General features: G+C 35.8%; 1 pseudogene; it reads left to right on the top strand.

Annotated features, from left to right (window-relative positions):
* The first annotated feature begins 19,413 nt into the window (after positions 1 to 19,413).
* LOC132499860 (pyrroline-5-carboxylate reductase 3-like) lies at positions 19,414 to 66,348 on the top strand (annotated as a pseudogene).
* The last annotated feature ends 5,741 nt before the right edge of the window (positions 66,349 to 72,089 follow it).

Raw genomic sequence — 72,089 nt, 5'->3', positions numbered from 1 at the left:
ACTGGCGTAGTTCAGTACCATATCAAATATATATACACGGAGCATAAAAGTACAGTGTCACTTGGGAGTCAGTTTGAGGTAATCATAGTTAATTTGAAGTAATCATTATAGCCATGAAGGTTGATAAGAATACATAAAGTGAAAAATATTACAACACAATAAAATAATGAAGCTCAGGGCTCAGTTTAAGACAAGTATACCCAGTATTATTCTTTTTTTTTAAGTGAGTTTAAACAAATAGTTATTGTTAAAATATACTATATTGTATTTTAAATCTTAATATTTAAAAACTCAAGAGATTTCATGGATTTGTGATTTTTTAAATGAATTTGACATGCATGTACTTATGAAACAAAAATAAAAATTTTACTTAAATTTCTAAGCAACACTATTTTTGCTTCAGAAATATTTTTATAGAAATTATTGAGTTTTTTAAATGTAATAATTTTCTTACATAGAAAATTATTTTTAAATGCAATTATATATTTCTTTTAATTCTCATCAACTTTTGTCTTAATGTTTTATTGTGACTTTTGCTTTTATGTTTCTATTTAAAGTCAGTCTTATTTTTTCTGCTTTATAAAATCTTTATATTTGGGGGAAAGATCATTTTCATTATCAAGGAGTTAATTTTTTGCTTTTAGGAAGGTCAATATTTGTTTTGGCTTGCCCTGTTTATACAGACATATAATTTAACCAGCTCAAATATATGGTCTTCATTTTTCATTTAGAAAATTTGCATGACTTGGAAGAACTACTACAGGAAAAACATTTAGACATCAGTACATGCTGAGAATAACAATTAACAGAAATTTCAACATGGGTATTGTATATACAACTGTCTGGATTATGACTGCAGTAAATCCCTATGAAGACCAGATTTATTGACTTCGATAACTGATATAAATATATATATATATACTGTTTGTTTTTACTCACTTTTTCTTAAAGCCAATATTAAAAATAAGAAACTGGATTTTATTTTGCATGTAAGTCATAACACCTTGCTGATGGGCACATACAATCAATTTTAATATAACCAGGAACATATGGGAATTTTCAAGGTTATAGAACAATTAGGTCATATGAAAATGAAAGAGTCATCTTGATAAAATTTGGGGTGGAATAAAATGATAAAAATTACTAATTCTCTACATATATACCTTTCGTAATGACCTTTGCTATACCAATAGCTTTGATGAAGAAATACAGAACAAGTTCCAAGGGAAGCTATTCAAGGGTAAAAAGGCTTAATGCTGACCCAAAATAATATTTTTACTTCCAAGGTTAAAAACAGACATGGAATGCCCTCAGTGGCTGACTTTTTAAGGCAAAGGTAGTGGTGGTGTCAACTATTACCATTATTCAGCACTTTGGAATTGTAATAATTACAGGATTGCATTTTACACCATTGCATTCACTTGTTATCTGTGAGTGTATTAAAGAATAACAGTATCCTAACGCTAGGTTATTTTGGGGCTGAATAAGCCCCTTGAGCATAAAGGTCACCACAGAACATATTTTTCTTTGTCCATATTTACATTTGAATTCACTGAAACCCTAAAATTATATACTTGTTTTGGAATTTTATGGAGAATATTAAGTGGCTAAATCTGTAATTTCTTAGAAACATAGAAAACTTTTTTGTCAGTTTTGTAAATTTGTTTACTAAGAGAAACAAAAAAATACTACTTTTCCATTCATTAATTGTCTAAATTTTCATTTTTGCAGCTAAAATAAGAAAAAACTTTTTTTCAAGAGTTATGCTACATTACTTATATTTGGGTTGCAAAATCTAAACTATATGTCTTCTAATGAATAATATAATCATTAACTAATAGTGTAAATAGATAAAATGATATCTCTTAATATTCTTGTATTGGATAACTTAGAAATATATTACTTTTTCAGAAATGATTCAATAATAACAACACTATAATTATAATTGCATTCTGGTCCATCTTAGATAACTTTTAGTAAGTGCTTACTGATGAAATTATCTATTAAAAGGACTTTTTGAAAGTATTACAGTTGTTAAACTACAGAGAAAATTGACTGATTCTTAGATTTAAAATATCTTAATAAATTCACAAGTTATCTTGCACAATTTGTATTTCCAATTTACAGGATCATTGATAACTGCTTATTTCACTAACTGCCTTTTTGAGTCCGTTTTTCAGTTTTTTCTCTAGCATAAAAATTGTATATATTGCTAATTGAATTTAAAAATGTTTTTCCAATGATTATTATAGGAGAATTAGAAGGAAAATTCTTTAAAAAAAATTCTCTGTCTTCAAATAAGAACACAGTAAGTCTGCATGTTTTGATGCTCATAAAGATTACTTCCAAAGGAGAATACCAAACACTGTCAGGTAGTTAAAGGCAAATTGATCATTGTTGTAGTAGAGGAATTGAGAAGAAGTAATTTAAAGTTTATGGAGTTTTACTGGGGTTCTTCATTCTGCCAGGCTGCTCAGCACCATACTGTATATCAAAAGATGTTATACATATACTCATATATACATGAACATATATCTTTTCTCTTCTTTTGTAATAAACCTGTAAATTGTATCCTCACCTCCTTTTATGGAGAGGGAACTGAAGTTCAAATAACTAAGTAAGCTGGGCCCAAATATCACAGCTAGAATGTTCCATTTATCACCAATTGGCTTTAGTGATATCATTGCCTAGAGGGTCCTGCTATAAGGCAGAGTGAGAGAGTATTCATTTTGTAATGTGTCGATTTTATTTCATTGAAAGCAGCTTCTGTGTATGCAGCTTAAATGTTTCTTTAATATAACTCACCCAACTCATTGATGCACATAATTCCAAAAGGAGTAAAGATTGAAAAACCAAAAAAAAAAAAAAAGTTAAGGAAAACAGTTGTCCACTAATTGACTTCCCTCATGACTGAAAATTTAAGATGCTTTAGTTAACAAACTTCTTATTTAGTCATTTAAACTATATGATCTCTCTATTATGCCTCAGTGTCTCAAAGAGCCTACAGTAAGAATCTATTTCTACAAAGACAATTTTGAGAAAACAAGAAATCCAAAATATGGTACAATTTCTTCGTTGTTTCTACAAATCACCTTTTAATGCATATAGACCTCGAATGAGCTTCTGGAAGTTCCTTTTCTGCTCTGGTTTCCCACTTCCCTGCTTTACCTTCAAATGTGTTTCTTTTTCTCCTCTCTCCTCCTGTCAAAAACCCATTTCCACGCCAGAAAAGTTCCTCTAGAAATTAAGCATTACTTCAGGCTCTACCCAGGAGGGACAGCGTAATCTCCTTAACCATGTCACGAAAGAGATGACTCGGGTCTGTCGGATTCTTCAGAAGCACCATCTGTCATATTCCTATAACGAGGAGTAACCTTTGCAAAAAGGTAAGTAAGAAGATTAGTGTGATAACCCATTGAAGCTCTCTGCTGCAGGAAATCAGTACTGACAAGAACAGTTTGTAAGCTGTAAGAATCTTTAAATGTATAGTTATTTTCTTAAATATCTAAAAACCTAATATAAATAGTTAACTTCAGGAGAGCCTCCTTCGGACTGGGTACCGTTAACATGAATTCAGGAGTACACTTGCATCTCTTTATAATTACGTTGGTATCAAATACATGCCTCGAGTCCACTTGGAGACATCAGGGGTAGGGTCCATGATTTGTGCTGCTGTTGGTGGTGGTGGTTTGTTGTTTTAACCTTCCAAAAGGTGTACTGCTCAAGTTTGAGACTATTCCTACAAATCAAATTGTTGCAGTGCTTTTTAGGAATTTTGGAAATATTAAATAACTGGGCATTTAGTATAAGACTTTTACTTATTCTAAAATATAATTTTACTTTGCCAAGAAGCTAAAATAACTATGGAATTTGAATCCTAAAAATAACTTTGACAAAACATGCGTAGCTCTTTCATACGACATCCTTTGGCTCAAAACCGCCCATTTCTAGGATAGTACCCTGGGAACCGAATATAGCATCTCAGATTTTTTTTCCATTGATTTAAGGGAAGTTTGCATCTGAAGATATATTTAATTCTAGCTTTAACCTTTTTTAGAGTAATCATATTAATAATAACAGTCATAAATAGTACCCACAATTCCCTAGATTTAATTCTTCCATGAGGCATGTACTGGTGTTAGCTGCATGTAACAAGTGGTCAAGATCACCTAATTAGCCCAAAACTGGGGCAGGATAAAAAAAAGGTCATCATTTGCTTAAACCCTCAGTTTTTCAGGCATCATGAAAAGTACTTTATGTGCTTTAAACTTATGATTCCCTCAGTAGCTCAACTTAATGACAAATAATTCCCCCAAATCCCATCTGTTTCCTCAAATTTTCTAAACTTTGAGAGTTGGGAAATATTCCTCTTATGATGATATTTTGAGTTCTTTTTTAGTTATTTCTTTGATCCTTTTAGGGTATATTTTTAGTGGTTTCAACCCAAAAGAAAATGGTTTCCTTAAAAAAAAAAAAAAAAAAAGGTCAAAATGTAGCATAACCCGGCTGTCAAAAGTCCTCTTGCTAAGGGGACACTGTGTCCTGATTTAACGCCATAGTCAATGCCAGCTTTATCTATAAGTAAGGCTGTAGATCCAGCAAGAGCTTTTAATCTTAAATTAAGATTTAAGATAAATTACAAAGAAGCATTCTAGTAGAGTCTGGATAAAACCAAGATGAATTTGAGCTTTGGTTCATAACAGTTAAAATGGAAAAAAAAGCGTTGTATACCTAGTTATATATTCTTTCAATATTGCTTTGTGGTTTTACACATGAAGAGCTATGTTGAGCTGGTGAAGGAAAGATAGATAGAAATAGAAATGCAGGCTGACCTCCCTGTCAATGAAAAAATGTCTGCTTTAGGAAGCAGGCATGTGAGGAACATGGGATTTTACTCTTGCTTCCAGGCCCTGTTCTTTAAAGGGTAAAAGGAAGCCAGAAACCTGCAGGAAAACAAGCTGCCCCTTGTACATGGACACGTCATTAAAGTGTAAGAATCACATCCTCCCTCCCTTTTCATCTCTCATTTCAAATTACATAATGTAGCACACAATTTCATTGTTAAAAAAAAGAAACAAAAAATGAAAGCTAATAAACAATAAAGTGAATGTTCCCCCTTTATTCTTCTCCTTTCCCTTTATATTCCTCTGCTTTCACCATAAAAAAAACTAATAGTTTGACTAAAATATAAATACACTTATGTCTTAAATTTCTATACAGCATTCCAGTAGTCAAATATACTGCAATTTATTTGACTATTCCCTAGGAAACATTTTTAGTTGTTTCTGGGCTTTGTTGTTGTCCTTGTTTGTTTGTGATGTTTTTGTGACTAAAATAAAGCTACATTGAATATCATTTGATAAGAATCTTTCTGCAAATAGGCAAGAATTGTTTTAAACTGTACTATTAGAACTACATTATCTAGGTCAAATATTATATATATTTCAAGAAAACTTGATATATATATCATCAAGTTACTTACTTCTATTGTTTTGTCAATTTCCAGCCCTACAGTTCTATCAACACTAGTTAGTATCTAGCTTTTAAACAATCTCAGTCTAATGACAAAAATGATTATTTCTTAATTGTAACTTGCAATTTACTGGTTAAGTGAGATAGAAATTATTTCCATGTTTTTACTGGCCACGTATATCTATTTTACTTAAAAATGGCTGATCATATTATACACCAATTTTTCTATTTACTGTTTGTCTTTTCTATTAATGTGCAAGAGTAAATATGTTGATTAAATATATTGATATTAACCTTTTTCTTGCTTTCAATCATTATTCTCTCTTTACTTACTTTTTATTGCTATTTGTTAGTCATATCCTTTTTAACAGCATTACTGCTGTCTTACAGATTGGAAATTTCTAGAGGTCAGTGTCTTTTTGAACTGCTTAACATAGTATCAAGCGCAAATAGGTAATTGTGTGTGTATGTGTGTGTTTGTGTGTGTGTGTGTGTGTGTGAGAAAACGATAATGAATCCCTACGCTATACATTAATAAGGCAAATATAATTTACTATGCGTCAGATGCATGATTAGATTTCCGTAAATAAAGTGGAACTAAACACGCCAGAATGGTGCGGGGGGTCTGCAGTGTGCATTCTGTGGGCTACGGCAGTCTAGCTGGGTCATCTGGTCATGCTCCTTTCTGCTATACACAGGTAGATCTAGGTGTTAATCAGCTCAACTGTGACATGTATTTATAACCTATGATTAAACTCATAATGGACTGCCCAGAACAGATCACAAGGTCGTGGAGAGAGTTGGAAATACTAAATGAAAGTGGGGATTTATGACTCTCCAACCTGGGCAATTCTGTTCATCAAAACTAGTCTCCTCAATTAGTGGTTCAAAAAGTTCATTTCTCACTGAATTATTTAGATAGCTGCAATTACGTAAATTCAATCATATTGTCAAGCTTGTTTGAAAAGAAACAAAATGTTTCATTTGTAAATTTCCGGAGATGCCTCACATTTTAGCATGTTTTAAGTCATAAAACCATATGGGACATGCCAGCTTTTAAAATGGAGTTTAAGATAATTATATCTAGATGCCATTAACAGTTTAAAGAATTTATAGCATAGTGGAGACTATAGAAGTAAACACCCTGTGAAATACTTACAAAGCTATTGATCATTCTAAAGGTAAAGAATAACTTACAAAATATTTTTTCACTTAGAAAATAAATAATTCTAAGACAGCAAGCATACAGAAGAAATTCAAACAATATTAGATAAATGTGGTCATGACTAGATGACTGTTACAGAAATGTATAAAATTACAAACTGTACAACAAAAATGCCTAAGTTACAATACTCTTTCCATGGCAATATCCATGACATGAATGCGGATTATTTGCCCCATCTCTTGTAGAGCATCTTAAAGGTTCTCATCAAATTAGAAAGACTGCTTCTCAGATGCATTTGATTCAACTCTCTTTGGAAAAGAAAGCACTTCATTAGGAGGCTTTTGCCAGTGCACATATAGCCTAGGATCACATGAAATTATTCGTTCAGAAAGGCAATCAAAGGACCATAAGTCAAAAATCCTACTTGTGGTGTATAAACTAATGTCAAGTAAAATGGTCTATAATATAGAAGAAAATTTATTAATAAATGATATTGATAGCTTAATGTCCCACAGAGGGAAAATATTCAAGAAAAGTCAATCATAAAAGAAAGAATAAATTTTATATTTTAGGGATCAGGGAAACAAATTAAAAGTGAGTTAATACATATATCCCAGGGTTTTTCAATCTTGACACTACTGACATTTGGGGCCAGATAATTCTTTGTTGTCTCTGTTTTGGGGGCTGTCTTGTGTATTGTAGGGTCTGTAATAGCACCTCTGCACTCTACCCACTTGATGCCAGTAGCTCACCCCTCCTGGGACAACCAAAAATGTCTCCAGACATTGTTAAAAGTCCCTTGTAGGGGCAAGAGAGCAGGATCACCTGTCTGAGAATCAGTCATACATTCCTTTAGTATTACTACTGTGCTGTGAAGGAAACTCCTCTACGGAGAGGGTTTTTCTGTAGATATGGCTGTTTTGCTTTATTAGTCAGTTTCCTTAAATATTATCTACTTGGTTGCACATGTAGAAATAATTCGAGACTATTTTCTGCTTGGATAGAACCTTTATGATCAATATACTGGATTGACTGAAGAATACTGAGTAATTACCCTTGAAAACTATATCATGTGAAATTATTGTTTTAAATTTAGGCATGCCTTCCCTTCTGGAACATTACATGTGAAAGAAGTCAAACTTAAGTTCGAAACTTGTACTTTTAAAAGTTTACTTGTCCCTTTTGAAGAAATAGGTATTTTGACAACTGTAATAACTGGACATTACCAGAACAATGCTAACACAGGGGGTTAACAGCTTGCACTTGTACAAAATACTTGAAGTCAGTCAGAAAGCCATTATTATGACCTTGTGCTGACCACATTCTATGAAGTGTTACATGATCAGGGACAGGGAAGTTGGTTAATGGAAGTTATATAGTAGCTAGTTGTATCCTTGTCACACTTCATCTAAACTGATACATTGCAATGGTCCACACTGCTCAGACCTGGCAATTACTGTCCAATTCCAATCTATTCCACACTGCCACTATAATGAAAAATAATTAAGAGCCTGAAAATGAGTTTTCACATGAAATGGTTTCAGTGCTTGGACACAATCGCCTTTGGCAGATGGCTTTGGGTTTGCTTTAATATAATAAAGACAGTTAATCATCTCTAAAGAGTGCACTGAATGAATAAACTTTTAACACTACTTTCTACAGTGAAACTCTTATACTGATCAAATGTTTAATGCTCAGGGGTGGAGGTTGCTTTGGTAGAATTGTTTGGAATGGGCACAAAAGTCACTGGAAAATAAATGCATTAGAAAAGAAGAAAATCGATTTGAATTGATCATCTATTATTGATGAAGAAAAATTTAAAAAGCTGAACACTAAAATCAACTACTCTTCCTGAACACTGTTGCTATGATAGATTAAGGTATTTTCAGATGTCTTTATGAACACCCTGACTTTGGTAAGGCTGAAATACGTCACTTTATAACAAAAAATATACCTGTGTTACATGGAGCAAAGGTATTCTCTTCAACAAATGGTGCTAGAACTGGACATCCACGTGTAAAAAAAAAAAAATCTAGAGGCAGACCTTGCACCATTCATAGAAATTAACTCAAAATGGATCATAGATGTAAATGTAAAACACAAAATTATAAAACTTTTAGAAGATTAACATTGGAGAAAATCCTCGGTGTAGTGATGCCTTTTAGATACAACACCAAAGACGTGAAGCATGACAGACTCATGAAAGAAGGAATTGATAAACTGGACTTCATTAAAGTTAAACACTTCTGCTTTGAGAAAGAGAGTCAAGAAAATTAGAAGAAAAGCCACAGGCTGGGAGAAAATATTTGCAAAAGATATATTTGATAAAGGACTGTTGTCCAAAATATCCAAAGAACCCTTAAGACTCAACAATAAGAAAAGAAATAACCCTATTTAAAAAATGGGCCAATGATCTTTACAGACACCTCGCCAAAGAAGACACACAGATGGCAAATAAGTATATGAAAATGTGATCTACATCTTGTCATCAGGAAAATGAAAATTAAATAGCAATGAGATAGCACTACACATCTATTAGAATAGCCAAAATCCAGAACACTGAAAACATAAAATGCTGTGCAAAAATGTGAAGCACCAGAAATTCTCATACACTTCTGGTGGGAATGCAAAATGCTACAGCCACTTCAGAAGAACAATTGGTAATTTCTTACAAAATTAAATATACTCTTACCATATGATCGGGCAATCACACACCTTGATATTTACATAAAGGAGCTAAAAACTAATGTCCACACAAAAACCTTAACATAGATATTTATAGCAGCTTTATTCATAATTGTCAAAGTTTAGAGTCAACCAACATGTCCTTCAGAAGGTGAATGGATAAGTAAACTGTAGTGCATCTAGATAATTGAATATTATTCAGTGCTAAAAGAAGAAAAAAAAAAAAGCTATCAAGGTATAAGAAGACATAAAGGGACCTTAAATGCATATTACTTCTGGAAAAGGCAAAACTATAGAGACAGTTCAAAGATTAGTGATTGCCAGGAATGGGAGTGGGAGTGGGGAGATGAATAGGCACAACACAGAGGATTGTTAGGGCAGTGAAAATACTCTGTATGATACTATAATGATGAATACATGTCATTATACATTTGTCCAAACCCATAGAATGTACAGCATCAAAAGTGAATCCTGGGCTTCCCTGGTGGCGCAGTGGTTGAGAGTCCGCCTGCCGATGCAGGGGATACGGGTTCGTGCCCCGGTCTGGGAAGATCCCACATGCCGCGGAGAGGCTGGGCCCGTGAGCCATGGCCGCTGGGCCTGTGCGTCCGGAGCCTGTGCTCCGCAATGGGGGAGGCCACAACAGTGAGAGGCCCGTGTACAGCAAAAAAAAAAAAAAAAAAAAAAGTGAATCCTAAGATAAACTATGGACTTTGGGTGATTATGATGTGACAACGGGTGTTCATCCTTGGTAACAAATATACCATTCTGGTGAGTGATGTTTATAATGGGGGAGGCTATGCATGTGTGGGCATAGGGGGTATAAGGAAAATCTCTGTACCTTCTTCTCAATTCTGTTGCAAACCTAAAACTGCTCTAAAAAACTAAGTCTTTAAAAAAAAAATTTGTGAGTGTGTATACCTACCTACCTAAATATATATAAATATGTATTTATATATACAACATATATAAATTATATATAACATATATAATGTATATGTAATTTTTAAATGAATACATAATTTCTCATGAAGGGAAAGGAATCTGTTAGAGAGATAACTCAAATTGTACTAAGCTGTATATCATTTATCAACCTTTTCTGAGAACAAATGATAAGTGAACTTAAATTCACATTTCCCAATTGGAAAAAAATATTTTATTAGAAAAGTAGAAAAATACCAATGCTTTAGAATTAAATTGATTTATTAATTGTGTGCTTAATCAATATTGAATTCCACTGTGAAGAGCCTATATTCAGAAATGAACTGAGCTATGTTCTGAAAGTATTTTTCATAAATAAGATTGTCATTGTCAGTGACTTGGTGGTTTTATTAGAGATTCTATTTCATAAACTGATAGCATTTAAAGGTATTCAGCTAGGGGTAATTTTTCTTCTTTCAATGACTTAGTTTTGTAAATTCTGAAAATTTTGATCCTAATAGTTTCCAAACTAAATAATAATTTGAGTATTTATATTCAGCAGCACTATTGATAGCAAAACATTTCACTTTACAGATATGCTTAGATCAAATCTCTTTATTGTCCTTTCTGGTTATATAAATATGGTACATCATAATCAGCGTTTGAGGTTTTAATTTGTTTTCCTTTAACTGCTTTTCTCTGAAGGGTAAGTAGTACTTTCTGAAATATACATACTTTAAAAGAAATGGCAATACATGTCTAGAATGGAATTATTGTTTTCATCTCTGGTTACTCAAAATGCTTTATTAGAATCAATGTTTATAAATTTTGAAATGCGTTTAGGAGTATATCTGTAAATAGTATCGCAAAGCTAGACATGCCACTCTTTATTTAGTATTGGCTGTTCACTTTTATATTCTATTTAGAGATTTGACTGGTAGTTTTCTGCTGTCCCAGTTTTCCATGAAACAACATCTTTTGCTGTTCTGGGTACAGAACTTTTTTGTTCGCTGGTTTCTTTAAGTCTTGATGTGCATACATCCACAACCCATGTTTCATTCCTGCATTTCAGGTACTATTAATTGTTATTTTGATTAATAATTAGCATGCCAGTTTAAGAGGTATCACTGGTTGTATTTAAGGAGCACTCTTCTTTGAACCTTATCATAAGACTAAACCTGGCTAGTATTGATGAATAATATCATTATTATGTTATTATGTTTATAATATAATAATAATTATATTATTATTATTAACTTTTGTAGAAAGGATATTACAATGAAAAACATTCTGAAAATGTAGTTACTTTTTTATTGTTTAAAGCAGCATGACATGAGTCAGTTTATTTCCTGCAGGCAAAGCGGGTGTATGTTGCCCTTGTCACTGTCCCCAGCTAAGTCACCTTAGGCTGCAGCTTTAGACTTGCATCCGGATTCTTTGTGGCTGGGTTGAGCTAATCTGAAAAGCCTACCTTTTGGGAGAATAATCAAGGCAGTGCTTCCTCCACTTGGCCACTCTACTCTCCCATTCCTGAGAGATAACAGTCTAAAATCAAGACTTATCCTCACCTGGAGGAGTCGCCAGAACCATTAAGGCTGTTGCCATAATTAGCGCTGGTTCATCAACTCCTCCTTGGACCAAAATCTCTGATGGAATGTAATTTTTTCTTGTTATGTAACTGAGATTACCACCTCAGTGTTCTAGCAGGCGCTTATGTGAATGGATAACCTAACAGAATTAATCAATGACGTGTATGAGAAAAAGTATAAGCTCTGAAATCAGGTAGACAGGCATGTGAATCCAAGATGCACTACTTAGTAGCTGTGTGACCGTGAACAGAGGCAGGAAAAAATAGCCCGTGGGGTTTGCTAGAGTAGCAAATGCTCTAATGCATGTGCATAGCAAGTAGAAGTGGATCTATGGCAAAGTAAATCTAAACAAATTCCAATGTGGTAATTATTCTGTAATTTGAAAACATCTTTTCTTTGTGCCTTTCCATGTACTTCCTGGAATTTGATAGAGAAAATGAAGAACATCTAATGATTTGTGTATTCGTTTGTTTAAAAAAAAAAGTGGCTTATTTTTCTCTATATGCACTACCAATAAGCAAATATCAAGTTAGTTCAACGGACTATGTATACATAGAAAAGATAAAGTGGAAGGTTGACAGAAGTTTATACTGAGCAAACATTCCAGATGAAAAAGAAGACAGAATTACTAAATTTGCCTTTTTCAGAATAAACTGACATAACAATATACATTATACAAATTCAAAATTGATTTCAATTAATCTAAGACATAAAATTAAAGTATATTATGAATTAAACATCAAGAATACAAAGGCGGTAATTACTTAAATTTTAGTACTCACTTTTTGAAGAACTTTATTTTTTATTTTTATTTTGAAGCACTTTATTTTTCAGTCTTTTTCTTAGTTGAAAAAAAACTTCTAGAATTTAGGCCTAGATTTTATCAGCTCAGAAGTAATGATTCTTTATTTTATAAGGGTAAATTCTAGATAAAATCAAAAGGAATTTAGTTTCTATCAGTTTCTTTTTCTGTTTTACTCAATACACATGTAATCTACCAAAAAAATTAAAAATTCAGCCACAGTCAAATAAATTAAAGGATTCCTCTTTTTTAGCAGAGGATTTTGCTATTAGATAATTTAAATATTAAATCTCCTATCGTACTAAAATTTAATGCAATTATGTATTAATTACTGACAAAATTATAGAGTATAAAATGTGTACACATTTTAGACATTTATACATTGAAACATAATGTATTTCAACAATGAATTCCCAATGAAGAGTAATTCATCTAAATTATGTCAACAAAGGATAGGGAAATGTAGGAACTTCATCCACATGCTACCTATAAACTTTTAAATTTGTTTTTAATTTGAGTACTTTTGTGGTCTGAAGTTAGAGATTAAAGGGGTTTTTTCCCAGTTTTTCTGGACCCAACATCTAATATATTTAATTTCTATTTGTGCTTTAGATAGATTGATAGACAACTCACTAACAAGGAAAGTTAATATTGATACTTAGAGACTTATTTAGGGTCTATTCCTTTAAGACTTTTATCATAGTTTTATATGTATACACACACACACACACACATATATCTCTTTCCTTCTTTCAACATCTTTACTCCAATATATAGCAACTGAGCTGTGAAATTTGATATCATTTGTTTATCGAAATATCCACTTTGAGCTGCCTTAAATTCATTTAAGAACTCTCTAAAGCTGCTCCCTATGGTAGTCCAACATGAGGCTTTTTTATCTTGGTATGTTGCCATTTATCATTATCTTATGTTTATATTTGTTCAGCCAACTTACTATCCATGTGACAGAGCTCAGATCCAGGTCAATTTGAATTCATTTTGCAAGTCAGCATCCGTGGATATGTCATTGAATGTGTTTCTTTACTTCAGCCAGAAAATTTGTATTTTAGTTCCCCAGACTAATTAAATTTATCTGGTAAAAGATGTTTTTCACAAGTTAAAAGCAATAAAACTACGAAAAAAGATAAGTTTCTTCCCCAAAATAAAACCTTTGTTTTTCAGATGCATTAATAAGGATTTTTCTCTAAGTGCAATCAAATGTTCATTTTTTTAAATGACAAATCTATTTTATCTCTGTGGAATTTCACCTAAAACCAGATAATATTTTTATTTAAAAACAAACTGAAACATTGAATTTGTCGCAGTATCAGGAAACATGAAAGCTTGAAACTAAATATGTTTAATAATTAACTCTCAATGTTGTTGAAAGATACTTATGTGAAAGGGACTGAGGAAAATATGATTGGGCAGTTCAGAAAGTCCATCTTGAAAATAAGCTTGTGCCTTATATCCTAAGGCACTTAAACTTGAACCTTTAAGAACTATCTTCTAGGGCCTCCCTGGTGGCGCAGTGGTTGAGAGTCCGCCTGCCGATGCAGGGGATACGGGTTCGTGCCCCGGTCCGGGAGGATCCCATATGCCGCGGAGCGGCTGGGCCCGTGAGCCATGGCCGCTGAGCCTGCGCATCCGGAGCCTGTGCTCCGCAACGGGAGTGGCCACAACAGTGAGAGGCCCGCATACCGCAAAAGAAAAAAAAAAAAAAAAAAGAACTATCTTCTAGAATGGGAGAAATGATCAGTCCTATAATCTAGAAGGTTCACCTTGTCATCAAGGAAAGGGATAGGTTTAAGGAGGGCAGAATTGAAGCAGATATACTAAAGTTGCAATTCTAGTAGTTCAGGCAAGGGGTGGTTAAGGTAATCTAAAATAAATACGAGGTGGACTAAATATTTAAAACCAAATACATTAAAAATAATAAAAAGAAAATACAGGCAAATATTTAACTCATATTTGGAATTAAAAGGCTTTCTAAGTACACACATATTTAAAGAAATCTTAAATTGAAAATAGATAAATTTGGCAAAAAATGTATACATGGATTCATGTGAAAATATTTAAACTAATAATAAAATTAGTATCAGTTTCTCAAAACTGAGTAAAAGTCTGCTAAAAAAAGTTAAAACAATTAAATTTTTAATTGTGTAGAGACAACATAAAATTTAAAAAGAAATATTACCAACAACTTCTTAGGAAAAAACTAGCAAAGATTAGTATAAGTAATTCCCCATAAAAGAAAACTGATAATACACATGAAGTTTATTCACATTATTGATCAAAAATATGCAAATTAAATTCAAAATAATACACCGCTTAAACCCAGAGTACAATGTTCTCTCACCAGTTTGCTTAAGGCAGTGCTCAGTGGTGAGCCCTTCTAATTTTCATCAGTTTATCAATCTTCATAGACTTTAAGGTTGGTACATTTGTCATCTTTTCAATACATACTCATTGATTGCCTATTATGGTTTGGGAATGATATATGCATTAAGAATATAATGGTAAACAGGGTAATCATGACCCCCACGATCAGGAAATACATAATCCTGCATGGAAGAATGATTTAATGGGAAAAATTTTATTTCTAGATAATGAAAATCCTATTAATGTATCTTAATTTACTTCTAAGCCTGAGCCTGCTGCTTCTTGATACATTTTTACTCGCATATCTGGGTCAATATTTTACTTGAGGAGTGGGCAAAATTAAGTCATAGTATCTCATCTGAACATTCCCATTTTTTCCAAAACCTTGTGTAGAGAGTCTTGACGGCATTGGTGAACTCTCTGAGGACTTCAACGCTGGGGCCACAAAATTGGTTAGGAGCTTTAGCCCAGTTCTAACTTATGTCTCTTAATGCTTATAAAAGAGCTATGGTTTAAATATCAGGATAAGAGTCAAGACCAGTAGGATGGTCATATAACACTATCACAGGAATACTTTTGGATGCTCTGTTTTTTCTCACTCCAAGATTTAGGTTAAAGTACTATTTTAACAAGAAAAACTACTACGTTTCCGAAACTAGTCAGGGAATGGGTGACACTGTGAAGAACATGAGAAGCAAGACTCTTCCTCTCAGGGACCTAAGGGCCTGGTTTCACAGTGCTCTTGATGAACTTGGGGCTTTCTTTCCTGACTTTAAAAACAGAAGGATAAGTCTTGTTTGTGCTGGGGATATGGCTTTATTGTGGGCACAAGGAGAATCCTCAAATCCATTTTAACTAGAGTTAAACCTAAACCATTAAAGAGCTCCAGATTCTTCTATCAAGGGGAAGAGGAGGTCTCTTATCAAACTGCTTTATATAGAATTTTTTTTTTTTTTTTCGGTACGCAGCCCTCTCACTGTTGTGGCCTCTCCTGTTGCGGAGCACAGGCTCTGGACGCGCAGGCTCAGCGGCCATGGCTCACGGGCCCAGCCGCTCCGCGGCATGTGGGATCTTCCCAGACTGGGACATGAACCCGTGTCCCCTACATCGGCAGGGGGACTCTCAACCACTGCACCACCAGGGAAGCCCACTGCACCACCAGGGAAGCCCTATAGATTTTTATCCCTATGAATTTCTCCACGGTCCAAGGTTTTATAATGAATATGTATTAATTTTGTAATGTTGTAAAAGAGTATAATTTTTTTCACAAAAAGTGTAAGACTATCTCAGTACAATGAAAACAGAGAAATATATGCAACTGAATGCTTTCCATGAAGAAACATACATAGGAAATTACCAATACGATATGGTGGGGGCAGGTTAGGCGGAAGTACAGTGAAATATAGGAGACTCAGAGTTCTAATAATAACTACATAAATTAGGAGAAAAAGGAAACAGACGAAAGAATAAAACTTCACTTTTGGACTCGGCAGTTTAACGTGACCCTGGGAGAACCATGTGGAGGGATCCAGTGGGAAGTTATATATTAATATAAGATCTGAAACTTGGTAACTTTTTGAAATATTTGGTGGATATTGGGGAAATTTTCAAATATTCCAGTCTTTAATATTAGGAGTGAATCTTTTGAGTTGCAAAATTGGATGTGATATTGTTATAAGCAACATGTGCCTAATTTTATCCTACTATATCAGGAAATAGATTTCAGCATAAGATTTTTAAATTAAAAAATTAATAATTGAAACTATTTGCCTTACATTTGAATATACTAACATCTTTTTTTTTTTTTTTTTTGCGGTATGTGGGCCTCTCACTCTTGTGGCCTCTCCCCCACTTTTGTGGCCTCTCCCGTTGCGGAGCACAGGCTCTGGATGCGCAGGCTCAGCGGCCATGGCTCACAGACCCAACTGCTCCGCAGCATGTGGGATCTTCCCGGACTGGGACACGAACCCGTGTCCCCTACATGGGCAGGCGGACTCTCAACCACTGTGCCACCAGGGAAGCTCAATACTTACATCCTTTGATCTGGGCTCCTAGCATACAGCTCAGAGTTTACAGGGCTTCCTAAGAACATTCATTGGGAGTCAATGCCATCTCCACTACTAGTTTTGCTAGCTTTTCCAGGGCCTCTAACAAGAAGGGTAGATGCTCTGTCTTCTCAGTTGAGCCGTGCTTTCCCTTTAGGAACCTGTCTACCAGACTTGACACTAGATGCTTGCTTCTCCATTGTTCATGGACACAACTATTACCAAAGATGGGAAAGCTTGGGGAGAATTAAAAATATTTCTTTCTCAAGAAAATAAGTCAGCAGCTTCTGACTTACTTAGAAAATATTGAAGTGGTTAACCTGGGAAGTTTTCGCTTAGCTTTCTTCTTCTCTGACAATAATCAAGCACATACATATGATTTATGATTTATATAAAGTTAAAATACGGCTTGATTGTGTATAAGTTAGCCAAGACTGTCAAGCTTGTTTAGGAAAAACAGAAGGTGGGTATTAACTTTTTTCAGTGGGTATTTGAAGATTGAAAATAACTGTTTTTCTTTCAATCAGTGCATTGTACTTTATAGGACAGAATAACCTGCAGTGGAGTCATGTTTCTTTGCTTGTCAGTTCACATACAGAATCCCACCATAACACCACCCAGCAAGCAATGTTATATTTGTAAAGGCAGCAATATGATATTTTTCCTGAAGTTTAAAAGGCAACTTAATTTCACATTTTGGACCTTCAATTTCAATTCAAAAATATGGCTTGAGTGGAAAAAGGTTGAATATAAGATCTTGATTATTTTTTGTCACGGGGACAAAGCTTGGAAACCATCTCAAGTTGACCTGTACTTTTTCATCTGCAGCCCCAAAGCATAATTGAACTGCTTGCTCAGGATGCTGTGCTCCATGCAATAAAGGGGCAAAATGAACAACTGACTTCATAATTTAGCAGGTGTGCACAACTTCTCTGTGAGTATAGTTAATTAATTTATAAATAACTGCTCAAAGTCAGACATTAGGTCATGGTTTTATGTAGATGAATGCTATATACAGGGAAAAGCAGCATCCTTTTATAAATTATTTCATTCTGATGAATGAGACATACTGAATAATTGTTATTGCAGTTTTAGAAAAAATCTGAAAATTAACATTTTTATCAGTCATCTTTATAAATGCCCTCTATTTTCTTGATTCTTTGTTTATTAAGAATAGCTAGGAAATGATTCTCATTTTATAGTTAAGATATAAATGTACATAAATATTTTTGTAAGAACTTGTTCATATAACTTAAATATATTTAGTTGTTTTAACATCTGATAAATAGTTAAAGCAGGAGTATGTTTTTCAAGGGAGAGAGGAATAAATACAATGAAATATCACATATATTTCCTTACACTTTCATGGAGCAACCATCAGCTAATTTCCACTGCTGTAGTGAAAAGGCCACTTTCTATCTTGTCCATTCGCCACCTTGCATTTAGCTCAGAAGTATTTCAAGACAAAACTGGTTGACAATTCACATATTTCAATAGGTCTGCATCCAAACTGGTGCAATATAAAAGAACTTTGTGCATGGCTTAGGATTCACACTGACAGCACTGTACGATTATGTATCATTGAACAAATTAATTTGCGGTGAATCTGACTAGTGTGAAGCAGGACTTTGTTGTCATTGTGTGAGTTCTCTTGCCCTGGTTCTTTATTAGCCATCTTAACAAGTATAACACTCCTTGTTTTAAGCCTGTTGGTTTATTATAATTTTTACAGTGGACCTATCATTCCCATTGTTGGAAAATGTCCACATTCTCTATTTGAAAATAATTTTACCAAGTTTTCACAGTCAAAAAAATAAGCTATTGCAAACCTAATGGGCTCCTGGAACAATGAAGCAATTTTGCACAGAATAAACATAAGAACAGAGGCGATTATGGAACATAAATGTTGCCCCTAATGTTTCAGTTCTTATGGCAACGAACTCTCCATGTTCTGAGTTGTCAAACATAACTTAGAGTCAGGTACATCAGTAGGAACTCTGGTGACTGAAAAATATTGCTAAGGTATTTGGAGTTCTTAACAAACATTCTAAAACACCTGGTAACTTTTGGGGAGCACCCAGGAACTGAGGGAAAAGTAGGTCTGCATTCCAGATTAGTTATGATAGCTGACGCAGCTTAACAAGGTGCTAACAAGTGTAACCAACCAGATGAACGGCTCCAGGACACTTGGTTTAAGAACTATATTTTATTTGGTTTGTTTTTTCAAAATCAAATGAAATCTGGCTTTAAGTTTCCACTGAGGAGAGTTAGAAGTCTGATGTCAATTCTGACTGCTCCCTTTTCCCACCCATCCTGCCCAGCGTGCCCCAGAGCCCACCTTGGTCACCCACAATGGCTCATGGGGCTCCCATTCTTCTTCTCCCAAACAGAGCGGCTCCCCCTGCTGGCCCTTCACCACACCGCAGGCGCTGCTCCTCTACAGAAGGTACTAAGCGATCACCTCTTCCAAAGTCCTGTCTTCTGAGTACGAGTGGGAGTGGGATCCTGGCCTCCACAACCTGCCGGATCCCTCAACTCCAGGCGGAAGTCCTCTCTACAGGAGGCTATGGATTTGATAACTCAAAACAAAAAGCCCTAACTGTCCTTCCGGTGGGCTAGAGGGAAAATGGTCTTTTCATCAATTTTTGCTGAGACTGTAGCAGCAAAAAAAGACAAAATACCCATTAATTCACCACCAGATCCTTACAGTATAAAAGGTGAGTGACTGCTACTGTCACCTTCCCTTTGCTCTTCTCACTTTCCCTGTGGAGCTGGGACTGTTCAGATGAGAATGTTCCCCTTTCCTCCTTGGGCTCTTATTACAGTGTCCACATTTTTTCTGCATATTTTGACGCTGCTGATTCGTTAAGCAACTATGAATTATATATACTGCTTGCCAACTCATATAAGAAGTTTTAGATAAAAATCTATGCTTCTTTTTCTTAGTACCATTTTTAAAAGAAAAGTAACTGTGCTGAACTTCAAACTGGTATTTTCCTCCTCTTCACACTCAAGCCCTTGAAACAAGTGTCACATCAAACAGTTCAGTCCTGAGTTCTCACTAATGTTTTCACCACTGCTTTGCCAAAGTTCAGGTTACAATATGGGGAAGACAGAGCAATGATAATTGTATAGGTAACCAAAGCTAAAGATTGTGTTAGACAAGTAGCGGTAAAGGTCTGAGTCAGGACTTTCACTAACTAGGCAGCAGACTTATAATGGAGAAACTGGGTTGGAAAAGGTTTTGTTCAATTTCAACAAAATATAATATTTTTTAAAATTCCCTTTAATAGAAAAATGAAAGTTTTTCCAATATGCTTGAAGAACAGACTTAATTGTTTCTTATCAAAGGAAAGCTTGTCAGGCTGTACATGCAATTCATCTCAACATGGTTTACCTACTATTGAGAATCAAAGTTAAGAATTATGTACTCTTAGTTTGCTTATCAAGAACACACATTAAAATCTAGGCTTGAACATGTTAGGTGGAAATGAATGAATAGATCATCTTCGCCAAGTGTGTTATTGGGTTGAGTTATTAGCAGACGCTTTATAAATTCTAAACTTGGTTACAGCAGTAAAACAATTTTTTTGTTTCTTGGTCTAAACCTAATGCTGAATAAGTTTTAATTTAAGAAGACACCTATTTTAGTATTAAACTAACACATTAAAATCCCACAGGATTTAGGCAGGAATTTATGAAATGCTATCTGATTGCTCTCAAATGTTGCCTTAAAGTAAGTAACAGTGGGTTCACCTGAGATCAAGTCCAACTTTTCTCCACATTTACCTTTAAATCTTAATTCAAAACATCTTTGAATTTTCAAGATTTGGCTATCATAACAGATAAAATAAAATATATTCATTTCTTCAACTCAATGACTTGGATTCAGTTTGTTGGAAAAACATATGACACAATTCTAAAAGTATAACTCCTCTGCCTCTGATGTAATTAGAAAAGTAGCATTCCAGGTGGTCTGAAAATAGAAAAATGTGGCAAAGAAGCCTGTAGCATGGCAGTCTTGAATTTAGGAGATTATTAATGATGTATATATAGACTGAGTCATAGAGACTTCAAGTATTGGTAATAAATGATAGCTTCTTAAGGACTGAGTATGAATTGCTAATGTTATTCATTTTCTTCATCCATTTTAAAGAAAAGATTGCCTCTCTTCCACCAGACTAAGGTTTAGTTTTGTCTCTGTGTAATACCCAAGTGAAAAAATTTTGTTTTGACTAAGACACAGTTATGAACTAAACTGATTTATAGCCAGTTCAGAAGCCAAGAGATTAGCGCCAAAATAGTGGTGAGATAATAAAATACTGAACTTGGACAGAATCCAGATTGCTCAAATATGAGTTGGGAAGAAACTGCTGATCAGCTAATAAGATAGACCACAAAGGCTTGTCTCTGGATCCACTATTAGTAAGAATGATGATTCAGACCCATTTGGGGGTTGCTTTCACTCAAGTTTTCTGTCTCCCTGTTCAAGTGGTATATCCCAAATTGAGAATACAAAAATAGTTCCCATGCCTGGTGTCCCCTTATTTCTTAGGAAGGATGTTTTAAGTTCAGTTGTCAATCCACAGAGAATTATTTTAGACTTACTATCTCTAGGCTGGAGAAGGCAGCTTTAGCACTCAGGGTAGGCCTTATTTCCATTTAAGAAAATCCTTGCTTCCTTAATATTATAAATTTCCATGCTCATTTTCTACTGCTTCACTGGGCATACAAAGTCTGACTATGGTTCCCTACGGCTGTTTCTCATAATAAAACAAAATTCAAATATTTCCATATTAAGAGACACAAGGGGGAGTAAATGGACTTTAGAATGTCAAATCTCATCCCATGAGGTTTGACTTCTTTTGACACTTTCTGATGATCAATTACATCCCACCATTGTTGGCTTCATTTGTCAGCCCTACCAACCCAAGCATACAATGTGGCTTTCCCCTTCATTTCCTAGTTCATTGTTGAAAGAAAACTGAAATATTGAAAGCTTAGTTATGTAGAAAAGGGAATAAATAGAGGATACATAGTTCAATAATATGCTTTGCAAAGACTGGTTACCACTGTCACTTTGGGGTTCACTTGGAGGGCACTGTCACATCAATCCCAGCCTGCTCCATGTGGCAGCAACCATCTCCCCCCACTGCCAAGAGGTTCTTCAAGCACAGCACGTGTTCAAAGTCCAGACTTCAAAAGGGAAGCTGAGACAAATTATGGTTTGTTTGAAAAAAAAAAATCCCTTGATCCCTCAGTGCTTCGATTGCCTCCCCAGAAAATGACATGGAATTAAATAAACACACTCTTCAAAAAGAAAGAAGAGTTTCATGACTAAATAAAGGTCTGGGATGGTATAAGCAGATTCTGTTTAACATCAGGGTCTTGCCACATTCATCACTGAAAATGATGCTAGTAATTATTTTATGTACACTTGAATTCAAAATATATATGCTTAATGTAGCAATTTTAAGTTTAATTTCAAAAGGTGAAACAAATATAAACACAGAAATGCATACAAGTCTTTTAAATAGACATTACCTGCCCGTCAGCAGCTATATTCACAGGCAGAGATAGCCAATGACAACTGGCAGCTTGTGTACCCAGTAGCTGGTGTGGCCAAGAGAAAACCATGCCCAGCTGAACTTTGGGGGAAATGCTTAAACTTTTTATACATAGCAGTTAAGATGGCTGCAAGCCGGTCATTCAGTCTAACATTGTCAGCATATATAGACTATGGTGTTGGGTGATCTGAATGTTGGACATGCCTTTGAATCGCTGGTCATAGATGAAGACCTTATTTGGATTAGAGTTGGGAGTGGGGGCCGTGGGCTTTCTGGCTTCTGCTGGGAGTTAGACATCCATGGTCTCTGCCATGTCCCTCTAGCCCACTGACTTGAGCACCTGAAATGGTATGTTCCTAGGCCCTAGTAGTATAAATGGATTCCATCTCCCTATGCCTACCTCCTTCCCTCCATCCCAAATATTCTGCAAAAGTCGAGGCCTGCTGCAAGGGCTGATGTCATTGTCTGGGCACAACTTTGTCCCAACATTCACACTCTTGTCCCTCTGGAATTCTATTCAAGAAGTGCTGGGATGAGCAAGCAAAGCCAGTTAGTTCTGAGCAAGCACGTGATGTGTATGGAGCTCGTCCTCATTTTGCCACTTACTGGCTCTGTTACCTAGAGCATCATTTGACCTCTCTGAACTCAAATTTCATCATCTGTAAAACACAGAGAGTAATAGTAACTACCTAATAGTGTTTTGCAGATGAAATAATGTCATGCATATAAGATGCTTGTATCCTGTCTAGAAGAGAGGAAGTTCTCAATAAATTGTAGCTAACATCTTCCAGCAGAATAAAAAGCCCTACCTAGGAGGTTCTCCTCTGTACTGTACTCCCTCACTTGACCTTCTTCAGTCCAATGATCAGGTACATAATGTTTCCATGTTTTGTTCTACAAAATGAGCTGAAAAACAAGCAGAGTCGTCTTCTAACCTCAGGATAGTTATACTGGGGAAAAGTTTTTTTAAAAATACTGTTAATGGGCTTCCTTAGTGGTTCAGTGGTTAAGAATCTGCCTGCCAATGCAGGGGACACGGGTTCGAGCCCTGGTCCGGGAAGATCCCACATGCCATGGAGCAAGTAGGCCCATGTGCCACAACTACTGAGCCTGAGCTCTACAGCCCACGAGCCACAACTGCTGAGCCCATGTGCCACAACTACTGAAGCCTGCATGCCCTAGAGCCCGTGCTTTGCAACAACAGAAGCCACCACAACAAGAAGCCCACGCATGACAACGAAGAGTAGCCCCCGCTCGCCACAACTAGAGAAAGCCCAGGCGTTATAAGACCCAACAAAGAATGAAGACCCAACGCAGCTATAAATAGATAAATTTATAAAAAAAATAAAAGAAAATACTGTTAATTTTTGTACATTTCTTTCCAAAGATGAAACATGCCTCTTATTCTCTTTCACTAAAAGGAAACATAAGCTAGAATCAGAGCCTGTCTGGAATTTTTTTTAATGCATAAACATGTGTTTATTATTGTGTAGAACAGCTGTAATTTGACGGCAGTTGACTGATTCTGATTATGTTTGGTTTATGTCCTTCAAGAGCAGTCTCAGAGAATTTACTTATTTGTGTTTTATATCATTTTAAAAATTATCTGCACAAAGCCATTATGTGTGGAAATGTTCTCCTTCCTTTTACCTTCATTATTGTTTAGAAAAGCAATTGTATCATTCAAAGTGGTTATTGAGTCTATAATCTACCAAATTCATAGGGATGGTATTATAATGTCTTAGAATATATCAAAATTCAGAAGTAAATGAACTGCTTTAAATCATCATCTCATAACTATTTTAGTGCATTTATAAAGATCTACTAATGTTTCTGATGCTATAAATTATAATGTGACAAATATTATTTCAACATTAAAAGAAAATTAAAGAACTTAGTAAATCAGAATGAATCACTAGAGACTGCTAAGAAAAGAATATATGCAAGCATCATTTTAGGACTTCTTTTTTTCCTCTAACATCTTCTCCCTCATTCTTTTCCTCCCTTGGATTTTTTTATTCCTACATCTTTTTTATTTATTTTTTAATCCTTATAAATCTCAGGAATTAAAAGAAATAAATAAAACACAGGTCAGTTGCCATTTTAATAGGAATTTGAGAACAACAAAAAGATAAATGTACACAATGTTATTTTAATGACTTTTATGTTTATTTTCTATTAGAGAAATACATTTTTCATAAAGAATGCATTGCGTTGATCAGGCTACTGATGAACTCCTAGTGGGCTTCTGGTGAGGAGAGCAGCAAAGAAAAAAAGAAAAGCGAATTGTGGGGTGTATAACACGACTTAGGGTACACAGAGTCAATTACGAGGGGATAAAAGATGATACTTCAATGTTACTCATGAAAGTAAGATTCTTGGGTAGCTTTCAAATTCATATGCCAGCCCAGATTTTTTTGGCATAATGAGAACATCTTTTATGTGTCAGAACAGATTTTGATTATAACTAAATAAGTGAAAGCTGAGATATGCTGATAAGGTGACCTTTATCATAAAGTTTAAGAGTAATTGTCTAAAGTACTTTTAAAGAAGGCAAAAGATGAATAGGAATAAAGTGTGTGAGTCATAGGGCTACCTGACCATATAATTCATGTTTATGTTTGAATAAAAATTCCAATTTCAAACACAAATAAAACAAAAGTCCACTTAAATGAGATGCTTATGTCATCACTTAATGCTTTTTTCCCCTCTACCAAGAATAATCAAGATTACTCTTTGGATAAGTCAGACCTTATGCCCACAAATACTTTTGCCCCATAATAATTTAGAACATTTGGACACACTGCTGTTAAGATGGTTTATAGCTATCTTATAGAAAGCATTCTTTCTTTTACTATTTATAGCCTTATTTTTATGAAATTGCTCTTTAAAAAGTATACTGTTTTATTTTGCAAATTCCATCTAAACATGAAATCAAAATGGATTTATTTGTATATTTTGGTCAGATTTGGGGAATTGCATTCAGTGTTTGGTGCCATATTTAGAGTGGGGTGTTTTCAAAGTAGGCTGTGTCCTGGAGACTTGTGCTCCTTTCAAAGGGCAAGAAATGGCCCTAGGAAGCAGTTCTATTTAAAAATTACATATTGAAAACTCCCTTATCTGCCTATTGTATTTAGTTTTCTGGATGATACAGTGAAATATTTGGCATTGACCTCATAACTTTTTTTTGGAAAAGTGCTTCTACAATTAGTTTTTCATATTTTCATGTTTTTTCCTACCTAGTATGCTTTTTTCCTCCAACACTTCCCTCATCATTTCTCTCTCCTTCTCCAAATTCTTTCATTCTTTAAAACCAAATTCCAATGTCATCTCTCTCATAAAAACTTCCTTGAAACTACTTCAGTCATATACATATTTTTTTATTTTTTCATGGGAATTTTTCCATAACCATCTTAGAGGACCTATCACTCTCAAATTAGCCATTTGAGTGGCTAAGATTATAAGCTCTCATTGAAGTGTGATGCCCAGGGATGGGTAATGATCTGGTACATTGCATATGGTAAGTACTCAATCCATACATGTTCTAGAGATGTTGCCTGAATATAGCATTTTCCTAATATGTAACAATAGATTAATAACAAAAACTAATTGCATGAATGTATGCATGTATTTATACAACAGTTACAACACTAACAAGTTCATATTGATGACAGGTTCAGCTGGGTAGTTATTTAATTTGGTCACTGAAACTGATAAATTTACTAATTGTCACTATTTGGTCATTTTATTCATAATAATATGAAGAGTTTGCATAATGGTCAAGTTTGCTTAAGAAGGACAAACATGACAATATTAAAATCCAGTCTTGTCAAGTCACTGAACTTCAGAAAGATGTTGCCAAACAACCTGTGACAAACTAAATCATCATCAAGAAGAACCTAGGGGTAAGACAGGAATAAAGACACAGACCTACTAGAGAATGGACTTGAGGATATGGGTAGGGGGAAGAGTAAGCTGTGACAAAGTGAGAGAGTGGCATGGACATATATACACTACCAAATGTAAAATAGATAGTTAGTGGGAAGCAGCCGCATAGCACAAGGAGATCAGCTCAGTGCTTTGTGACTGCCTGGAGGGGTGGGATAGGGAGGGTGGGAGGGAGGGAGACGCAAGAGGGAAGAGATATGGGAACATATGTATATGTATAACTGATTCACTCTGTTATAAAGCAGAAACTAACACACCATTGTAAAGCAATTATACTACAATAAAGATGTAAAAAAAAAAAGCAGATCTTATTTTTGGTCTTATATTTAGTATATTATGTGGTCTGACCCAAAATTTCCAAAGGTTTCACAGGAATAGAAGTGGAAAAAAGTAAAACAAAAAGCATGCATGTGAAGTACCAGAATTTTTAAAATTCTAGTACTAGTACACAACCATACTTAAAGTTATGGATCTCTAGTCAAGGAAAATCCACTTTAAACTTACATAAAAGTGTGGAAATTTCAACATCAAGTCTTCAGAAATTACACTGAAATGGGACATTAAGATCCCTTCTTAGGACACAGTGTCTATTGCTACAGCAATAGTTTAATCATATATAATCACAGAATAGAATTTTATTTCTGTGGACACATTTTCCATTACTTCCAAGTATTCAAAGACAATACCCAACCATAATGAGAGGATGTTAATGAAAGAACATAATGCAAGAACACAAGCTACTCATTTCTACAGGATTCCATAGTTATCTGAAGTCACAGAGTGGTAGAAATTCTGTAACACGCAGAAGCTGAAATGCCACTGAGAATGTTTCATGTTACCAACAGAAAACAGGAAAATGGAAACCAGCATGCATACTTCCTCTATATCATCTGCACTCAATAAATCCTGAGTTAAATTCCTACTTTATTTTTTCCTTATGACAAATATACTTAAGTAATTGGATGTTTCCATCTTATGGAACTGGGGATTTACTCATATTGAAATTCACAATCATGGCTTTTCATATGGAAATGTCTATTCCTCAAGTATACCAAGAAAAAATCTAGTTTTTATTACTTCAAACTTTGTAAAGTAAGACCAAATCTTGGTGTCACATAATGTATAGTGCTTCGTTTACAAGCATTTCAGATTATAAGGAAAATTTATTTACCACAAATATGATGATGGTTCCTTTGAAAACAAGCACATTCTAAAAACTGAATCATAATGGATCTAAATATTTATAAAGGATATCTTAAGTAATATACTGAGTGCCTACAGGACATATTGCATATAAGTACATATTTAGGAAATAATGTTTGTATTCTGTGAATTTTGTATCTTCTTACTAATCTTCTTAATTTATCTCCTGACATATAAGCAAGTTTAGGCTAAGCCTCTTTTATCCTGGATAGTGCATTTTTCCACACTGTCTCAAAACTCTGTGTATTACTTATACTATTGAAATGAGGAGCTAATAAATAATAAATGGAGAATAACAAGCCTACCTTTTTAATTGTTTTGTAACTTTATATTTTCACATTGCACACTGAATCACAGACACTCAAAATCATATCATAGAATTATTGGGGTGAAAGGGCATTTAAAAGATCATCTAACCCAATGAATTATAACTTTATTTTACCAACAGAACTCTTTTTTTCTAAAGAGTTTTGTATATGGGACCCCCAAATTTGAAACAGATGCATAGTGTAGCAGCTCTGGTTTAAGAGAAGTATGCTTGGCCTCATTCCCTGAAGCAGAACTCTGAAGTCCCTCAAAGCACGGTTTGATGACCACTGATCTGGGTGATTTGTGCAATCGGCTCAGGATTTTTTCTAAAACACCTTTTGCCAGATAATCATACTGTCACTTCTGTAATAGTTCCAGGGAAAGGATACACTTTTTTTGGAAACGTATCAATCATTATGAAATAAAACTATCCCCTATATTAAACCTCGAAGTAACATTTCCCATTATCTAGTTCTTGTTCTCTTTGATTATTTTATATAATAATCCTTCAGACATTTGAAGGCAGTGTAGCCCTATATCAGTCTGGGCAGAAATAAACTTGGCTAAAAGTGTTTACATTTCCTATCTAAAGGAGTGAAGTATGTTCTGGCCTCTGCTTTGATCTACTTGGGTTATGCTTTGTCCAGGAGACAGAGTGGCTCTGCCCTTTGGTTGTAGTCATGAGCAAAAAGGAATCATATAATGAAATCTAGATGAAGTTTGGGTTCTGATTAAAGGAGCCCCAGGAAGATATAAAGAGTCTAATATTTTCAAGACCTTGGGATCAGGCAGGTATCAAAACCAGTCTCAAAGCAAGGGGGACTATAATAGTAATTAGACAAGACAGATGAAAACAGTTTGGGAAACAGAAAATAGATTGAAAGTTGAAACCTTACGTTGAAGGCAAAGAACATTTTATGGAGGACTTTATCTCATATACAGGGAATGCACTAATTAAATATGATAAATGTTTACGTGTTTCACCCACTCTGAGAGCCATCAATCTAACTATAAAAGTCTAATGGAATCTTCCAGGTCCATATTGTTATCAATAGCTATACCTGTCATCCATTTGTCTGGGGTAGTAACTCTGACATTTGAATTCTCAGCCCAGTATTTTTCACTTGTTCTTTTCAATCTGCAGTAGTAACACCGCTGCAAGCTGAATACTTCCCATCTATCTCCTTCTGGCCCTCACTTCTCATGGATTTTTCAATCAGTTAGTGGGTTCAAGTTCTGTTCTATTTACTTTCCATTATGCCATCATTGTTTTCTTAGAAAGTGAGGCTGGAGGTTACCCCAGTTTGGGAGCTAGATTTTCAATATTTAAGAATGAGTAAACAGGGGCTTCCCTGGTGGTGCAGTGGTTGAGAGTCCGCCTGCCGATGCAGGGGACACGGGTTCATGCCCCAGTCCGGGAAGATCCCACATGCTGTGGAGCGGCTGGGCCCGTGAGCCATGGTCGCTGAGCCTGCGCATCCGGAGCCTGTGCTCCACAACGGGAGAGGCCACAGCAGTGAGAGGCCCGTGTACTGCAAAAAAAAAAAAAAAAAAAAAAAAAAAAAAAAGAATGAGTAAACCGAAAAAAAGTCAACAACAGGAAATCCAGGAGCAACATCAGGCCACTGAGATACACTGGGACACAGGAGTACAAACAAAGCACAGCGGAGGGTGTAGAAGAGCATCGTCACCATCAGTATTACACGAGTTAACATTATGGAGCACCTACTATCTGCCTGGCTTGGCTCTGACTTATGATACCTAATATAATTATTCGTATTTTATTTATTTTATGTACAAGCAAATAAGCGCAAAGTAATTAAGTTAAAAGTCCAGTAATATATAGCTAGTAAGTGATAAAGCCAAGATTTGAAAATAAACATTCTGACTTTGGAAGTCAAACTTTTTATGAAACAGCTTTACTGAGGTATAATTTATACACAAAGAACTACACAAATTTCTTGCATACAGTTGGATGAGTTTGGACATATGAAAACAGCTGTGATACCATCACAACAATCAAGGTAATAGACATATCCAACACCTTCCAGAGTTTCCTGCATTTCTTATTTTGTGTATGTGTGGTAAGAACACTTAATATGAGATTTACCCTCTCAACAAACTCTGAAGTACACAATACCATGTTGTTAACTACAGGCACTATGGTGCTGAGAAACCTGGATATCCACATGCAAAAAATTCAATTTGAACTCTTACCTTAGACCATACAGAAAATCAACTCAAAGTGGATTAAAGACATAAACATAAACCCTGAAACTGTATAACTCCTAGAAGAAAACATAAGGGAAAATTTCTTGACATTGGCCTTGGCAATGATTTCATGGATATGACACCAAAAGCATAGGCAACAAAAGCAAAAATAGACAGGAGGGACTGTATCAAACTAAAATGCTTCTGCACAGCAAAGGAAAATATCGACATAATGAAAAGGCAACCAACCTACAGAATAGGAGGAAATATTTGCAAACCATATATATGAAATCAGGTTAATTTCCTAAATGCATAAGGAACTCCTTCAACTCAATAGCAGAACAAACAACCCAATCTAAAAAATGGGTAAAAGACTTAGACATTTCTCCAAAATAGCAAAAACATACTATATGAAAAGAGGTTCAATATTATTAATGATCCGGGGAATACAAATCAAAACCACAATGAGATATCACCTCACACTGGTTAGAATGATTATCATCAAAAAGTCAAAAGACTTAAAGTGTTGCAGAGGATGGGAGAAAAAGAAGGCCTTTGTACACCATTAGCAGGAATGTAAGTTGGTACAGCTACCATGGGAAACAGTAAGAAATTTCTTCCAACAATTAAAAACAGAACTATCATATGATCCAACAATCCCACCTCTGGATATACACCCAAAATAACTGAAATTAGGATCTCGAAGAGATATCTGCACTCCCATGTTCATTGCAGCACTACTCACAAGAGCCAAGCTATGGGGAAAAAAAAAAACACTCTTAGAGAAAATGGGAGCTGAAGAAGAGACAGGAAGGAAAAATGAAGAAGAAAATATAAGTATAGGACACAAAAACAGAAAAAGCTCAATTACTGACTTGTCAACTGCATTAGGGATTGTTAAATCAGAACTGGCATGCATAAATTTAAATACATGATGAAGAGAGCTGGGAGGATATCCCCGGATGTGAGAGATGGGGAAAAGCTGGAAAAATCAAAGATGAAGAGGAGAAAGTACAGAGATCAGTCAACATTAGTATAATTGCTATACTTGACAAGAACAAACAGAACAGAAATGATAATCAAGAATATTAGGGCCTCCCTGGTGGCGCAAGTGGTTGAGAGTCCGCCTGCCGATGCAGGGGATACGGGTTCGTGCCCCGGTCTGGGAGGATCCCATATGCCGCGGAGCGGCTGGGCCCGTGAGCCATGGCCGCTGAGCCTGCGCGTCCGGAGCCTGTGCTCCACAACGGGGGAGGCCACAACAGTGAGAGGCCCGCATACCGCAAAAAAAAAAAAAAAAAAAAAAAAAAAAAAAAAAAAAAAAAGAATATTACAGGAGGGTTCTTTCCTGAAATGAAAGGAAATTGACTGATCAGATACACATGCTTCACTATATTTCATCAAATGAAATTAAATGAGATAGGAATTTAGACACCCCAGAGTGAAATATTTTAATCAAGTCATTCTGAAAAGTACAAAAATCAGATTGACTTTCACTTAAAAACGAAAAAGTTTTGAGATCCAAGAGTTATATAACAAACATTACTTGTCATTCATGTAGGAAAGCAAAGAAAGACAAAGGTAGATGTATAAGAGCTGAAAAAAGTAAACTTTAACCATAGAGGTTTCCTGAAACTTTTTAGTCAGAATTAAAGTGAAGGCATCAGGAGCAGGCAAGTCACAGTACATAGGGTCAATAATGAGGACTGAAATAATTTAATGTAAAATTGAAGGTAGCTTATTATAAAAACAGATGAAAGCAGAATATCATTTGTCAAAAGTAATTACAGTTACTGAATAAATATATGAATATAATGAGAAATAGAGTATACTTTTCCAGATTTGGGCTAAAACATCTGAAATTCAGAAAATCTGTTCTATCCAATGGACAACTATATTCTCAGATTTGCTAGGAGAAAATAAGCAGAGTGTTTACATTCTGAGGTTGATATTTTAAAAAATATAGATGTAAGTATGATGTGTTTTAAAACTCTATTAAGGAGGACAATAATTGATTTAAATAACTAAGCATGTATACCTCTCCTAATCACTAAAAAAAGAAAATAAAAGAAAAAAGGAAAGAAGATTGAGAACAAATGCCATGTAATACACAATTAAAAAAAAGAGAGAAAAGCACACTGTGGCATAAAAATCAAAATATATAAATGAAAATGAAATTCCATAAACTATATCCAAGTTAAAAAAATAGAGCCTCAGATTTGGTTAAAAAGGTAAATTGGAAAGAAATATAAACTAGGGGTTTAATAGTAGAAAGATGGTTAATAACAAGCCAAGCAAGTATTTTGTTTTAAAATGTTAATGTCCAATATTGGCAAAAGTGTTACAAAATGAACACTGTAGTATAATCTTTGTGTATTGGTCAGCTTTTTTCTTCTCTATGCTGGGGTTACAACAAAATGTCAATGGATTACAAAATTCATATTATTCGTGAATTATGGTTCTGTTCTTCTCCACTTGGCTCCTTCATTCTGGGATACAGGACGAAGTAGCAGATATTGTCTGGGACTTATTCATGTTCTAGAAGGAACAAGTAACAAAGGAGCCAGGCAATGACTTGTTAAGCTTTTGCTCAGCACTTAACGTTCACATTTCATTGGCCAAAGCAAGTTACACATCTAAGTCTGAGGTCAATGGGTTGGAAATTATATACTTCCCACTGGAAGGGGCACTGCACATGCAAAAAGAAGAATCAATCAAAATATAACTATCCATTGGTAAGCACCAAAATCATGGTGATACTTAAAATACATCACACTTCTAATAATGGAGATCATGGCACACTTCACTGCATAAAGCATGACGACATCAAAGGGTATAGAATCTTCTCACCTGAGCGATGGAATAATTTGGGGTAGTAATGAAATCTCCCACACTAGTAAGAATGTAAATAAAGGCAAACTTTAAAGAAGTTCAGTTATAAATATAGACCAAAGTCCTTCCAATGGCTTAGTCTCTTTCCCTAGTACACAATTATTTTCCTAGAACTTTATCCTAAAAAAAATTGCACAGATAGTTCATATATAAAATTTCATCATAATTTAGGGATACATCAAAATATTATTCATAGTAATAGGTCCTTAATTAAATAAATTACATCTTTATAGGCCTATATAGCCTTTAAATTTAAAGTTATGTAAAATAATGTTATCATATGTGATAAAAACCTACAATGTGCCCTGATTTCCATTATTAAAACATGTGTTTGTGTGTGTGTGTATGTGTGTGTATCACCATGATTTCAGGGTTTACCAATGTACAGTTGAATTTTGGGTGATCCTTGTTTTCTCATGTATGATCTTCCTAGTGGACTATTATTTGCTTTGAGATTTAGAGTTAGCAAATAAGGGGCTCATAGTAGTCATTAAATAAGTACTTGAATAAATGAAGGAATAAATAAATGAAAATGCAATGATGTACTGTATTTAAGAATCATCTGAGTTCATATTTAAAATGCAAAAAATTCTGCTCACCACAGAATATCATGAAACAGAATGTGATTCAGACATCAAGGTCAAAGGACTACACTGGGATATAGTAGACTATACTAGCTATAGCATCAGACAGTGTAATATAACAATAGTTACTGATCTTTATTAAGTGCTTTCCATTTGCCTGGCATTGTGTTAGTATCTTTACAGACAATATCTCATTGAAGCTTCTTACCAATCCTGTATGTTAGGTATTTCTATTATAACTCTCTTAAGAGGCAAACTGAGGGAGGTCAGAGAGATAATAATAGTCTCCCAAAAGTCCACACTTAGTAAGTGACAAAGCAAGGATTTGAAACTGGGCAGTCTGACTCCAAAGAGTCATTGTTAGCGCTACCTTATATAGTTTACTCGTATTCTCTTAAGGGAAGATTCCCAATTTACTGAATCTTTGTGTGTTTAAAACTCTACAGACACATTTTCTGTGGTAGCTTCTTACAAGTGAATAATCTCATCAATAAGATATAATTTTTTTCTAATTTTGTACTTTAAAGGTATTTTTAAAATTTTAAGTTTAAGAGGGCCTTGCTGTCAGACATGTATATGTGACCCACACATTAATTCATCAGTTCTCACCTCTTACACCCTACTTGTGACTACTGCTTTAATTTAAAAATGCTCTTCAATCATACTTAGAAATCAAAGTGTTAGTGGAAAGGTTAGAGAGAAGACACAAACAGCTTTGTATTTTACCTCAAGATTCCAGTTTCTTTTTCCTCTCATAGCTTCAAGTGTCTAAGTTTCTGATGGTTAATACAACGTGAAAGAATTGGGAATGAATTCTCTAAGCCTCCATCCTACAGAAATGTATACATGGTTTAACAAAACCATTACTTCTGGGGAGCTTGCTTGGCTATACAAAAAAAAAAAAACCACTGTACCTTCTTTTTTTAATTTAGTTATACTGGGGGTTGAAATATCTTCATTATGGTACCCAGTGATTTTTTTTTTAAAGCTTTACTTATATAGTGGAAATAAAAGCAATGAGTTGAGTCAACCAATTCGAACAGGTAGTTTGAGTTCATACACATGAAACAACTAGTTAATTAGCTATATCATTCATTTTCAACCAATTGTTTTGGCATTGAAAAGTCAGAGCCTGGGCTTTTCGAAAGCAACATATGCCTTCCTATGTTATGAGTGAACTTTTATCTTTCAAATTAGAAACAAAAACAACAACAAAGAGAAAACACATTTCTTTTGGTCTACTCCATATGGGTAACTGACATTATCACAGCTAGAGTTGAGCACAGCCTAGAATATGTAATTTCTTTTTGTAAAATGTTATTTTCATTTTGGGAAAGAGCAGTATTTGGCACTGCATCAGTTCCGCTGCTTTGGTTCATCATTTGTTTGAACAAAAGTAATTATGTTTACAACAAATTAAGCATCAGAATTTTTCTTTTGTTTTCTGGTAGTGTATTTTACATTAAACTACCAGTTATATCACTAAATATGTCTGGTTTTCATTATTTTCATGAAAAAAGCAATATTCATTTTTAAAAATTTAGGTACAGCATGTCCATAGTTTTTGGTTTTATTTATGAAAACTGATAATTATTATATTGAAAAAGTCTATACAAATGCCTCAAAAACAAATTATTAAATACCCATGACTATTGATTTTGAGGTAAATTTTAAATGAGTAAACCTTTAATGAATACTGAGTAAATTTTAATTTAATATATTAAATGTGGCAAAATTATTTCTTTGTCACCATACTTTAGCACCAAATTGAACTTAACATGTTCCAAATAATAGATGCCATTTATGAGAGTCTTATGATCCCTGAAAAATTCAAGTGTTTCTCAGGCATGACCTGTGGCCAAAATATGTGATACAGGATGTGGAGCTTTTAATATTCACATTTTATTGATCAACTTCTACTGATTCTCCATGGTCACTTTAGTATAGATAGATTAAAAATTCCTAAATTTTATTTTGAGTAACAGGTACAAATTCAAATCTAAAAGTTGAGGGTTAGATCAATCATAATCTTTTTCTTAAACTTTTACCAAGATCACAAACAAAATTAGACTCATATTTTTTATTACTGTATCCATGGGGGAGGATTGGTTCCAGGACACCCCCCACACCCAGCAGATACCTAAAGCTATGGATGCTCAAGTCCCTTCTATAAATGACATAGCATTTGCCTATAACCGGTGCACATCCTCTCATATACTTTAAATCATCTCTAGATTATTTATAATAGCTAATATAATGTAAATGCTGTGTTGTAAATACAATGTAAATATTTGCTGATGCACAGCGAATTCAAGTTTTGCTCTTCGGAAACTTCTGGATTTTCTTTTTGAATATTCTTTATCCTTAGTTGGTTAAACCCATGGATACAGAGGGCCAACTGTATTTGACTTTAAAAGGCTCAGTTTTATTTACCACAAAAATTACCAGCGTTTAAAAGAAAAAGGTAATTTTCCCAAGTTCAGTTATTCTACAGGGCATTATAAAAAGGTAATACCTCACGTATCCATGATGAAACTTCATCACATGACTTATTTACTATGTTTCAGTTTTCTTAAGAGACAAGAGTAAAATGATAGCACCTTCCTTTATTTAAAAAGGATTCTTTTATTGATTTGTTTGACTGATGTTGCTTTTGTGGGGTTTTGTCATTACTTTTAAGTGATATGTTCTAGAATCTGATTATGAAGTATAATCTTGGATGTTAGATTAAACTACATAAAATTTTAAATATAAAAAAGATTCTTGGGGCTTCCCTGGTGGCGCAGTGGTTGAGAATCTGCCTGCCAATGCAGGGGACACGGGTTCAAGCCCTGGTCTGGGAAGATCCCACATGCCACGGAGCAACTAGGCCCATGAGCCACAACTACTGAGCCTGCGCATCTGGAGCCTGTGCTCCGCAATGAGAGGCCGCGATAGTGAGAGGCCCATGCACCACGATGAAGAGTGGCCCCCGCTTTCCACAACTAGAGAAAGCCCTCGCACAGAAATGAAGACCCAACACAGCCAAAAATAAATAAATAAAAAATACGGGAGTCCATGTATTTAAAAAAAAAAAAAAAGATTCTTTAAAAGAATTAACTTGATTCTTCAGAGCCGTTGAGCAGAAACTACAGAGTTCCCATATACCCTCAGCCCCCATATACAAACACCCTTCCCCACTATTAACATCTTACACTACAGCAGTACATTTGTTACAGTCAACCTACACTGACACATCATTATCATCCAAAGTTCATAGTTGATATTAGGATTCCCTTTTGGTGTTGTATATTCTGAGTTTTACCAAATGTATAATGACATGTATCTAATATTGTAGTGTAATATAGAATACTACATTGTCCTAAATATCCTCTGTTTTCATCCATCCCTTCTCCCCAGTCCCTGATAACCACTAGTCTTTTTTTGGTCTCCATAGCTTTGTCTGTTCCAGAATGTCATTTTGTTGGAATCATACAGTGTGTAACAATTTTAGATTGGCTTCTTTCACTTGTAATATACATTTAAGTTACTCCAAGTCTTTTCATGGCTTGATAGCTCATTTCATTTTAGCACTGAATAATATTACATTATCTGGTGTACCATAGTTTATTTTTCATTCACCTACTTGAAGCACATCTTGGATGCTTCCAGCTATTGGTAATTATGAATAAATAAATAATTGTGTGCAGGTTTTTATGTAGGAGTTTTCAACTCCTTTGAGTAAATACCAAGGAGTGTGATTACTGGATCATATGTTGAGAATATTTAAATTTGTAAGAAACTATCAAATTATCTTCGAAAGTGTCTCTGCCATTTTGCATTCCCATCAGCAGTGAAAGAGAATTCCTGTTGCTCTACAGTCTTGCCAACATTTGGTGTTGTCAGTGTGCTAATTTTGGCCATTCTAATAGGTGGGTATTGGTATCTCGTTGTTTTAATTTGCATTTTTCTGATGACCTATGATATGTAACATTTTCACATGCTTACATGTCATCTATATATCTTCTCTGGTGAGGTATCTGTTAAGATTTTTGGCTCATTTATTAATTGGGTTGTTTGTTTTCTTATTCAGTTTTAAGGTTTTTATATATTTTGGATAACAGTGCTTTATCAGGTGTGTCTTTTGCAAATGTTTTCTTCCAGTCTGGCCTGCCTTATTTTCTTGACATTCTCTCTCACAGAGCATAAGTCTTTAATCTTCATAAATTTCTTTCCTTTGTGGATCATGCTTTTGATGTTGTATCTAAAATGTCACCACCATATACAATGTCATCTAAGTTTTCTCCTATGTTATCTTCTGACATTTAAGTCTATGATCACTTGATTTATTTTGCAAAGTGTACAATGTCTGTTTATAGATTTCATTTTTTTTTGCATGTAGATGTCTAGTAGTTTCAGCACCATTTGTTGAAAAGATTATATTTACTCCACTGTGTTGTCTTTATAACTTTGTCAAAAATTATTTCACTGTATTTATGTGGGTACATTTCTGGGCTCTATTCTGTTTCATTTATATATTTGTGTATTCTTTCACCAATCCCATCCTGTCTTGATTACAGTAGCTTTACACTAATCATTAAATTGGGTAGTATCAGTCTTCTGACTTTGTTCTTGTCTTTCAAAATTCTGTTGGCTATTCTGAGTCTTTTGCTTCTCCATAGAAACTTTAGAATCAGTTTGTCAATATCCACCATATAACTTGCTGGGACTTTCATTAGGATTGTTGTAAATCTGTAGGTCAATTTGGAAAGAAATGACATCTTGACAATACTGTCATCCTATCTGTGAACATGAAGTATCACTACTTTTATTGAGTTTTTCATTTCATTCATCAAAGTTTTATAGTTCTTCCCATATGGATCTTGAATATATTTTGTTAGATTTACACTTAAGTACTGATTTTTGAATGTTGAACCAACCTTGCATACCTGGGATAAATCCTTCTTGGCTGTGTTGTAAAATTCTTTTTATGTTGCTGGATTTCCTTTGCTAATATTTTGGTGAGGATTTTTACATCTATGTTTATGAGATATACTGGTCTATTGTTTCCTTTCTACAAATGACTTTGTTTTTGGTACAGTCATACTTCATTTTATTGTGCTTTGTTTTATTGTGCTTTCAGATACTGCCTTTATTACAATTTGAAGACTTGCAGCAACCCTGAATTGAGCAAGTCTATTGCCATTTTTCCATCCACATTTGCTCACTTTGTGCCTTTGTGTCAGTTTGGTAATTCACTCAATATTTCAAACTTTTTCATTACCATTATATTTGTTATGGTGATCTGTAATCAGTGATCTTTGATATTACCAACATGATTTGCTGAAGGCTCAGATGATGGTTAGCAGTTTTTAGCAATAAATTATTCTCTAATTAAAATATGTACATTGTTAAGACATAATGCTATTTGTACATTTAATAGACTACAGAATAGTGTGAACATAACTTTTATATGCACTAGGAAACCAAAAACTTTATGCGACTCACTTTACTGTCATATTCACTTTATTGTGGTGGTCTGGAACCAATGAACAATATCTCCAAAGTATGCCTGTATTTGGGTAATTCTGGCCTCATAAAATGAGTTAGGTAGTATTCTCTCTAATCTTATCTTTTTGATTAGTATTATCATGGTATATTTTTCTCCATCTATTTACTTTTAATCTATATATGTCTTTATATTTAAAGTAGAACTCTTGTAAACAATCTACAGTTGGGTCATGTTTTTTCATCCACTCTGACAACCTCTGTCTTTTAATAGGTATGTTTAGATAACTGACATTTAAAGTGATTAGTGATATAGCTGGATTAATATCTACCATATTTGTTACTATTGATATTTTCTATATGTTGCTCTTGATCTTTGTTCCTATTTTCGTCTTCTACCCTTTTTCTTACTTACTTACTTTTAAATGAGCATTAAATATGCTTTCATTTTCTCTCCTTTCTTAGCATATAAATTATACTTCTGTATAATTTTTAATTTTTTCACTGGTTGCCCTAGAGTTTGCATCATACATTTACAACTAATCCAAGTCCACTTTCACATAACACTATACCATTTCATGGGTTGTGTTAATACCTTATAGAAACAAAGTAACCTTAATTCCTCTCTGCCATCCTTTGTATCCTTTATTTCACTTATGCATAAACATACATATATACTTAGGCATACATACACAAATGTGTATATATGTAAAAATAAGCATACATAATTAAATACATTGTTGCCATTATTATTTTGAATAGTTAATTATTTCTTGGATCATTTAAGAATAAGAAAAAAAAGAATAAGAAAAGTAAAAACTCTTATTTAATATTCACTCATTTCTTTTCTGATGATCCTGCTTTTTTATGTAGATTTCATTTTTTTACCTATATCAACTTCCTTCTCTCTAAAGAACTTCTTTTACATTTCTTAAAGGTCAAGTCTAATGGCAAGAAATTATCTTGATGTTTGTTTATCTCTGTAAAATCTTTATTCCTCCTTCTGTTTTGAAGACTAATTTCATAGGGTACACAATTCTAGGTTAATAGTTTTTTCTTCTCTCAATACTTTATTTCAGTTTGCTCACTTGCTTACATGATTTCTGAGGAAAAATTAGGTGTAACTCTATTTTTGCTCCTGTATAGGTTCCTCTGGCTTATTTCAAGATTTTTTCTTTATGCTTGATTTTCTCAAGTTTGAATATGATATGCATAGGTGTCATTTTTCTCCATATTTATCTTGCTTGCCGTACTCTGACCTTCCTGGGTCTGTAGTTTGGTGTCATTAATTTGGGAAAATTTTCGATCATTATTGTTTCAAATATTGCTTCTGTTCCTTTCTCTTTCTCTTCTGGTATTCCCATTACATGTATGTTACACCTTTTGTAATTATCCTGCACTTCTTGGATATTCTGGAGGTTTTGGTGGGAGTGGGGGGGTCCAGTCTTTTTTCTCTTTCTTTTTCAATTTAGGAAGTTTCTATTGAGATATCCTCAAGCTAGACATTCTTTCTTCAGTGATGCCTCATCTAGCAATGAGCGTATCAAAGGTATTCTTCATTTCTGTTACAATGTTTTGGACCTTAAGCATTTCTTTTCATTCTTTTTTAGAATTTCCATCTCTGTGCTTCCATTGTCCATCTGTTCTCATGCTGTCTACTTTATTCATCTGAGCCCTTAGCATATTAAACACAGTTGTTTTAAATTCCTGGTCTGGTAATTCCAACATCTCTGCTATATCAGAGTCTTTCTTTGCTCTGACTTTTCAAACTATTTTATGCCTCTTAGTATTTTTTTCTTGAAAGCCAGATCTGATGTACTGGGTAAAAGGAACCTGGCAAGGGCTCCTGCAGAGGATTCTGCTCATGGGTTTCTGTTGAGTTATGATTTCTTATATTCTCCTGTATGTCTCTCCAATTTGGGGGGCAATAGTTTGCCCTGTGCCCTAACTTCTCTGATAGATCTAAGAGTTGTTCATTTTTCAGTCTGTTCAGCTTTTTTTACTTTCTGTTTACTTTCTAGAGTGACAACTTTCAGGCTCTTTACCTGCTGCACTGGAATAAGAAGTTCATATTTGATTGTTAATGAAGGAAATTTTAAGACAACCCTTCACGGTCTGGTTTAGAAAGTGATACCTAGATAAGAACCATGTGTAGACAATGCAGTAGGAGTTTATTAAAATCACCTCACATCACACTTACTAAAAAATATTTTTAGTTTTGGTTCTACAACTTAGTTAAAATGCTAACAACCAAGGCTCTCTGAATAATTACATTCCTATCCTTAAAAACAAAGCAATAAAACACATGGAAAAATAAGTTTTTTATATTCACTTACTCTATTTTAAGGCATTTGAAGACATGGAAAATGCTTTGAAAAAGTTCTTTTATTCATAAAAGTAAAGTAGTTAAGAACAGCATGCAAAACACACATTTGTTATGATGACCTCACATCCTGTTGTTTATTATATCACTTATTTCAGTGGAATTTGTAGAAATTAATTTTTTAAGTTAATTTAAATTAATATTTACATACTTCAGTGAAAGAAATAACAGTATATAACCCAGTCAAAAAATGGGCAGAAAACCTAAACAGACATTTCTCCAAAGAAGACAGATGGCCAACAGGCACATGAAAAGATGCTCAACATCACTAATTATTAGAGAAATGCAAATCAAAACTACAGTGAGGTACCACCTCATACCACCTCAGAATGGCCATCATTAAAATGTCTACAAATAATAAATGCTGGAGAGGGTGTGGAGAAAAGGGAACCCTCTTACAGTGTTGGTGGGAATGTAAATTGGTGCAGCCACTATGGAAAACAGTATGGAGGTTCCTCAAAAAACTCAAAATAGAGTTGCCATATGACCCAGCATTCTCACTTCTGGGTATATATGCAGACAAAACTATAACTTGAAAAGACATATGCACCCCTACGTTCATAGCAGCACTATTTACAATAGCCAAGACATGGAAACCACCTAAATGTCCATTGACAGATGTATGGATAAAGAAGATGTGAGATACACACACACACATACACTCACACACACAATGGAATATTGCTCGACCATTAAAAAGAATGAAATAATGCCATTTGCAGCAACAATGGATGGACCTAGAGATTACCATACTAAGCGAAGTCAGTCAGAAAGAGAAAGACAAATACCACATGGTATCACTTATATGTGGAATCTAAAATATGACACAAATTAACATACCTACAGAACAAAAACAGACCCACAGATATAGAGAACAGACTTGTGGTTGCCAGGGGGAGAGGGAGGGAAAGGATTGGGAGTTTGGGATTAGCAGATGCAAACTATTATATATAGGATGGATAGACAACAAGGTCCTACTGTATAGCACAGAGAACTATATTCAACATCCTGTGATAAACCATAATGGAAAAGAATGTGGAAAAGTATATATATATAATATATATGTATAAATGAGTCACTTTGCTGTACAAGAGAAATTAAACACAACATTGTAAATCAACTATACTTCAAAAAATTTTTTTTAATTTAAATCACTTGTCATATACTCTAAATTATTTAAAGACTTTGGTAATGAATAATAATTACTCCTTGATAAACAATGCCAATTATAGTCTTAATTTCTTTGATATTTAGTATCAACGACAATTCACATTTTCACACATTCTGTTGGTACTAGCATTACATTAACAACCAAAATCCCAAAAATTGATACATAATGCTTATTATGTGCTTACACAAATATTCATTAGAATGTTGCCTTAGATTTTCAAGTAACTACAATATAGGTAATATGACAATTGAGGTAATCAAAAACTAGAAATGTTTCATCAAAAAAAATGTTCAAAAACATAAATGTTCATCATTAAAAAACAGCAATCTGTTTGAAACTATGAGATGTTATGTCATAATATTTTCTTTGAGGTGAACAGATCAGATCTACATTTTCAGTATTCATCTGAGCCATCCTCATGGAAATGCATTCATGACTATACCTCCTCCACCACTCTGGAATTCAACAACTAATGAATGCAACTGTGGATGGATCAATTTTAGAAATGAACACAGTTACTCGGACAGAGAGAAAATTTGACTAAAGTATTATGATGTATTTTGTTCAGGTAAGTTCACTCCCTTGATAAAATATTTCTTGGTTTTGTGACCTTCACATTTAATCCAAAGGTTATTTGGGAAAACAGGATTAAATATGAGAATCAAATATGATCCTAGGGACTACTGTCCTCATCAAGGCTATAGGATACAACTTCCAAAAATAATTCTATTGCAAAAGAAAAAGCCAACTGTTATATATGTATAACATATAGTTTGCCATTTAGATAAAAAGTGTGAGTTACATGTGCATAACAGTGGCTTCTTTCTTTTTTATTAAAGTTATTAATTCATGTGTCTACGCATAGTTTTCCCTGGTTCTATTTTATACCCTAAAAATAAGGATCATGGATGTCAAAATAAAATAGAAAGTTAATGAACTCACTCCAACCTTAGTAGTGCAGCCACACAGTGGATCTGTCTAGAGCAACCACCCCCTGGTAATGGTGGGAGCATCATCTAGGCTTGAGACGTCTCACCTTAGTTCTGGCTAAAATGGTGAGGGACAGTGACCAGAACTTCAGGATTAACTACTATAAGTAACATGCTGAGTACTTGGTATTTTCCCTAAGTATTGGCTCTATGTAGAACAGAAGAAATCTGTCAAAAAAGGGAATATGGGAACTTATGCAAATATCAATATATAAAGAGAAATGTAGCCAGAAAGTAGAAATATATTTTGAACTTCCAAACAAATGAACAAGGTCATATTGAAGTTATATATTGACAGAGGTATAAATATTTGTATGTATATGTAGCTACATATATGTGAGTATACAGAGAGAAAGACAAATATATAGACATATTTTATACATAATCATATATATTATATATATAATTTGATTATAATTTAAGTCATTTTCCCATTTCACTATATTGCTTGTTATTTGGATGAAAGCATGAGATGGAAGAATGTGAAGGGAAATATTTCAAAACAAATATTTGTACAAAGATTTTTTGGTTTATGAGCCAAAATGTCTTTTTATTAAAAATCAGCAAGCATTTCAATGACCAACAACACTCACTATGCTAATCAATTCCAATAACACATTCAAATCCATTATGGGATAAAAAGTATACCACCTACAATCCTGAGTGTGGGTGTTCTCTGTGGACATTAAATCTCTTCAATAAAGATATATTTTACAAGTAATTTTGTAAGCCATATACCATGTACAGCCTAATTTACAAACAATGAGGGCCGAACAATCCATCTCAAAGGTGAATTTATTCATCAGCAGGTGTGTTTCATGCCCTAGGTGGAGAGTTGTATTTTGGCAGGTAGTATTGGTTCTTTTTATTTTTTTTTTAAGAATTCTAAGGCAGAATTGTACTTCATTTTTGTTCCAATTCAAGAAGGTTAGCAATTATGTGGCATTGGAAGCACAATTTTGCCCATGATTTCATCAAATTTATATCAGTCTTTAAGCCTAAGTAAACAAATTTAAATACATATCACCTTTAAAAAGTGAAATTAAGGGCTTCCCTGGTGGCGCATTGGTTGAGAGTCCGCCTGCCGATGCAGGGGACATGGGTTCATGCCCCAGTGTGGGAAGATCCCACATGCCACAGAGCAGCTGGGCCCGTGAGCCATGGCCGCTGAGCCTGCGTGTCCAGAGCCTGTGCTCTGCAACGGCAGAGGCCACAACAGTGAGAGGCCCGCATGCCGCAAAAAAAAAAAAAAGTGAAATTAAGCATAAGTTGCTATACATACTAGAGTTTGTGACTAAAAAGCAAGAGTATATCTCATAATTAAGCTCTACAAGAGCAAAGTGTTTATGAACGTAATATCAGAATAAGTACAGCAGGAAAATGTATAAAATGTATTGAAAATAATTATTTATTAGTGTATCAATACCCACCCAAGTAATTTTTGCTCCACCTACTATTACAATGTAGCTTGAATCTGACTAACACTCCTGCAGTGCTATCTGGAAAAAACGGAGAAGTTATACTTTTTTAGAAAACAGAAGCACATGTTTTGAGCTCTGCATTCACCACAGCTTCTTATCTGAGGGCATTTTCCAAATCAGATCAATAAAATAAAGCCCAAGCAAAAGCAGCAGTCTCAGTAGAAAGAGTACAGTGTTCAGGCCTGGCAAATGGTCTGGGACTTGACAGGCAATATACCCCCCCAAAAAAACAGACCAGTAGAGAAGTAGCCCACAAATCTGCATCTAATATTCCTAAAATCACTGGTGAGGTTCTAAATTGTACTCTCACGGGGCATGAATCCAATGACCCAATAGAAAACATTTGTAATATTAGTGAGCTGAGCAGTGATTTCAGCAGTCATGCCTGTTGAGCAAAGATTCTGGAATTTAAACTCCAGCAAGGTGGAATGACCTTGGTAAACACCTCAGGATTTCAGTTGAAATCTTAAAGGGCTAGGAATTAGGAATAAAGTTTACATCTTAGGACTAAGACCCAGAATCCAGAGTAAGGGGCATACCTTCGGAGTAAGGACAAAACTGAAATAGATCAGCTCTAACAAAGCCTAAAAACAACTCTTTTTTTTTTTTATTGGCATATAATTCCTTTACAATGGTGTGTTAGTTTCTGCTTTATAACAAAGTGAATCAGTTATACATATACATATGTTCCCATATCTCCAACCTCTTGCAACTCCCTCCCACCCTCCCTATCCCACACCTCTAGGTGGTCACAAAGCACTGAGATGATCTCCCTGTGCTATGTGGTTGCTTCCCACTAGCTATCTATTTTGCATTTGGTAGTGTATATATGTCCATGCCACTCTCTCACTTCGTCCCAGTTTCCCCTTCCCCCTCCCTCTGTCCTCAAGTCCATTCTCTATGTCTGTGTCTTTATTCCTGTCCTGCCATTAGGTTCTTCAGAACCATTTTTTTTTATATTCCATGCATACGTGTTAGCATGCGGTATTTGTTTTTCTCTTTCTGACTTACTTCACTGTATGACAGTCTCTACGTCCATCCACCTCACTACAAATACCCAATTTTGTTTCTTTTTACGGCTGAGTAATATTCCATTGTATAAATGTGCCACATCATCTTTATCCATTCATCTGTCGATGGACACTTAGGTTGCTTCCATGTGCTGGCTATTGTAAATAGAGCTGCAATGAACACTGTGGTACATGACTCTTTTTGAATTATGGTTTTCTCAGGGTATATGCCCAGTAATGGGATTGCTGGGTCGCATGATAGTTCTATTTTTAGTTTTCTAAGGAACCTCCATACTGTTCTCCATAGTGGCTGTATCAATTTACATTCCCACCAACAGCGCAAGAGAGTTCCCTTTTCTCCACACCCTCTCCAGCATTTATTGTTTGTAGATTTTTTGATGATGGCCATTCTGACTGGTATGAAGTGATACCTCATTGCAGTTCTGATTTGCATTTCTCTAATGATTAGTGATGTTGAGAATTCTTTCTTTGCTTGTTGGCAATCTGTATATCTTCTTTGGAGAAATGTCAATTTAGGTCTTCTGCCCATTTTTGGATTGGGTTGTTTGATTTTTTGGTATTTAGTTGCATAAGCTGCTTGTATATTTTGGAGATTAATCCTTTGTCAGTTGCTTCGTTTGCTAAAGAATCCAACAGCGCATTAAAAGGGTCATACACCATGATCAAGAGGGGTTTATCCCAGGAATGCAAGGATTCTTCAGTATACGCAAATCAATAAATGTGATACACCATATTGACAAATTGAAGGATAAAAACCATATGATCATCTCAGTAGATGCAGAAAAAGCTTCTAACAAAATTCAACACCCACTTATGATAAAAACCCTCCAGAAAGTAGGCACAGAGGGAACTTACCTCAACATAATAAAGGCCATGTATGAAAAACCCACAGCCAACATTGTTCTCAATGGTGAAAAACTGAAACCATTTCCACTAAGGTCAGGAACAAGAGAAGGTTGCCCACTCTCACCACTATTATTCAACATAGTTTTGGAAGTCCTAGCCACAGCAGTCAGAGAAGAGAAAGAAATAAAAGGAATCCAGATCAGAAAAGAAGAAGTAAAACTGTCACTGTTTGCAGATGACATGGTACTATACCTAAAGAATCCTAAAGATGCTACCAGAATACTACTAGAGCTAATCAATGAATTTGGTAAAGTAGTAGGATACAAAATCAATGCACAGAAATTTCTTGCATTCCTATACACTAATGATGAAAAATCTGAAAGAGAAATTAAGGAAACACTCCCATTTACCACTGCAACAGAAAGAATAAAATACCTAGGAATAAACCTACCAAAGGAGACAAAAGACCTGTATGCAGAAAACTATAAGACACTGATGAAAGGAATTAAAGATGATACAAACAGATGGCGAGATATACCATGTTCTTGGATTGGAAGAATCAACATTGTGAAAATGACTCTACTACCCAAAGCAATCTACAGATTCAGTGCAATCCCTATCAAACTACCAATGGCATTTTTCACAGAACTAGAACAAAAAATTTTACAATTTGTATGAAAACACAAAAGACCCCGAATAGCCAAAGCAATCTTGAGAAAACCAACTCTTAACAGGATCAGGTTCTTCTACCAGTATTTTATCTGCCAGCTAAAAGGAAAATTAACCGTCATAAAGAACCTCTTTAGATTTTATCCACAATGTCCAACAGTCAATAGAAATTTGAAAGACATGCTAAATATCAGAAATACATAACCTAAAGGAAATAAAATGAAATGAACTAAATGAAATAAAATGAAACAGAATGACTAAAATGAAATAAAACAGACACTGGAAATACATATTACAGTTGACAGACAGGGACTTTAACCATGATTAATATGCTTGAGAAAATAAATAGAAAACATCAAGTAGATGAAAAGTTAGAAAATTTCAATGGTAGATTTAACTCTATAAAAAAAGAATCAAATAGACATTCTAGAAATGAAATATGAAATATCTGAAATTAATAATTAATTGGATTGATTTAAAAACAAACTGAACACAGTAAGAGAGGATTAGTGAAGAGGAAACAAATCTAAAAATATATCAAAACTAAAATACAGGAACAAAGAGAATGGTAATAACAAAAGAAATATGTGGAAAACAGTTAATAGTCCTAAAATAATGATACTCTAGTCCCATGGAAAGAGGAGGAAAGAATGGGAAGAAGCAATATTTGAAGAGATAGTAGCTACAAGTTTCCCTACATTGATGAGATGCATCAACTCAATGGTTTAAGAAGCTCTGTTAACTCTAAGGAAATATTCAAAGATAACTATATCTTGCCAATTCATATTAAACTTCTGGAAAAAGAAAATAAGGCAATGAAATGAAGCCAAGCCAGACCATTAAAAAAAAAATTCTCTTCAAAGGAACAGGAATAAAATGATCCTTGACTTTTCAATGAAAATTATGGAAACCAAAAGACAAGAAATTGCATCTTTAAAATATTTAAAGAAAGAATAAAAAAGCCCTTCTTCTCTTCTAAAAGTCTATACCTAGCAAATATCCTTCAAAAATGAAGGAAATATAAGGATCTTTTCGGAAACACACAATCTGCATCTTTGTCACCAGCCGCCTTGCAATAAGTGTCATAGCTAGTTCTTCAGGTTGAAGGAATATGATACTAAATAGAAGCTAGGAGTCACTGAAAAGAACTAAGAGCACCAAGAAGGGTAATGATGCAGGTAAAATAAATGCATATTGTTGTTTAAAACAATAATAATAATGTCCTGAGGGGTTTATAATATATACAAAGCAAAACAGGAAAGGGTAAAACGTACTTAAATCTTTCTAAGGTGCTTGCCTTTCGTGGAAGTAGTTAAATAACTAAGTTAAAGTAGACTGTAATAAGTCAAGGATGCATATTGTAATCTCTAGGGTAACCATTAAAAGAATAATAAAAATGATACCTAAAACGCTGATAGAGGAGAAAAATTGAATAATTATTCATACTTGATAGTTTTTCAATTTAAATAGATGAACAATGGAAATACTTCACTGGTTTAATTGAGTAACGTGTAAAATATAGTTTGTTCTTTTCTCTAATAAAAGAGCATTAAACTTCAGTAAAATTTTATACCAAAATTTTAACTGAAGCTACTTAAACCTTTTAAATGAATTCATTTAAAACATTTTATTTTCTATTAGAGCAAAGTGATCACCCTAATAATTGCACATATGTTTATAATTAAATAGTACATTAAATGTGCATATTAAACTATATCTGTATGCCTGAAAAAATATCAAATATAACTGAAAGATCTGGCATCATGTTTGTTTACACCCCTCTGAGGGGAAAAGTGGACTACAATAGCTTTAAGAGCTATTCACTTCCTTTTTTAGTGGACTACAGATGTACCTGGGTAAATAGAAGGAGATGGCAAGTTAATAATGTTCATCAAGATAGGGGAAAGCAAGGATGAATCCATTAACTATAAAATGCTCAGTTAACCCCAGTACTTAGCAGTAATATGAAACCGTCATCAAACAAGATTGCAATAACTAAGAAAAACGTAAAATACTAAGAAGAAATAGCACGGTTCTGTGAAAAGGAAAAGCAAAATTAAATGCAAGGTTTATTTCAGTGAATTGTGCTCATTAATTTAATATTTCACAACTTAAAACCAAAGTTTCCCAACCACAATGGTTTGCATATTGACGAAAATTCATTTTGCTGAAATAAGTGTTTTCATCCAAAATTAATGATGGGGGAAAAAAATCTCACTTTGGGGCTCTAAATAGTAGTAGGACTTGGGATTTCAACTCCAAATAACTCTAACTTTCTTAAACATTTGTTTTTCAAAGATTTTAAAAATCTTTAAAAGTCTCTCCAATATCAAAGGCAGTATAATCTTTCAATTCTGAACACAGCAGAGAATTACAGCTAATTGATCAAGCAGGAAAAAGTATATTTAAAAGTAGTCAAATGAATCTCTTTTGGAATTGGGATGAATAAGGAAATAAGCAAAGAATATTAAATTCATAACATAAAAATGAATACTAATAAGTCTGGAAAGCAAGTCATAGGATGTTCAAATGGCTATTTATTATCAGAGAAGTTGGCATGCAATGTATAGTTGAGAGAAACTACAGGGAAAGATTTAATACACAGGCCAGGAATGGCAATAAGCCCATCTTCAGAATCCTCAAAACATTATAGGGTCGTATTTCTATTACCCTCTTTTCTAATTGGGGAAATTGAGCCTTAGAGAGATTTAATTTGTGATTCCAGTATCCACAGCAAGTGAAAGCACGTCTGGGATCCCACCCAGGTCTTCTGAGGTCTATCTACTATGCGACATAGGAACCTTCACTTGGCAGAAACCATCTAGTCTTTTCCCAAATATTCTGTTAAAAGAGAAACAATTCTAAGTTCCATGCAGTAAGTGAAGTGAGAACAAAATTACTAAACAGCTATACCCTTCCAATTGTAAAAATATCACCTACATTCCTGGCTCCATCAATTCTGTTTCAGGTCTGTGAACAATGCATCCAATCTTTCCTATTCCGCACCAATTCACTTGCTTCCCAGTTTGTTTATTGAGCAAGTGGTGATTGGAGCTTAGATTCTTTTTATTATTATTATTTAATTTTATTTATTCCTTTTTATGCAGCAGGCTCTTACTAGATATCTATTTTATATATATTAGTGTACACATGTCAATCCCAATCTCCCAGTTCATCACACCACCACCACCCCCTCCTGCCACTTTCCCACCTTGGTGTCCATATGTTTGTTCTCTACATCTGTGTCTCTATTTCTGCCTTGCAAAACAGTTCATCTGTACCGTTTTTCTAGATTCCACATATCTGAGTTAATATACGGTATTTGTTTTTCTCTTTCTGACTTACTTCACTCTGTATGACAGTCTCTAGATCCATCCACATCTCCACAAATGACCCAAGTTCGTTCCTTTTTATGGCCGAGTAATGTATGTACCACATCTTCTTTATCCATTCGCCTGTCAATGGGCATTTGGGTTGCTTCCATGACCTGGCTATTGTAAATAGTGCTGCAATGAACACTGGGGTGCATGTGTCTTTTTTGAAATATGGTGTCTCTGGGTATATGCCCAGTAGTGGGATTGCTGGGTCATATGGTAATTCTGTTTTTAGTTTTTTAAGGAACCTCCATACTGTTCTCCATAGTGGCTGTATCAATTTACATTCCCACAAACAGTGCAAGCGGATTCCCTTTTCTCCACACCCTCTCCAACATTTGTTGTTTGTAGATTTTCTGATGATGCCCATTCTAATTGGTGTGCGGTGATATGTCATTGTAGATTTGATTTGCATTTCTCTAATAATTAGTGATGCTGAGCAGCTTTTCATGTACTTTGTGGCCATCTGTATGCCTTCTTTGGAGAAATGTCTATTTAGGTCTTCTGCCCATTTTTTGATTGGATTGTTATTGTTTTTAATAGTGAGTTGCTTGAGTTGTTCATATATTTTGAAAATTAATCCTTAGTCCATTGATTCATTTGCAAATATTTTCTCCCATTCTGAGGGTTGTCTTTTTGTCTTGTTTGTAGTTTCCTTTGCTGTGCAAAAGCTTTTAAGTTTCATTAGGTCCCATTTGTTTATGTTTTTATTTCCATTACTCTAGGAGGTGGGTCCAAAAAGACTTTGCTGTGATTTATGTCAAAGAGTGTTCTTCCTATGTTTTCCTCTAAGAGTTTTATAGTATCTGGTCTTACATTTGGTCTTTAAGCCATTTTGAGTTTATTTTTGTGTATGGTGTTAGGGAGTGTTCTAATTTCATTCTTTTACATATAGCTGTCCAGTTTTCCCAGCATCACTTATTGAAGAGACTGTCTTTTCTCCATTGTATATCCTTGCCTCCTTTGTCATAGATTAGTTGACCATAGATGTGTGGGTTTATCTCTGGGCTTTCTATTCTGTTCCACTGATCTATATTTCTGTTTTTGTGTTAGTACTGTATTGTCTTGATGACTGTAGCTTTGTAGTACAGTCTGAAGTCAGGGAGTCTGATTCCTCCGGCTACATTTTTTTTCCCTCAAGACTGTTTTGGCTATTCGGGGTCTTTTGTGTCTCCACATAAATTTTAAGACTTTCTAGTTCTTTAAAAAAAATGCCACCGGTAATTTGATAGGGATTGCACTGAATCGGTAGATGGCTTTGGGTAGTATAATCATTCTCACAATATTGATACTTCCAATCCAAGAATATGGTATATCTCTCCATCTGTTTATGTCATCTTTGATTTCTTTCATCAGTGTCTTACAGTTTTCTGACTACAGGTCTTTTACCTCCTTTGGTAGGTTTATTCCTTGGAATTTTATTCTTTTTGTTTCAATGGTGAATGGGATTGTTTCCTTAATTTCTCCTTCTGATCTTCAGTTGTAAGTGTGTAGGAATGCAGGAGATTTCTGTGCATGAATTTTGTATCCTGCAACTTTTCCAAATTCATTGATTAGCTCTTGCAGTTTTCTGGTGGCACCTTTAGGATTCTCTATGTATAGTATCATGTCATCTGCAAACAGTGACACTTTTACTTCTTCTTTTCCAATTTGGATTCCTTTTATTTCTTTTTCTTCTCTGATTGCTGTGGCTAGGACTTCCAAAACTATGTTGAATAACAGTGGCGAGAGTGGACATCTTTGTCTTATTCCTGATCTTAGTGGAAATGCTTTCAGTTTTTCACCATTGAGAATGATGTTTGCTGTGAGTTTGGCTTTTATGATATTGAGGTAGGAACGCTGTATGCCCACTTTCTGGAGAGTTTTTATCATAAATTGGCATTGAATTTTCTCAAAAGCTTTTTCTGCATCTATTGAGATGATCATATGGTTTTTATTCTTCAATTTGTTAATATGGTGTATCACATTGATTGATTTGCATACATTGAAGAATCCTTGAATCCCTGGAATAAATCCTACTCGACCATGGTGTATGATCCTTTTAATGTGTTGTTGGATTCTGTTTGCTAGTATTTTGTTGAGGATTTTTGCATCTATATTCATCAGTGATATTGATCTGTAATTTTCTTTTTTTGTATTATCTCTGTCTGGTTTTGGTATCAGGGTGATGGTGGTCTTGTAGAATGTGTTTGGGAGTATTCCTTCCTCTGCAATTTTTTGGAAGATTTTGAGGATAGGTGTTAGCTCTTTGCTAAATGTTTGATAGAATTCACCTGCGAAGCCATCTGTTCCTGGACTTTTGTTTGTTGGAAGATTTTTAATCACAGTTTCAATTTCAGTGCTTGTGATTGGTCTGTTCATATTTTCTATTTCTTTCTGGTTCAGTCTCAGAAGGTCGTGCTTATCTAAGAATCTGTCCATTTCTTACAGGTTGTCCATTTTATTGGTATAGAGTTGCTTGTAGTAGTCTCTTATGATGCTTTTTATTTCTGCAGTGTCCATTGTAACTTCTCCTTTTTCATTTCTAATTTTATTGATTTGAGTCCTCTCCCTCATTTTCTTGATGAGTCTGGCTAAAGGTTTATCAATTTTGTTTATCTTCTCAAAGAACCAGCTTTTAGTTTTACTGATCTTTGCTATTGTTTTATTTCTATTTCATTTATTTCTGTCTGATCTTTATGATTTCTTTCCTTCTAGTAAGTTTCAGTTTTGTTTGTTCTTTTTTCTCTAGTTCCTTTAGGTATAAGATTAGATTCTTTTTTGAGATTTTTCTTGTTTCTTGAGATAAGATTGTATTGCTATAAACTTCCTTCTTAGAACTGCTTTTCCTGCATCCCATAAGTTTTGGATCAATGTTTTTTCATTGTCATTTGTCTCTAGGTACTTTCTGATTTCCTCTTTGATTTCTTCAGTGATCTCTTGGTTATTTAGTAATGTATTGTTTAGCCTCCATGTGTCTGTGTTTTTTACGTTTTTTCCCCTGTAATTGATTTCTAATCTCATAGTGTTGTGGTTGTAAAACATGCTTGATATGATTTCAGTTTTCTTAAATTTACCAAGGCTTGATTTGTGACCCAAGATGTGATCTATCTTGGAGAATGTTCCATGCGCACTTCAGAAGAATGTGTAATCTGCTGTTTTGGGATGGAATTTCCTATAAATATCAATTAAATCTTTCTGGTCTATTGTGTCATTTAAAGCTTGTGTTTCCTTATTAATTTTCTGTCTGGATGATCTATCCATCACTGTAAGTGGGGTATTAATGTCCCCCCCCCCTATTATTGTGTTACTGTTGAATTTCTCTTTTACAGAGGTTAGCAGTTGCCTTATGTATTGAGGTGTTCCTATGTTGGGTGCACATATATTTATAATTGTTATATCTTCTGCTTGGATTGATCCCTTGATCATTATGTAGTGTCCTTCTTTGTCTCTTGTAATAGTCTTTATTTTAAGGTATATTTTGTCTGATATTAGAATGCTACTCCAGCTTTCTTTTGATTTCCCTTTGCATTCCATCCCCTCACTTTGTCTGTATGTGTTCCTAGGTTTGAAGTGGGTCTCTTGTAGACAGCATATATATGGGTCTTGTTTTTGTATCCATTCAGCAAGCCTGTGACTTTTGGTTGCAGCATTTAATCCATTCATGTTTAAGATAATTATCAATATGTATGTATTACCATTTTCTTAATTGTTATGGGTTTGTTTTTGTAGGTCCTTCTCTTCTCTTGTGTTTCCCACTTAGAGAAGTTCCTTAGCATTTGTTGTAGAGCTGGTATGGTGGTGCTGAATTCTATTAGTTTTTGCTTGACTTTAAAGCTTTTGATTTCTCCATGGAATCTGAATGAGATCCTTGCCAGGTAGAGTAATCTTGGTTGTAGGTTCTTCCCTTTCATCACTTTAAATATATCATGCCACTCCCTTCTGGCTTGTAGAGTTACTGCTGAGAAATCAGCTGTTAACCTTATGGGAGTTCCCTTGTATAATATTTGTTGTTTTTCCCTGTTGTTTTCAATAATTTGTCTTTGTCTTTAATTTTTGTCAATTTGATTACTATGCATCTCAGTGTGTTTCTCCTGTATGGGACTCTCCGCGCTTCCTGGACTTGGGTGGCTATTTCCTTTCCCATGTTAGGGAAGTTTCCGACTATAATTTCTACAAATTTTTTTCTCGGGTCGTTTATCTCTCTCTTCTCCTTCTGGGACCCCTATAATGCAAATGTTTTTGTGTTTAATATTGTCCCAGAGGTCTCCTAGGCTGTCTTCATTTCTTTTCATTCTTATTCCTTTATTCTCTTCCACAGCAGTGGATTCCACCATTCTGTCTTCCAGGTCACTTATCCGTTCTTCTGCCTCAGTTACTGTTATTGATTCCTTCTAGTGTATTTTTCATTTCAGTTATTGTGTTATTCATCTCTGTTTGTTCTTTAATTCTTCTAGATCTTGGTTAAACATTTCTTGCATCTTCTCGATCTTTGCCTCCATTCTTTTTCCAAGGTCCTGGATCATCTTCACTAACAATATTTTGAATTCATTTTCAGGAAGGTTGCCTATCTCCACTTCATTTAGTTGTTTTTCTGGAGTTTTGTATTGTTCCTTCATCTGGTACATAGTCCTCTGCCTTTTCATTTTGTCTATCTTTCTGTGAATGTAGTTTTTGTTGCACAGGCTGCAGAATGGTAGTTCGTATTGCTTCTGTTGTCTGCCCTCTGGTGGATCTAGTGCTTAGCTTTTTGACTCAGGTTTTCAGCAATGAAGGTCCATCTACCCTGTCTCCTGCTGTATCGGTCACCTTTTTTTCACCATCATTTTCGCAGAACCATTTACTTTATTCTGGTCATAAACTTTTTGGTGTACTTATTTTGATTTTCATAGGATGGTGTTCAGGGTTATCAGAAGCAATGCCTTTTACCCATCAGGATGCAGGAGACTATCAGAATAAAAAGCATTCATTTCCTGTTTGCTTGCCTTTCCATCCTCTGAAGGTTTTCTGGCTGAAATTCTTGTAGTAGCACTACACTATTTTTCAGAGCCCATTTCCCCTTTATGCCAGTGTAATTTATAAGCTCAGCTTAGTTCCACTGTCTTTTCAGGATAATAAATGTTTTAAGAAAAGCATGGTAATTCTAGCATAGTGTATAATTCTGCAAAATATTCTCTCATGAACCCCTGTGTCATTTACACTGGCCATATCTGGCATTCTTCATCATGAGATTTCATGTCCAAGAAAATGAGATTGCTATTAGTACAAATAGAAATATAACTGTGATTCACAATTATATCAAATATACAGAGCCATTCTTTCTACTTTTTACATAATTTGTTTGTTTTTTAATTCATTTCCTGATGCTATCACCTTCCTAGTTTACATTTTTTCATATTGGCAATGTAGCAGATGCTAAAGCAGGAGATGCCAGCCTCCCTGGTCCCTGACCCAGAGTCCCATTATAAATATTGGAAGACACTATAGGCCAAAATGTGATCAAACCTTTGGGTTTAGTAAACTGTAAGAGCAAAATCATCCAAGCACTTATTTTAAGTGAAGTACAATAGAAAATGTTTGATTAACTAGCAATTGTATAGTCATAAATTTATTATTAAAGTATTTCTAAGGGTTATAATAAATAAAACATATTTAAGAATATGTATATTTATTTATTTTATTGAAAACAATCATCACTCAAATGTTTTTACCATTTAAAATTTCAAGATAATGGACTAAACATATAATAAAATTTCTGCTTTCCCATTGTAGCTATAGAAATATTAGAAAATATACATTAAAACTAATAAATGCATTAATGTCAAAAACACAACAGAAGAAATTGAGGGCTTCCCTGGTGGTGCAGTGGTTGAGAGTCTGCCTACTGATGCAGGGGACATGGGTTCGTGCCCTGGTCCGGGAGGATCCCACATGCCATGGAGCAGCTGGGCCCGTGAGCCGTGGCCGCTGAGCCTGTGCATCCGGAGCCTGTGCTCCACAATGGGAGAGGCCACAACAGTGAGAGACCAGCATACCACAAAAAAAAAGAAAGAAAGAAAGAAATTGAGACGTGGAGGTCTGCTTAAATATGGTGGAGGAGTAAGACGTGGAGACCACCTTCCTTCCCACAAATACATCAAAAATACATCTACATGTGGAACAACTCCTACAGAACACCTACTGAACACTAGAAGAAGACCTCACACATCCCAAAAGGCAAGAAACTCCCCATGTACCTGGATAGGGCAAAAGAGAAAAGGAAAAACAGAGACAAAATAATAGGGATGGGACCTGCACCTCTGGGAGGGAGCTGTGAAGGAGGAAAATTTTCCATTACTAGGACGCTCCTTCACTAGTGGAGACAAGTGGTGGGGGGGGCGGGGAATCTTCAGAGCCACAGAGGAGAGTGCAGCAACAGAGGTGCAGAGGGCAAAGTGGAGAGATTCCTGCACAAAGGATTGGTGCCGATCCGCACTCACCAGCCTGCCAAGGCGGGTGGGGGCTGGGAGCTGAGGCTTAGGCTTCAGAGGTCAGACCCCAGGGAGAGGGCTGGGGCTGGCTGCGTGAACACAGCCTGAAGGGGGCTAGTGCACCACAGCTAGCCAGGACGAGTCCGGAGAAAAGTCTGGAACTGCCTAAGAGGCAAGGGACCATTGTTTTGAGGTGTGTGAGGAGAGGGGATTCAGAGCACTGCCTAAGTGAGCTCCAGAGATGGGCACGAGCCACGGCTATCAGCATGGACACCAAGACAGGGATGAAATGCTAAGGCTGCTGCTTCAGCCACCAAGAAACCTATGTGCAAGCCCAGGTCACTATCCACACCTCCCCTCGCGGGAGCCTGTGCAGCCCACCACTGGAACAACTTCCCTGGGAGAACACACGGCATGCCTCAGGCTGTTACAATGTCATGCTGGCCTCTGGCACCGCAGACTCGCCCCGCATTCCATAGCCCTCCATCCCCCGGCCTGAGAGAGCCAGAGTCCCCCAGTCAGCTGCTACTTTAATCCTGTCCTTTCTGGGCGGGGAACAGCGCTCTCAGGTGACCTACTCGCAGAGGTACAGCCAAATCCAAAGCTGAACCCTAGGAGCTGTGCAAACAAAGAAGAGAAAGGGAAATCTCTCCCAGCAGCCTCAGGAGCAGCAGATTAAATCTCAACAATCACCTTGATGTATCCTGCATCTGTGGAATACCTAAGTAGACAACAAATCATCCCAAAATGAGGCACTGGACTTTGGGAGCAACTATGGACTTGGGGTTGGCATTCTGGATCTAATTTGTCTCTAGGTTTATGTTTATTTTTGTTTAGCATTTACAGCTCATCACTGGTAGATGTGTTTATTGATTTGGTTGCTCTCTTCCTTTTATATATATATATTTTTTTCCTCCTTTTTCTCGTTCTGTGACTGTGTCTGTGTATGCTTCTTTGTGTGATTTTGACTGTATACTTTTGCTTTTACCATATGTCCTGGGGTTCTGTCTGTCCATTTTTTTGTTATCATTAGTGGATTTGTTTTTTGGTTTGGTTGTTCTCTTCTTTCTTTCTGTTTTTTTTTGCGGTATGTGGGCCTCTCACTGTTGTGACCTCTCCCGTCGTGGAGCACACGCTCCGGACGTGTAGGCTCAGCGGCATTGGCTCACGGGCCCAGTTGCTCCACAGCACGTGGGATCTTCCCAGACCAGGGCATGAACCCGTGTCCCCTGCATCAGCAGGCAGACTCTCAACCACTGCACTACCAGGGAAGCCCTCTTTCTTTTATTTATTACTTTTTTATTTTTAATAATTTTCTTTACTATTTTATTATTTTCTTCCTTCCTTCCTTCTTCCCTCCCTCCCTCTAACCCTTCCTTTCTTTCTTTCTTTTTTTCCCTTTTCTTCAGAGCTGAGTGGCTGACAACGTCTGTTCAGGCTTCAGTCCTGAGTCTCTGACGTGGGAGAGCCGAGTTCAGGACACTCGTCCACCAGAGACCTCCTGGCCCCACGTAATATCAAATGGCAAAAGCTCTCACAGAGATCTCCATCTCACTGCTAAGACCCAGTTCCACTCAACAACCAGCAAGCTGCAGTGCTGGACACCCTATGCCAAACAACTAGCAAGAAAGGAGCACAATCCCATGCATTAGCAAAGAGACTGCCTAAAATCATAATAAGTTCACAGACACCCGAAAACACACCACCAGACGTGGCCCTGCCCACCAAAAAGACAAGCTACAATCTCATCCACCAGGACACAGGCAGCAGTCCCCTCCACCAGGAAGCCTACACAACCCACTGAACCAACCTTAGCCACTGCCGGCAGACACCAAAAACAATGGGAACTATGAACATGCAGCCTTTGAAAAGGAGACCCCAAACACAGTAAGTTAAGCAAGATGAGAAGACAGAGAAATAGACAGCAGATGAAGGAGCAACGTAAAACCCAACCAAACCAAACACATGAAGAGGAAATAGGCAGCCTACCTATGCAGAGTAATGATACAATGCAGAGTAATGATAGTAAAGATGATCCAAAATCTTGGAAATAGAATGGCAAACACACAAGAAATTTTTAACAAGGATCTAAAAGAATTAAAGACCAAACAAACCATGATGAACAACACAATAAAAGAAAGTTAAAATTGTCTAGAAGGAATCAATAACAGAATAACTGAGGCAAAAGAACCGATAAGGGACCTGGAAGATAAAATAGTGTAAATTACTACCAGAGAGCAGAATAAAGAAAATAGAATGAAAAGAATTGAGGACAGTTTCAGAGACCTCTGGGACAACATTAAACACACCAACATTCGAATTTTAGGGGTCCCAGAAGAAGAAGAGAAAAAAAAAAAGGGACTGAGAAAATATTTGAAGAGATTATAGTTGAAAACTTCCCTAACATGGGAAAGGGAATAGTCAATCAAGTCCAGAAAGCACAGAGTCCCATACCAGATAAATCCAAGGAGAAACAGGACAAGACACATATTAAACAAACTATCAAAAATTAAATACAAAGGAAAAATATTAAAGCCAGCAAGGGAAAAGCAACAAATAACACACAAGGGAATCCCCATAAGGTTAAAAGCTGATCTTTCAGCAGAAACTCTGTAAGCCAGAAAGAATTGGCAGGACATATTTAAAGTGATGAAAGGGAAGAACCTACAACCAAGATTACTCTACTAGCAAGGATCTCATTCAGATTCGACAGAGAAATTAAAACCTTTACAGACAGGCCAAAGCTAAGAGAATTCAGTACCACCAATCCAGCTTTACAACAAATGCTAAAGGAACTTATCTAGGCAGGAAACACAAGAAAAGGAAAAGACCTACAACAACAAAAACAAAACATTAAGAAAATGGTAATAGGGACATACATACCTATAACTACCTTAAATTTAAATGAATTAAATGCTCCAACCTAAAGACATAGACTGGCTGAATGGATACAAAAACAAAACCCATACATATGCTGTCTACAAGAGACCCACTTCAGACATCGGGACACATACAGACTGAAAGTGAGGGGATGGAAAAAGATACTCCAAATGGAAATCAAAATAAAGCTGGTGTAGCAATACTCATGTCAGACAAAAAAGACTTTAAAATAAAGACTATTACAAGAGACAAAGAAGGACACTATACAATGATCAAGGGATCAATCCAAGAAAATGTAACAATTGTAAATACGCACCCAAAATAGGAGCACCTCAATACATAAGGCAAATGCTAACAACCATAAAAGGGGAAATCGAGAGTAACACAATAATAATGGGGGACTTTAACACCCCACTTTCACCAATAGACAGATCATCCAAAATGAAAATAAATAAGGAAACAAGCTTTAAATGACAGATTAAATAAGATGAACTTAATTGATATTTATAGGACGTCTCACCCAAAAACAACAGCATACACTTTCTTCTCAAGTGCTCATGTAATATTCTCCAGGATAGATCATATACTGGGTCACAAATCAAGGCTTGGTAGATTTAAAACAACTGAAATCATATCAAGTACCTTTTCTGAACACAACACTATGGGACTAGATATAAATTACAGGGAAAAAAAATTTTAAATACAAACACATGGAGGCTAAACAGTACACTACTAAATAACCAAGAGATCACTGAAGAAATCAAAGAGGAAATAAAAGAATACCTAGCAACAAATGACAATGAAAACATGATGACACAAAACCTATGGGATGCAGCAAAGCCGTTCTAAGAGGGAAGTTTCTAGCAATAAAATCCTACCTCAAGAAATAAGAAACATCTCAAATAAACAACCTAACCTTACACCTAAAGTAACTAGAGAAAGAACAAACAAAACCCAAAGTTAGCAGAAGGAAAGAAATCAGAAAGATCAGATCAGAAATAAACAAAAAAGAAATGAGGAAACAATAGCAAAGATCAATAAAATCAAAAGCTGCTTCTTTGAGAAGATAAACAAAATTGATAAACCATTAGCCAGACTCATCAAGAAAAAAAGGGAGAAGATTCAAATCAATAGAATTCGAAATGAAAAAGGAGAAGTAACAACTGACACTGCCGAAATACCAAGGATCATGAGATATTACTACAAGGAACTATATGCCAATAGAATGGACAACCTGGAAGAAATGGACAAATTCTCAGAAAAGCACAATCTTCCAAGAGTGAACCAGGAAGAAATAGAAAATATAAACAGACCAATCACAAGCACTGAAATCGAAACTGTGATTAAAAATCTTCCAACAAACAAAAGCCCAGGACCAGATGGCTTCACAGGTGAATTCTATCAAACATTTAGAGAAGAGCTAACACTTATACTTCTCAAGCACTTCCAAATTATAGCAGAGGGAGGAACACTCCAAACTCATTCTATGAGGCCAATATCACCCAGATACCAAAACCAGACCAAGATATAACAAAAAAAACAAAACTCCACGCCAATATCATTGATGAACATAGATGCAAAAATCCTCAATAAAATACTAGCAAGCAGAATCCAACAGCACATGAAAGGGATTACAAACCATGAACCAGTGGGGTTTATCCAAGGAATGCAAGGATTCTTCAATATATGCAAATCAATCAATATGATACACCATATTAACAAATTGAAGGAGTAAAACCGTATGATCATCTCAATAGATGCAGGAAAAGCTTTCAACAAAATTCAACACCCATTTATGATCAAAACTCTCAGAGAGTAGGCATAGAGGGAATTACCTCAACATAATAAAGGCCATATATGACAAACCCACAGCCAACATCGTTTTCAATGGTGAAAAACTGGAAACATTTCTTCTAAGATCAGGAACAAGAGAAGGTTGCCCACTCTCACCACTATTATTCAACATAGTTTTGGAAGTTTTAGCCACAGAAATCAGAGAAGAAAAAGAAATAAAAGGAATCCAAATCGGAAAAGAAGTAAAGCTGTCACTGTCTGCAGATGACATGCTACCAGAAAACTAAAGGCCTCAGATCCTAAAGATGCTACTAGAAAACTACTAGAGCTAATCAATGAATTTGGTAAAGTAGCAGGATACAAAATTAATGCACAGAAATTTCTTGCATTCTTATACACTAGTGCTGAAAAATCTGAAAGACAAATTAAGGAAACACTCCCATTTATCACTGCAACAAAAAGAATAAAATACCTAGAAATAAACCTACCAAAGGAGACAAAAGACCTGTATGCAGAAAACTATAAGACACTGATGAAAGAAATTAAAGATGATACAAACATATGGAGAGACATACCATGTTCTTGGATTGGAGGAATCAACATTGTGAAAATGACTATGTTACCCAAAGCAATCTACAGATTCAATGCAATCCCTATCAAACTACAAATGGCATTTTTCACAGAACTAGAACAAAAATTTTCACAATTTGTATGGGAACACAAAAGACCCTGAATAGCCAAAGCAATCTTGAGAAGGAAAAATGGGGCTGGAGGAATCATGCTCTGTGACTTCAGACTATATTACACAGCTACAGTAATCAAGACAGTATGGTACTGGCACAGAAACAGAAATATAGATCAATGGAACAGGATAGAAAGCCCAGAGATAAACCCATGCACATATGGTCACCTTATGCTTGATAAAGGAGGCAAGAATATACAATGGAGAAAAGACAGCCTCTTCAATAAGTGGTGTTGGGAAAACTGGACAGCTACATGTAAAAGAATGAAATTAGAACACTCCCTAACACCATATACGAAAATAAACTCAAAATTGATCAAAGACCTAAATGTAAGGCCAGACACTATAAAACTCTTAGAGGAAAACATAGGCAGAACACTCTATGACATAATAGAGTATGTCATAATAAAAATACTATTAGAAACTGAGAAAAAAAAATTGAGATGTGCCTAAAAGAATGAAGGAGAAGGAAAGCCACAATGGGAAGCCAAGATTAGAAGTATAAGCCAGTCATCATCAGAAAATCTACAAACAATAAATGCTGGAGAGGGTGTGGAGAAAAGGGAACACTCTTGCACTGCTGGTGGGAATGTGAATTGGTACAGCCACTATGGAGAACAGTATGGAGGTTCCTTTAAAAACTAAAAATAGAACTACCATATGACCCAGCAATCCCACTACTGGGCATATATATCCTGGGAAAACCATAATTCAAAAAGAGTCATGTACCACAATGTTCATTGCAGCACTATTTATAATAGTCAGGACATGGAAGCAACCTAAGTGTCCATCGACAGATGAATAGATAAAGAAGATGTGGCACATATATAGAATGGAATATTACTCATCCATATAAAGAAACAAAATTGAGTTATTTGTAATGAGGTGGATGGACCTAGAATCTGTCATACAGAGTGAAGTAAGTCAGAAAGAGAAAAACAAATACCGTATGCTACCACATACATATGGAATCTTAAAAAAAAAAAAAAGGTTCTGATGGACCTTGAGGCAGGACAGGAATAAATACACAGATGTAGAGAATGGACTTGTGGACACGGGGAGGGGGAAGCGTAAGCTGGGACAAAGTGAGACAGTGGCATGGGCATATATACACTAACAAATGTAAAACCAATAGCTAGTCGGAAACAGCCGCATTGCACAGGGATATCTGCTCGGTGCTTTGTGACAACCTATAGGGGTGGGATAGGGAGGATGGGAGGGAGACGCAAGAGGGAGGGGATATGGGGATATATTTATATGTATAGCTGATTCACTTTGTTATAAAGCAGAAACTAACACACCATTGTAAAGCAATTATATTCCAATAAAGATGTTAAAAAAAATTAAGAAATAAAAATATTAGAAACTGAAAAAAAAAATTGAGACATGCCTTAAAGAATGAAGGAGAAGGAAAACCATAATTGTAAGCCAAGATTAGAAGTATAAGCCAGTCATCCTCAGAAAATGTGCAAACAACAAATGCTGGAGAGGGTGTGGAGAAAAGGGAACACTCTTGCACTGTTGGTGAGAATGTAAATTGATACAGCCACTGTAGAGAACAGTATGGAGGCTCCTTAAGAAACTAAAAATAGAACTACCATATGCCCCAGCAATTCCACTGCTGGGCATATACCCAAAGAAACCATAATTCAAAAAGACACATGCACCCCAATGTTCACTGCAGCACTATTTACAACAGCCAGGTCATGGAAGCAACCTAAATGCCCACTGACAGACAAATGGATAAGGAAGATGTGGTGCATATATACAATGGAATATTACTCAGTCATAAACAGGAACGAAATTGGGTCATTTGTAGAGACGTGGATGGATCTACAGACTGTCATACAGATTGAAGCAAGTCAGAAAGAGAAAACCAAATATTATATATTAACTCATATATGTGGAATCTAGAAAACCAGTACAGATGAACTGGTCTGCAAGGCAGAAATAGAGACACAGATGTACAGAACAAACATATGGACACAAAGGGGGAAAGTGGCGGCGGGTGTGTGTGTGTGTGTGATGAACTGGGAGATTGGGATTGACATATATACACTAATATGCATAAAATAGATAACCAATAAGAACCTGTTGTATAAAAAAATAAAATAAAATTCAAATTTAAAAAAAAAGTATAAGCCAGAAAGCAAAACCTAGGAAAATATCAGGGCATTATTTCATAGAAGATAAACACACCATCAGAAATATTTACAAAAACAAAAGTACATAAAAGAAAGAATTTGACTCCCACTAAAAAGTTACTAGAAAATCATAAAAAGACATTCAAATAATCATTATAAATATCACAGAGATAAAGTGGTCACACGAAAGGAGAACAGTCATGAATATAAACCTCTTAGAGGTTTTGGGAAAGACACTATTGAATAAAGTCAAATAGATGGCATGAAAAGCAAAAGAGACCCTCGAAGAATGAATGGACGACGCTGAACCGAGGATTTTTTATAAGAAGTCAGCACTTATAATGAGAGAATAAGAGAAACGCACGACAGATGCTAAGTTTCCAAATCCTTCTAAAAGGGGATATAGAACGTGAAGATGTAGGTAAGAACACAGAAGAGACAAAACCTGATGAAATAACTGACTAGAATTTCTCAGAACTCACCATTCAGATCAGATATTGAAGACTCTTGGACTGGGCGCAGTGGTGGCGGAGGAGTCCGGTCCCGCGGCGCCTGGCTTCCTCGCCGTGGGCCACACGGCAGGGGCCTCATCCGAGCAGGAAAAGCCGAGGCTCAGCACACGCTGACCAGCACGCAGACTGACAGGAACCTCAGCCGCTTCCCAGCCCCTGGCTTCCAGAACACCCATTCCAGCCGGGAGGTGCTGCAGAGCTGCTCTCTTTGCCACCAACCCGACATCCTGCCAGCCGGCCTGGCGGACGTGGCTCCCGTGGTCACCGCGAGCACAGCCTGATGTCCATGGCCGCCGGGGTCTCTCGGAGCACCTGGAGGAGCTGCTGCCCCAGACCCTGCGAGTGCTGCCGGGGAGGGCTCGTCCAACCTGCCCTGAGTAGCCTAGGAGGGGGCCGTGGTGGGGAGGCAAGGCCGCCACTCCAGGAGCTACAAGCCCCGGCTCCTGCGGACCCTAATGGAGGCCTGCGGGCCGGGGGAGGAGGTGCCCCAAGGCCCCGTGTACGTCCACACCCGCCTCCGGAGCAGCGGCGTGGTCTCTGTGTGCCCCTCCTGAGGCCTTGGCCGAAGGTGCCATTAAGCTGGGCATGCCCAGTGGCCTGGCCCACTGCCTTACTGCTTAGACCCCTGGGGGGCAGCCAAGATGCTTCTGCAGAAGGGGCAGCAAACGGCTCAGCTGCGGATTCATGTGCGCACGCTGTGCCGCACCGCCATCCACGGGCTCGACGTGCCGGAGCAAGGCAGGGCGAGCAGCAGGAAGAAGAGCGCAGGCGCTGGGCGTGTGCCACGGCTCCCAAGTACCGCCCCCTCTCCTCCTCCCTCCCTAGCGCCTTCCGGAGGCCTCAGGTTCCCTGCAGCCTGCAGACCTGTGGAGGAGCTGCTTGAGGTCTGGGGGGATGGGTGGAGGACGGGTCCTGGCCAGCGGGGAACACAGCTGGATGTGAGCCCCCTCCACAGACTCTAAGCTCCTGGTAAATGGCAGGTGGAGCTGGTCCTGACGACCCTTCCCTTGGTCAAGAGTCCTGGAGGGTCCCCTCGCCTGGCATCCGACTGACTGCAGGATTTGGTTCTTTAGCATGCCCATGAAGGTACAAACAGACCAGGAAAGCCAGGAACTTGGGGCCCTAAACAGGAACTTGGGTGGGGGCAGGCTTCCTGCAGCCCAGGGCACATAGGGGCCTCCCTATCCTACGCAGGACCGAGTGCTGGAGACCCATCCTTCCACTCACCAGCTGTGAGGCTCGAGGCAGTGCAATCTCCCTTCTGTCAAAGGGCTGACGCACCTGTGCAGCAACCTCCCACCCACTCCCTGCGCACCTGCAGCTCTGTGCTGCCCTCCCTGGTGGTCTGCCCGCTACCCACCCACCCAGCCCTGAGCCCCCGCCCCCATTCCAGCCTTCATCAATCAGCTGGCCCTCAGCCAGCCACTGTTTGTCTGACCCTGGCCCTTGTTAGAAGGGTCAGCCCAAGTCCATTTCTGCACCTGCTTTTTTTTACTTTTGAAATGGCAATAAAGATGCTGTCCTATTAAAAAAATTAAAAAATAAAAACAAAGATTCTAGGTATAGACTTACACAAGAGACATACTTAAAGGGGCAAAAACCGCCAGTCAAATACTAATCAAAAGAAAGTTGATATAATAATATAATATTAGAAAAAAATAAAATGCAAAGTGAACAATCATTGAAAGAAATAAGAAGGATATCTCATTTTGATCAAAGGAACAATTCAGAAGAATATAAAGCAATTAATTAGATTATGCATCATCAATATGACTTTAAAACTTATAAGAAAAAAGATAGTAATACAAGCAGAAATCGGCAAATCTACGCTCATGAGGAAAGGTTTCACACACTTCTCTCAGAAACCAAGTGAACGAATGGAACACCTCCTAAAAATAGGATACTGAAGAGTTGAACAACAAAGCAATAGCATTATAGAATTCTGCACTCAACAAAAAGAAAGAGCAGGCTATTTTCAAGTACCTGTAGAGCATACAAAAAAATGATGATATATTGCCTTAATGACAGTTCAACAAATACAAACAACTAATGGGACACATTCTCTGACCATAACAGAAGACAATTGGAAATTTACAACAGAAATATAGCCAAGAAACAAACAAATCACACTTCCCTAATTAGGTAATTTTGAAGATTAAATCACAACAGAAATAACAGAAAAGTGACAAAAATTGCACTAGATATGAAAAACTTGTACATTCCAATTCAAACAACTCACAGAGGGAAATGTATAGTCTTCTTTCACTTCCTCAACACCTCCATTTACTGTAGACCATTATTTATCCAAGCCTCAATTTGCTTATCACAAAATTGTGTTAGGGCTGCCTCCATGGGCACTTGTCTAGATATTAAGCCTTCAGTAATTGTGAATGCATTTTGGATAGACTTCATGCATTTAAACAGTACTGTGTTTCCCAGGAGACTGTCAACTGTGCATGTATTTAGGTGCCTTGAAGCCCCCCTCAATCAGCCCTTTTGGAGCTTCAGAGAAAAGAAACTGTGGCCACCTTATCACCCTGAATTAATTTTCTAGGGCTGCTGTAACAAATGACCACAAACTGGTTGGCTTAAAGCAAAAGAAGATAATTGTCCACCATTCTGGATGTTCAAAGTCTGAAATCAAGGTTTTAAGAGGTCTCTTTCCCCCTGAAGACTCTAGAGGAGAATCCTCTCTAGCCCTTCCTGCTTCTGTTGTCTCTAGGCATCCCATGGCTTATGGCTGCATCACTCCAGTTGGCCTCCATCTTCACATAACCTTCTCTCTGTGTGTCTCATATATGGACACTTGTCATTGGATTTAGGGCCCACCCATATAGTCCAGCATGAGCTCATCTCCAGATCCTTAATTACATTTGCTAAAACTCTTTTCCCAATAAGGTAATATATGTAGGTGCCAGGAGTTAGGACATGAGAATATCTTTTTGAAGGTCATTATTCAACCCACTGTACACCCTTATATGACTCTCATTATCAACACCTTCCTTTAATTCTTTAATTTTTGAGTTCCAACCACAATCATTTTTGTTGAATTATGGAAAAAAAAAACAAAATTGACTGAATTCCAGCATATGAAGGTAAATTGTGAAAATATGTCATTCCTTGCATCCAGCCAACTACCTTAACAGGGTATCGGTCTAGTTCAGTCACACAGTGCACAGTCCTTTAATTATTGTACAATTTCTGGCCCATCTGATTCAGAAATACTCTCTGATTTCTTGCAAAAGAACCAAAGTGGTAAATTTAGCCCATGAACTGTGAACCAAATGAGAGTTGTCATTTAGTTGAGGCATTAGAAGGTGCAGTGTCATATATTTTCACCAGACTACCCAAGTTGAATTTTCAGGGAAAGCTTGAAAATTAGCTTCAACTCAATTCTCATTTTCAAAAGAAAAATATTTCTAGTCATTTCTCCCAACATTGCCCATCACTCATGCAAAAATCAGGGAAGATTAGCTAAGAATGTTATTCTGTTCCTCTAAGAGGTACTTGAACAAAACAGTATTTATATTCTTTTTTGGTATAGTCACTTACTCCCTGGTTTCTTTCCCTTTAGCAACCATTTATCCCTTTCTCTGGCTCATTCCTGGTTAAACCATTCTCTCCCATGGTGAGGTATAGGTAATAGAGATCCTTTTGCTGCAAAACCTCAGGGTGGCCACTACGAGGCGTCCTAGCTTGCATACAAGGGTGTTATATTATTTAAAGATATATAAATAGTGTCTTGTACTGAAATATCCCCTTCAGCTAGGAGATACAAATTCAACCCAGACTCCGACACTACAGGATTTGATAGCACAAAGGACAGATTCTGAGAAATGGGAAAGTCAGAGAGTTAGAGCATAAACACCACCCCCAAGAAAACTCCTTTAAAGAAGACCCCCTCTCATTTCCTTTTGTGCTCACATTCACCAGATTATATAAGCCAACCCCTTATTTTTTTCTCCCTTAATTCTGGTATTAAATGTTTTAATTTCATATTTAAAGTTTCTATAAAATCACCATTCTGAGTATGATAAACAATGTGATATTTACAAGCACCGCTGCCTCTTTTTAGCCCATCCCTTTAAAGTAGTCACTCTGAAGTGGGTGTCTTGAACCAAATAAACAGGGGTGAGTGTTCCAAAATGAAATACATGTTGTTCCAACCCAATCTTTTAATAATATTCAATATCTATCAATTATCTCTGTATCTATTTTTCTATCTTTCTGACCACTTAAAATTTGAACTTTTTCTCTTTGTAGCAATAGAGGTATCACATTGAAATTACATTAAAGAAGAATTTATTTATTCTGCAAACATCTTTATTGTCCCTTTTCAGTTCTATGGAAGTAAAACGATGTAAACAGGGACATTCTGGAGAAGAGAGCATATCACGTTGCTCCTTTCCTTGGAAAAAGCATAGGATCAACTATGGGAAGTGGATAAAGAAGACAGATCGCTTTTACTCTACATCTTTTTTGTATGTGCACATTTATCTTGGATGCCTCTGAGAGTATGGTGAAGAACAGTTCCCTTTGAGGCTCAGTACTTCAGAATATTTCTAAGGGAATATGGCCAAACAGGACAAGAGTTTTCCTCCACTCCCCAAGAAAACTTACCATAAAAGAGAGAAAAGTCTGTCCTGGTCATCCTGATGCAATTCTAGGGTACAGGCTTTTGTAAGTGAGAATTCCTTGTTATAAAGACTGGATCACTTTGGAACTTCTCCCAGCCAAGCCATCCTATATAAGCCTTAAGGTAAATGACTGTGTGTCCAGGTGGTGTAAATAGCAGGGGAGGCCAGGTTCACCTTGTGTGACAGAACTGTGTGTCACACTAAGAAGAGAGGTCATCTCCCACAGTGAATCCCAAGAAACAACACTCACATCACTTTTCCAAATAGGGTTTCTTCTAACATCACAACAATTTTTTTTCCATTTTGTGTGTATGTGTGTGTCTGTGTGTACCATGAAACTAAAGACTTGTATATTCCATACTTTGAATTAATTAATAAGCAAGCACAAGGAAATGATACTTGTCTGCAGAGGGTGCATGCTGGAAAGTTGTATAGGAAAAATTTGAATATTTAGAATGAAGCCAAATGATGGAGGACCTTGAAAAGAGAAGAGAAAGGCTCAGATTGGTAAAGTAGGCAACTGAAGGCAGCAGAAATTGTTAAGGTGTATAAGATATGGTTAAAGTCTGTTTAGGGAAGATTCGTTTGATGGTGATGCTAAGATTCTTTGAAAGGAAAAAAAGTTACTTAATTTCTGTACATTTTAACGTCCTCACCTGTAAAAAAATAATGGTGAATAATAATACCTCCTATTTCACAAAGTTTGGGTGAGGAGTAAGTGAACTAATACATTGAGAACACAAATATGTAGTCATCAATATCATTATCATCACCATATGCAACTGCCACCTCCACCATCGTCACCATCTTCATCATTTTCTTCTCTTTCCAAAAAAAGCACATGCAAAAAGAAAAAAAATCCCTATAAATATAGAGATAATCCAGGTTTATGATTCTTAAAAAAAGTTTCACAGATGATGAGGCCAATTCCTGCATCCAGTCAGGAGCAGGATGTGTTGGATAGATGACATAGTGATGCAAACTGTAATTTTGCACACACAAAAACTTGTCATATTTGTCTTTCACATAGACTTATATGTAAATATAAGCATTAAAATACAATATGAAGTTAATTTTTTTATTATTATGAGGCATCTTATCCATACTGTTTTTCTCTCACCATGTCTTGTAGAAACTTTATTTTTTCCTTTAAAATGTAGACTTTTTGAAAAATATAATTAAAGTTACTGTTAATTAATACTTCACTATTTAAATTTTATTTTTGACATTTATTGTTTTCTTTCTAATTTTACAAGTAACACCTGTTCATTGCAGACAACTAGAAATACATAAAAGCATAAAGTAAAAATTAATCACTCATAATCCCCAGCCCCCAGAGACAACCCTCATTGCCATTGATGGTTAATACATCACTTTAACACCTATTTCCTCCTACGCTTTTTAAATTCAAATTACATACTTTATCTGTTAACTGAGAATACAAAATAATATTGAAATGGTCAGATAGAACACCTCATGAGTATCTGTGTGTGTGTGTGTGTGTACCATACTCACTCTTGATTTCTTGAATTATAATACAAATTTACTTTGCCCTAAAATAGATCAAATGTTAACAAAATTATTTAAGAAAGATTTTATTATATATCACGTTTCTTTATAGCAAGAGTTTTGGAGATTTTTATCCCTCTAAACATCCATGTACTTGCAGTAATAAAATGACTTTCCTTCAATTGTATCCAAATCCTTTACACAAAATTAAATTCA

Source organism: Mesoplodon densirostris, chromosome 12 (genome assembly GCF_025265405.1).
Source record: "Mesoplodon densirostris isolate mMesDen1 chromosome 12, mMesDen1 primary haplotype, whole genome shotgun sequence".
Classification (NCBI taxonomy): Eukaryota; Metazoa; Chordata; class Mammalia; order Artiodactyla; family Ziphiidae; genus Mesoplodon; species Mesoplodon densirostris.
Note: the sequence above shows the minus strand (reverse complement) of the source record. Positions and strands in the feature narration are given on the sequence as shown.